Below are 60,948 nucleotides of genomic sequence, written 5' to 3'. Positions count from 1 at the left end.
AGCATAAGTAAAACAAGCTAAAAACTTAATGCCATTTTAAAAACGGACTCTGAGCAATGTAACTATTGTGGCCTAGACATTCATGTATCCATATCAACCCTACATATATACAAATCAATACCAGAAGATATGTTCATCATATGGTTGCTTGGTAAACCTGGAGTCAAAACAAGGCAATTGTATAGTTGTGGTGTCCCCAAGAAACCATTCTCATTGGGGGCCAATGGACCAGAGTTCATATTTTTGTGCCAGGGTACTCTGTCCCCTCGACCCTGAATATTCATTGGAAGGACTGATGCTGAAGCTGAAACTCCAATACTTTGGCCACTTAATGCAAAAAACTGACTCACTGGAAAAGACCCCGATGCTGGGAAAAATTAAGGGCAAGAGGAGAAGGGGGCAACAGAGAGTGAGATGGTTGGATGGCATCACTGACTCAATGGACATGAGTTTGAGGAAACTCAGGGAGATAGTGATGGACTGAGAAGCCTGGCACACTGGAGTTCACAGGGTAGCAAAGAGTCGGACAGGATTTAGGGACTGAACAACGACAACTATTCTGTCGCCAGAACAATGCTAGATCATCAAATTTTGTTATCCTGGATTCCTCTGTTACACATGGCAAGCAGATCAACTTCCACCCATTAATACATTTCTTTCTCTAGACAAGTTCAGTGTAACACTTAACTCAGGTATGTAGCAATGAAAATGCAGTCATGGATTTTCAGAAAATCCTCTCTGAAGTTCCACCCAAATTTCTGAGTTTTGGGTGTTTACAATCATGTGGGTTATTTCTATAGACTACTGATTGCATCCCATACATTTAAATTTTTTCTAATTTCAATTTTAAAAGGTACATTAAGTGTATTTATAGTAATTGTTGGTACTAAACATGAATTGTTCACATACTCTTTGCAGGTTATTTCTCATTGTTTCCGATGACTGACTTTCTTATTAGGCAGTCCAATTACAATCTAGTCAATATCATATATTGTTAAGAGCCCTGAAGGCAGAACTGTGTTTCTGGGAAAGTTATTTAACCTCAGTTTCCTTATCTCAGAAAGTTCTTTTGAAGATAAAATGAGGTATCATCAACACATGTAAACTGCTTAACATGATGCCTGGACATAGAAATTTTTTCTATTACATTATTAGTCCTGAGGCCAGACTTTGGTGAAGTTTTAAAAATTAGACTTGGGTTTTTCCCAAATATTGGTTAGCAATCTACCTACAAATCATCAATGAGCTAATATTTTGCTAGTGGAGACAACCAACAATTAAATAATATTTAATATAATATTGGGCTTAAAGCAAGGGTTACAAAGTGGTCTGATAAAGCAGGGCAAGGGGATAAATAGTAATGACCATGATAATTTAGATAGGGTGGTCAAGGAACGCTTCCTTCAGGGGATAGCACTGAAACAGGGATCTGAATGCAACAAGGGAAGAAACTAAGTGACTGTCTCTATCATTAGGTGAATGAGTGTTTATTATGCTGCTTGTTAGCTGCACCCTTTCGGTTCTTAGTCACACTTCTTTATATGGGTAGTGAACTATTTATATACCCATGACTTAGGATGGCAAACAGATTTTACAGGCCAGAAAGGAAGTGCCTGAGCGTCCCATGTCCTTTCAATATCCTTCAAATATTACACATTTCTCATTACTAACATAGTACTTGAATTATCAAGTTTTGTAATTGAACTTAGTATTAAAAGTTCTTCAAAAAGACCTAGGCATTTTGGAAGACCCTGTTGGAGGAAAGCAGCTCTGGTATGGAGGAAAGAATATCTTAGAGTTGAGAGAACTGGGTTTGGATTCTGGCTCACCATTGGCTGGGTGGACTTGCCTGTGTCCCCTGACTTTACTGAGTCTGTCTATAAGATGGAGGTGATAATGTTTAATTATGCTTAAAGACAGTGAGTGGGGGTTGGTTCTCTGCATAAAAGAATTTTTTAGCATACTATACTATACAAAAAGTAGAAATAAGAAATTTATGTTAATGTGGTATTTTATCGTGGTAATTATAGTTAACATAGAGTGCTTACTATGTTCTAAGAACTATTCTAAGCATGTTAATGGATTAATTTATTTCTCACACTGATCATGCAAGGTAAGTACTATTATTGCCCCATCTAACTCATGACAAAAAATGAGGCAGAAAGAGACAGATATCTCCATATGGTCACACAGTAAATGGTAGAATGAGGATTATGAACCAAGAAAATTTGACATTGTAGCTCATGCTCACAAATACTAAACTAATTGTAATTTAAAAGATTATTCATCATGTTAGAAGTCATCATTTTAGGTCCTTCCTAAAGTAACATCATTGTAGAAAGTGACAATAGCAATTTAAAAAATAGACTGTAAAGTATAACCAAGTTTGAGAATGAAAAAAGTGAAAAAAAAAAAGTAAAATGGTTTTAAAAAAAGTGTTAACTAGAGGTTGATTTAGGTTTATCTAAAATTAATACCCAACATGAAAATATTAAGAATCATTTACTTTATTATGGAATTTCATATCTTCAGTTTCAAAACCTACTCATTTTAAGACAAATGATTGCTTTGTACTAATCAGAGTCTAAGAAAGGGATCTAATTTAAATAGACTGTCTAAAATTCCAAGGCCTGTTTAAAAAAATTTCTAGGCAGTGTGCAGTAATATTTTTGAGGGATTGATCATGGCAGATGTGATTAGTTTGAACCATAGTTAAACAGTGCCCAGGAAAACAATGACTTTGGTTATCTAGAAAATCTAAATAAAATTTGAATGACAAAATACATGATAAAAATGATGTGATGTTTTTATCATATGTATTTTATTAAATTATTTAAAGTCTTTTTACCATGAGTTAAATCTATAAAGACTAGTAATGTATCAGCGTCAGGAATATACTATGCAAAGAAAAGATCATGAAATTACAGATGTTAAATGATAGCCAATTATTCCAGGCTTTTAAATAATAGTTTCACTTCACTTCACCATGATACTGTGCTGGGTCATTAGTTATGTATTAATTATATAACTCCAATAAGTATAAAAGTATTTTAATACCATATCCCATAATAAATATCGTTATTACTCTTTAAGTACAAGCACAAAAATATACTTTTTATGTGGATTAAAAGATAAAGTATAAAATTTCTGCTCTGTGTATTTCATGTTGGTAAAACAAAACCACCATGTAGATACATAGATTAAAAACCTAATCACCAAGTCTTTGACATGGCAGAATCTGATGGTGATATTAGGCAAAGACATATGAATGTGCCATAAAACACATGCAACAAAGCTCATACAAAATAGAAATTAGCTGCAAAGAATAGGAATATATACACATATATTGTAGAAGCACTAGGATGATTGACAAAAGTGAGGTGTGTTTTATCAAGAGAAAAGCTAATAAAATGGAAGCTATCATTACAACAAGTTTTTAAAAACATCACTGGTTATCAATCCACATGGGGACTAAAATCTCTTTAAATTTTAAATCTCTTTTGTTCTGTTATCTAGCAGAACTGGGAAAAGAATACATCTATACTATATAGTCAGATCTGGTAACAGAATACTAATTTTAAACAACACAAAGTAAGACTGAGATCGACTGTAATTACTTTGGATAGGCTAAAAGTAGATAGTCTCTGTAAATAGAAATCCATATTATCCATTTATTTTTTCAAAATTCTATTTTAAACCTACTAAAGCTAAACTGACTGGTCAGAAGCTTTCATTAATTGTCTCTGACATCCAGGTAAACCAAAGCATATGAACAGGCCATGGTTTTTGAGTTCTTATTACAGCCTCAATTATGTGTTAGTCAACTCAAGCAACCATTATGTACTCAATAATAGGTATGACACAGTTAAGAACATCAGCAACACTATAAGCAGGCAGGCACAGGCAACCTGCTTATACTTATTTTTCTGGTGTTAACATTCTTAAAAAGCATGGAAAGTAGAAACTTATAATGTCTTCCTCATTAAACCTTAGAGTAGCACTCTACTAGATATCTTTACCTCTGTTTATAACCGTGCAGAGTAACACTGTCTTGAGAAATGACAGCACAGTATCTTACATGGAAAGGAAATGTAGGATGCCATAGTGGGAATGAATTTCTAATTGCCAGTGATTATTGTGAATATAACAATATTTTCCTCAACATTAAAGTCTCTGTGGAGGGTAGCTACAGTTAAAAAAAGGAGGGGGGGGGGAGCTTGTCTTGAAACTTTAAAATTGCATTGGTGTATATGATAATGTAACAAAGTACACAAAAGAAAAAAATTTTTAATTGTTTAAAAAAAAAACACATTAAGGGAAGCCGCTGATTCTTAGGAAGACACGAGGTTGCCTATAGTGAAGCATTTATAGAGTCCGATGCATCTTCAAAACTGGTTACAATCACTAGCACAGCAAACCCTTGTGAGGTAAGTGTATTATTATCTGTGGTTCATAAATGAAAAAGCTGAGGCACTGACTAAGTCACTTGCCTAACGAGAATGAGTCAACGTCAAGAGTCATAGTTGACCTGGCCTAACGACTCCTGACGGTCAGTCCAGGGCTTAGTCAGCGGGGGCCAGAGTGGCTTCCCTGGCTGGCACCTGGACTTGGGCTGTTTCCGTTCACGTTAAAGCAGAACAGTGGAAGCGAGAGGACACAACTTGCAAATCATTTTTACTTCCACGCAAGATTTAACCCTGAAGTCTTAATTTCAGGAGTTGGAACAGGAAAAGCTGTCGGGTGCACTCCCCCTCCCCCAACCTGTGGCAAGTGGGTACTGTGGGCGGTTCCGCCACCCCCTTTCGCAGTGATGGCAATGAGTGACCACCAGTGTTAGCGGAGCCAAGGGACCGAGGAGGGCTGACTGCTCAAACAACTATTCTCCAACGCCAACTCTTTTTAAAACTAAGAGAAAATGGTGAGAAGTCAAAAGAAAATTAAATAAACACACAGGCAACTCGTCCTAGGACCTCAACTAAGCAAATGAAGCCTTATTGAGCGTGCTGAGCCTTCGGTTCCCAACCTTCCGAGGAAGATGGGAGGACAGGGCGACAAACGGCACAGTAGGCATGCCTGGCAGTAAGTGCGACAGCATCTATCCAGGCGGAAGAGCAGAGGACTGAAAACCACCCTGCAGAACGCAAGTGTCCCCGCGCCGAGAACCGCGAACCGTACCCATCGACCACGTGACCAGTTCTTTTTTTTTTTTTTAAACTTCTTTGCCTAAAAGAAAAAAAAAAGGGGGGGAGCGGGAGAGACTTCACTTCCCAGAAGCCTCTCGTTAAACACGCAGCCGCAGTCTTGCGCAGGCGCCGCCAGGGCCAAACGGACACGTCCGTCACGTGAACAGTAGCCGGCCAATCCGGTTTGAATCTCCTTTTTTTCCTCTCACCCCCCCTTCAGGAGCGGTTGTGCGATCAGATCGATCTAAGATGGCGACTGTGGAACCGGTGAGTATTGGCTTTGGCCCCCACCCCCACTGGTCCCCGCGCTCTGTCTCCCTTCGGACTGGGGGACCCCGCGGGACGGCGTTCCCGGCGCGCATGCTACCCCTTGCGGCCCCCTCCCCCTCTTCTTGGGCCTGACCTCCCCGCGGACAACTGGGGGCGCCCCGGAGGTTGGCCGCTGCGGCGTGTGGAGCACACGTTCTGGTGGGGGCCCGAGAGCTCGGGGAGAGGAGTGGGGGAGGGGCGGCGCGGCGCCTCCGGCGGAGCCTTCAGACCACGAGGATGGAGGGTGTTCGGGGCCCTGGGCTAGGGTTGTGAGAATTGTGTTTTCGGGATAGGAGGGCGCGGGGCCGGCTCCGAGCAGGCGTCGGGATCCGCAGGGAGGGTGGGCGGCGAGCCGGCCTGGAATGAGATGGTGCAGGGCGCCCCGGGGCAGCCTTTCCCTCTCTCCCTCCCGAGCCTCTCTCTAGCCCAGGGACTCGGGTGCGGCGCGCGTGCCGGGGTTCATTAGACCGGTGGGCCGGGAGGCCGGTGGGCTCGCGTTGCCAGAGGGTGGGTTGGGCGGGAGTGGTGCCGCGGCACGCGCGGAGAAGCTTCGACCTCGCCGAGGGGAGCCGAGAGGGGCGAGCGCATGTTACTCCAGCGCGTCGGAGAGTTGCCGGGGTTGGCGGCAGGGGAGGCGAGAAAGGTTTGGGGTGGGGAGGAGAACCCCGTGCCGCGCTGTAAACCTCTGAGAGGAGGATGAAAGTGGGGGTGGTGGTTAGAAGGGGGACCACATTGTCTTCGCCCCTCCGTGCTCGAGACCGGGCTGTCATGGAGGAGGGAAGGGGGAGGAGCGAGGCCTACGGAGAGCTGCTGCCGGTCTGGTTGCCGGCCGGACCAGCTGCATTTCACACGCGCCTGTCTTCATTCATTCATCCTTCGGCGCTGTGCGCACGCCTCAGAGAATGCGACTGGGTCTAGATCCGTCTGTTCTTCTGAGTCTTTATCGTCTGGAAGATTTCACAGACGCAGTTTATTGGAAATAGAAACTTAACTTTTCGAGTTAATTTTCCATTTGATTTTATCCGTTCTACTGGCTTCCCTCCCAGTTTAGGTACCATCTTAGACTTCTCTGAAGCAAGTGGATCCCAGAGCACAAAGTTGATTGTTACCGCTCAAAGGAGAGAGTATCTTTGTCATAGTTTGGTTTTGCCTGCACTGGCTCACTGAAACTCCTAGGCCTATGTTGCCGTTTTAGGAATGTCGCATCTAAGTGATAATTTAGAGGCGTAATACATTCACCAGAAAACCTTTAATACTCTGGAACCAATTCCAGACCTTCGTTGCCAGATGTTTTCGTGTATCTTTAATGGTAGTTTGTGATTTTGATAATGGCTTCCCAATTTGCTTTGACTCTTTAAAGACTTCTATTAACTACTTTGAAAACTAGGTATAGAAAGGTCTGTAGAATACAAAAATGCTTATTTTTCATTACATTGATGTAAATTATCCTTAGCTTCCTGCCAGAGTTCAAGGCAGAAAGCTTGGTTATTTCTTCTTTTATTGGTACCAGTATGTGTTTATTTTCCTGGAAATTAGATTGACTACAGAACTCTATTTAAGTTGCTGATACAATTAACTGATTTTTAGAACATTGATGTTAAATAGCTAAACGATAAATATGTAAACTTTAACTTAAAACCCTTTAATGGGTTCTGGTATTACTTAAAACTGATCAACTCTCTTGCCCTCTGTACTAGCATCAGTTAAAAGCATTACAGCTGGTAATAAGGGCAAGGTTAAACCCTCTAAACAAAACAATAAGGTATTCTCTGAAGTTTCAGTAACATTTAGGTCCTTTGGGTTTTGCAAAGCTATGCTGTTTTGTTTCAAAAGCAGGGAGCAAAACCACAAAGTGTTGAAGGAGTGTTTTTAGTCAGTAAATATTTATAGCCCCTGATATGTTTAGGAGTTTGTACCAGGTGCTCTTGAAGATACAAATTATACAAAATGGGATTCTGTACCTTGTTCAGTGTAAACTTTTAGAAGCTTAATTTCTAATGATCCTGGTCAGTGATACAGTATAGTATTCCTTCTAGTTGCTGACCCTAGGGAGATTTGAATACCGCATTTAAATTTGGGGAGTAGGGAACCTAAAAATCTGGTTTGTGGAAGTCGAAAGCCAGATTGAAACTATAGTAGTTTGAGGATGCTTATAAAATACTTTAAAGGGTTCATTTTTAGTGTAAAAAATGCGATTTTTTTTTTTTAATGTACCCTTGTCCACAGATTAGTCATTTAGAATTCTTTTTCGCAGTTTTAAATAGTCGGATTTTTTTTTTTTTTTTTAAGCAGCTGATTAGTATTTGTTGCAATTGAAGTATCCCTGTAAAGCCTACAAAAGAGTGTGTTTATTCATTGCTATTTCAGTTAGCTTGTGAGTTTCCTTATTCCTTTTTTGCTGGGCATAATCATAAGCACCTAAAGAGTCATAAGTTTTTCCTGCTTGTCCCACCTTGGTAGGCATTCGGGGAATTTTTGTCTCTGAAATAATGTAAAATATCAGTCACTGTCAATTTGATATTACGTGATTATCAAGCGTGTGCATGTGAGATCAGTTAAATTAAGATGTGTCTTAGAATCTAAAAAACATGATAAAAATGAACTTACTTTCAAAACAAGAATGGACTCGCAGACACAGAATTCTAACAAATTTATGGTTACCAAAGGGGAAAGGGAGGAGGAAGGGATAAATTAGGAGTTTGGGATTAACAGAAACCCATGATATATAAAATAGAGCACAGGGATCTGCTTTATAATGCAGGGAAAACTATATTTGGTGCCTTGTAATAACTATAATGAAAAAGAAGGTTAATATATATATATGTGTGTGTGTATTTAAAACTTTGCCAGTATACCTCAAATTAGCACAACTTTGTAAATCAACGATGCTTAAAAAAACACCCACGACAGAACACACGGACACACAAAAGGATACTGAATGATACTAAATTTGTTAAGAAGGTTGATAGGCAAATTGGAACCATTTATCTTAACAGGTACTGTGGGAAAATTTTGAACAATACTCTCCTGTTACTCTGTTGGCATTTGAATTGTGGCCAGTTCAGAATTAGAGCTTGTGAGTAGATCAAAGTTAGACGTAATATCAGTTGATAAAAATGGCAGGCCATCTTGCCTCCAGTGGGACATTGTTTTGGTAGCTTTTATCTTCATTCTGTTTTCTTCATTATTGGGTTGTTTTTTGACTTGTAATTCTTTTAAAGATAAGAGATTTTTATTTCTTTAGTTAAACTGAAGGTATATAATTTTACTTGCTTTTACATTGTGTTTTTTCAATTTTTTTAACATAGGTGGAATCCACTTGGACAGTCAGCTAATCTAATGTTTCCTTTACTATCCCTTAGAAACATGTTTTGCAGAGAGTTTATAAAAAGTAAATCTTAAATTCATGTGACAAATATGTTGTATAATGCAATGTTTTTTGCTAAACAAAGACTATTGACAAGCAGATCTTGCATATTAATATGCGTGTTTTTGCTTTAAGAAAACGTAGTGTTATCAGAGTTCATTCATCAGCCAAAGAAATTTGGTTCTAGTGTTTATATTTTACATTTTGCTGTTTTACTCTGAATTAATATTATGCCTAATTATTTGACTTAGAGAAGTCCAGCTTAGAAACAGACATAGTTTGTACTCCAAAGTTTCAGAGAATAAAATATTTAATGAATTATGTAACCATAATCCAGTTTGGATAGAAAATTCTACACAAAAAATTTTTTCTTAAGTATTCTATTTAATTTATATAAGATTAAGAATATAGAAGTACCTGCAGTCCTGGATGTAACAAGGAACCTGTGAAGTAGTAGTTATAGCAGTGGTAATTTCTTCCTTTCCTTCTCTGCTTCTATTAGAAATTTTCTTGCTGTTTTGGAGTTGCTCCATCTTTGTCGTAGAGAATTTTTTGAGAAGTGGAAATGAGCCTGAATTACAGTCTAATTTTAATATCTGTGTGACCTTGAAATTTCTAAGGCTAGCTGAAAAATGGGAATAAGATACAGTGATTTTGATTTTCAAATACAATATTCAGAGATGACAATTTGTCAGTTAGGAAGAACTAGATAAAGTTAATATTCCATTGATGTGCTGCATGCAGGTGCATTCATGCATGGGTATGCTTACCTTTTCCTCTCTTTGCTAGGAGATTCACATAGCTGACTTTATTTTTATCTTTTCTTTGCCATTGTTCAGAAATACAAAACTTATTACCCATAACTGATACTCTTCTCTTTACAGTAAAAATCAGTAGTGTTCTCTTTAAAAGTTCCTATATGTGTCTAGAGAAAAAAGATGACTTTTGTCTCTTAAGTACTATGTAGTCATTTCTAGTCTCTTACTTCTAGAACCTGAGAATGTGATCAGAAAAATAAGATTTTTTTTCCCCAGTTGGAACTTTTGATACATCTTTCATAGAAACAATGGGAAGCTGTAGTTTTTGTTCACTGTGTTCACTAAGAGACTGGAATTATAACAGATCTAACCAGCTTTGCATTTCCTGGGCTACAGATTTAAAGTTCTAAGCAACTGACTTAATAGAAATGTTCTTTTAAATAATAGTCTGTAATAGTGAATTTTAACTTAAGCAGTCTTTATAGCTTAATAATAGTTAACACAGCACTTACTGTATGTCAGGCATCTTACTAAGTGCTTTACATGTATTCATTTAATTTTTTAGCAGCCTTATGAGGTAGGTATTATTCTTATTTCACAGATAAGGAAACCAAGGCACAGAGAGATGAAGTAACTTTGTGTGACTAACTTCCCCAAGATTGCACAGCTAATAAGTGGTGGGGTGGAGTTCAAACTAAAGCAGCCAAGTTCCAGAGTGTGTTAAACATGACACTGTCTTTCCAACAGGCATGTAAAGCGTGTTCCTTGTGTGACTTGGAAAGATTAATTTGATAAACTTAATAGATACTTTGCTACAGCTTTAAAAGAAAATATGTGGACGTTTTTAGTTTCTGTTGTACTACAGTGTTTGCTGATATCCAAAGTATAGAATCTTAAGGAAATAGCAAAGTGTCCAAAGTCTGAGGACTAAACAAGTTAGTTATACTGTTCATTCTACAGTAAATGGTCTAGAACTTTGTGGGTTGATTTCTAAAGAAAGTGAATGATCTCTTCCCTTCTCCCCCTTCTCATTTGATTTCTGGACCTTGTCAATTCAAATCATTTGACAGGTGAAATATTTTGCTAGTTGAAACGGTATAGTAAAATTTTTTTAAAATTTGCAAATATGAAATCTGTTCTCAGCTACCTTTGTACTTTAGTAATTTTGGTGAAAGGTCTGCCAAAGAGTTAAGCAGTTGTTTTGAAAAAGTTTCAGTTATGTTACTCATCTTAAAAGCTGAATTATTTGGGGGAGGTGGTAATAGGACTAAGATTTCTCTGAGTAATCTTTGCAGCAAATTCTTTGCAGTAATCTGTAAAGCTAAAATTTCTTTAGTTATATATTTTAAATTTGTTACTGTAAAATGCTGTGCTTATTATGACAGTCAATAAGAATTTAGTATTTATGTGAACTAAAAAATTGTTATAAAAAATTCTTATGGGGTTTTCCATGGGTCATCTTAGGATAACAGTTTATGTAACCACAAAGTCTGATAACTTAAAGTATTAACTAAGGCAAGAAATACTTCAGTAGAGAGAAAATACACATCTTTTTCTTGTAGTTTTAAAAAAATTTTAATGTTGTGGGATAAATACTTTTTATTGGTGAGACATTCACATTTCAAGTAACTAAAAAAAAAAAATTCCTGCCAGGGTCACATAGTTCCTAAGTGGGAGCGCTGGAATTCAAACCCAGGTTCTGTCTACAGGCTTTATTACTACACTTAGAAAAACTAAAATTCAACCAACACTCAGAAGTCCAACTCTACCTTCAGGAAAAACTCTTACCTTAAGGATAGAATGACTCATAGGTCGCACACAAATAAACATAAAATCAAATCTGAAAGGATGTATGGGTGGTGGCATGATGGGATTATGAGTGATACAATTTATTTTTTTGTTTTGAACTTGTACAACTTGTATTCTCAAACAGTATTAGTAAAATCACGCTTGGATCTTAATTTTTAGTTAATGTTATTTTAGGTTTTTTAATTACTTTTTCCTTAAAGGTGATGGGTCCTTTTACCAGTCTGCTGGAGCCTGTGACCTCGTTATCAGAATACTGTTTTTAAATGCATTAAATAAAATATTAATACGTAAGATTACAAAGGAAAATAATTGAAGTACAGTAAGGATTAAAACCGTTAACATGAAACAAGGGTGCTGCCTGGCACAGGCCAAGTCCTATCTTACTGGTGTGAGATATCTCCTGTTCTTTCGAACCACCTGGTTCTCTCCAAAGCATTCAGATGTTAACTGGCTTTTTTGAGGATTCTTCTGAAAAAATGCTGTCCAGGAGAACTTTCTGTGACGATCAAAAGTTCTATATTTGTGCTTGCAATACAGTAGCCACTAGCTGCACTGTTGAGCCCTTGAAATAAAACTAATCCAACAAAGAAATGATTTTTAAACTTTAAATGTAATTTTTAATTACTTGTAACTTAATTCCATATGTAGTAAATGGATACTGAATTGGACAGTGGCTCTAGAATCTAGATATATCCTGGTATATACAAACACATATTGTGTTACAACTTTGTAAGGAATAACTGGATACAACAAATGCCAGTTTCATTGGGCAAGTTATTGTTTAATTTTATTCTAGGAAGACATCTTTCTAGTTTTTTTCTATATTCAGCTTGCAAAGATAATTATTTGGTCTTGACAAAATTGTCATATGACTTTGTTTTGCTGTTTAAGAAAATGTGTGTGTTGTTTAAAAAAAAAAGAAAAGAAAATGTGTGTGTGAATAGCCAGTTGTTTACATTGTCCACAAATCAATTTTTGTACAAAAGAGTATACAATGAGGTTTGCTCAGGCTGTTCCCATCCAGATGGATCACTTCTAGGGGCAACCAGCATGGTCAGTTCTTATCTTTCTGTGGAGATTTGTATATTCAGTGTCCCTCCCACCCTCAGCATGGATTTCCATCCAAGGAGTCAATCAACTGGTCAAATTTTGGAGGGCTCTCTGTGCTGTGCCATTTTATTTAAGGGACTTGAACATCTGTAGATTTTGGTATTTTAGGGGATCCTGGAACCAATCTGCCACAGATACTGAAGGATATATATACACATATATATATATATATATACACACACACTATATTATATGTATACACAAGCAAATGTGATATTCTTGGAAATGTGAAGCTCCACTTATGTATGGATTTTTTAATTTCACTAAATGCGTTCTGTGATACTACATGATCTGCAGTTGTTTGAGTCCGCAAATGCCAGGTTTTGGATGAGAAGGGCTGACTGTAAAGTTGTGTGTGGATTTTTGACTGTATAGGGTCGATACCCCTAACCTCTACATTGTTGAAGGATCAACTGTATATCCTTTACAAAAAATAAGTGGTAGTCAGCTCCATACACTATTCTGGCCTCTTGTGTTTTTAACTTATTATGTCTTTTAGAGCATTTCATATCAACAATCAAGTTTTCATTTTTTTTTCTGATGATATATATTACATGGTTTGATCTTAAAACATATTATTTATATATTGATGAACACTTCCTGGGGTCCAGTTAAGGCATATAAGTATATCAAAGTGTATAATCCTGAATTGATTATAAGAGGGAATGTGATTGTTAATCTGGGAATGAATTACAGTACCATTTGTGTTTATTGGTTTGGCTGTGTTATCCATACCAGATAAACTGAGGACTAGGTGATAAATTTAAAGAAAGATCGGGGAGGTGAAGTGAAGTCGCTTAGTTGTGTCCGACTCTTTGCGACCCCATGGACTATAACCTACCACACTCCTCCGTCCATGGGATTTTCCAGGCAAGAGTACTGGAGTGGGTTGCCATTTCCTTCTCCAGAGGATCTTCCCAACCCAGGGATTGAACCTGGGTCTCCTGCATTGTAGGCAGATGCTTTACCATCTGAGCCACCAGGGTTAACTACTGTGATTATTTGAGAAAGGCAATAGAAAATTCAAAGGTGTGGAAGATTGTTAGTTATGCCCCCTAAAGAATCATACCTCCCTGTGTCCATGTAGCCATACTTTTGAGTAGTTTACAGCTCCCCTCCTGTCACATACACACATCCTTTACCTCCCACCCTACTTTGCATCCTCAGTTTAGCCATGTAACTTACTTTGGAATTCCAGCCATTTGCTAGTTAAGTGCTGTGATGAATAACTCTTACCTGTATTCTATACATGAGGTGGTATATCTGTAGGGTGAATGTTTTGGCAACAAATTGAAAATTTAAAAACTCCTCTGATAAAGCACTTTTGTTACAGTAGTTGGCTATCAGGCTACATTTTTTTTCTTTTTAGAATTCCTTTTTAACTGAGATATTTATATGTAGAAAAAATACACACGTGTTTGTAAGTTTTAGAGTAATAAACTGAAGACCCATCATGTAAGACATCATCAGTGCTTCAGCTTTCTATTCCATGGTCACATTTTCATTTCTTTGCCTCCTCACCTACTCACTGTCCTGACTTTCATGTTAATCATTTCCTTGATTTTTTTGAACAGTCTAATTATCTTTAGAGTTTAATATCCAGTCTGTGTATCTTTCAGCTGTTTTAATTTTGAAAAACTAAAAACTTAGATGATGTATAAGGAAAGCACAGTATTGCTACTGTAGTTGAACACACCTTCTGGGTTAATAGCTTGGTTTCAACTTCCTGAAATTTCTACTAGAGCTCCTCTTGGGAAAACCAATGGGTAAGATTATGTTCTGGGAAACACAGGACTCTATAGTTACCTGGTGGGGCTGTGAAATGGGCCAGGCAGAGAACCTTCAGTTAAGAAAGAAGTCTCTTGGAATGAGTTGTTCTGTATTTAAGAATAGGTTAACTTTGGTGTCAAATTCTTAGCTGTTCCAGGGAGTAGGGCACAAAAGAGGGGAAAAGGAGCTTTGTTAGCCTATGTTTAAGTTGAGTTAAGTGTATATAAACACCCAGGCCAGACACATGTCAATCTGTTTTTTAACAGAAGGTAGCATAGTAAGCCCTTTGGTCATAACAGATGTGAAATGAATGTAGCCTGAATCGCATTGCTCCAGTCTAGACTGTTGTTCTTTATATCTGGTGCACACCTGTCTTGGCTTGGATCCCTCTTGACTATGTTCCTGATTTGTTCTCGTGACTTCTGTGTTGCACCCCTCTGTTTGCTGTATCTCTTTTCTTCCTCTGATTATGGTTGGTTGTTTCACTATGGTGGATTACATCTTCCGGAAAATTTTTGAGAAAAGGTGCATGAGAAAGATTTTTGAAACCATGCGTACTGAACATGTAGTTTGGCTGGGTGTAGTCTTTTGTTCAGAATTTTTAAGTCCCATGGTCATTTTCTCTTATAATTGTTAATTCAGGAATTATTCTGATGACTTTTTTTTTTTAATGTGACTAATTCCCTTTCCGTTCCCCAGAAATTTGTTGAGTTTCCTTGTCCCCATTTCACAGGGACATACTTTAGTATGAATATTATCTGTTGTGCTGGGTACTCATTGAACTTTTTAAATATAGTAACTCTTATCCATATATAGCAAATATATCCATCTCTTCTGAGAGATCTATTGGTGATTTTCCTATCCGTTTTTCTCTTTGAAACAGTTAATTATATATTGGAGTCACTAGTCCACTGAGTCGTTCATGTCTGCATGCTCTGACGTGCTCTTGTGTGTCTCTAAATTAAATCTAAATTTTGCTCTCATTTCCCATCTCTTTTTTGTTTTGTTTTCTGTGCGTGCTAAGTTGCTTCAGTTGTGTCCAACTCTTTGTGACCCCACGTACTGTAGCCTGCGAGGCTCCTCTGTCCATGGGATTCTCCAGGCAAGAATACTGGAGTGGGTTGCCATTTCCTTGTCCAGGGCATCTTCCCGACCCAGGAATCGAACCCCAGTCTCCTGCATTGCATGTGGATTCTTTGGAAGTAGAGGCATAAAACATAAGAGACTCTCATCCTTACTCATAATATAAGTGAAATCTGAATTAAAACTACACTGAGATACCGCTTCCCTGGTGGCTCAGAGGTTAAAGCATCTGCCTGGAATGTGGGAGACCTGCGTTCAATCCCTGAGTTGTGAAGATCCCCTGGAGAAGGAAATGGCAGCCCACTCCAGTACTCTTGCCTGGAGAATCCCATGGAAGGAGGAGCCTGGTAGGCTACAGTCCATGGGGTCGCAAAGAGTCAGACACGACTAAGCGACTTCACTTTCTGAAATATAATTTTTATTGTACCCATATATCCAGTCTGGTGATAGTGGGTTGCCATGCCTCTCCTCCAAGGGATCTTCCCAATCCAGCAATTGAAACTGCATCTGTTGTGTCTCCCGCATTGGCAGGCAGGTTCTTTACCACTTCAAACCTTTTCTGTCTCATAATTTAAATTTCCAGATGTTCTCTGTCTCTCTGATCTTCTGAATGCCATTTTCATAGCTTCCTGGAATAATTGTATGCGTGCACAATCTTAACTTTTGGAGGACGTATATAGGTACATATTTTTAAAGGCATGATCTATCCCTGACTATTTTCTCCGAGTTGCTTTTTTTCTTTTTATTCTTGAACTCATGGCAGCAGTCCTAGGGACCTGGAGTGGTTGGGCGGGGCTGGGGATGGAGCTGCTGCTACTGCTAAGTCGCTTCAGTCGTGTCTGACTCTGTGCGACCCCATAGACGGCAGCCCACCAGGCTCCCCCATCCCTGGGATTCTCCAGGCAAGAACACTGGAGTGGGTTGCCATTTCCTTCTCTAATGCATGAAAGTGAAAAGTGAAAGTGAAGTCGCTCAGTCGTGTCTGACTCCTAGCGACCCCATGGACTGCAGCCTACCAGGCCCCTCCGTCCATGGGATTTTCCAGGCAAGAGTACTGGAGTGGGTTGCCACTGCCTTCTCCAGTGGGGATGGAGAGACCTAGTTATTTCCGAAACAGCTTTCACTGGATTCTTTTTATTTATTTTTGGCTATGCTGGGTCTTTGTTGCTGCACATGGGCTTTCTCTAGTTGTGAAAAGTGGGGGCTGCTCCTTGTTGTGGGGTGCAGGCTACTCATTGAGATGACTTCTCTTGTGGAGCACAGGCTCTAGGCCCACAGGCTTCAGTAGTTGGGGTACACAGTTGCCACGCAGCATGTGGGATCTCCCCGGACCAGGGATTGAACCGGTGTTCATTTGCTGCAAGGCAGATTCTTAACCATTGGACCACCAGGGAAGCCCTCTCCAAATTCTTTTTAATTCACTCCCTTCACTCCAAGTTATAAAGGTGCTGCCAGGAGACTTTAAGGTGTATATTGATAGTTACCACTTGTCCATCTACAGTCCACTTTTCTTTCTTTTTTTTTCCCCCCTGCTCTCCCCATGATTGTGGACCTTCTTCTTCTTTTTTTTTTTTTTTTTTAATTCACTGTAGTTTTAGTGCAATTTTGACTGGGAACAAAATTAGAATCGTTTATTTATGCAAACATTTAAGTGCCTATCATGTGCCATGCACTCTTGAGTGCTTAACCCAGCTCTCCCTTAACCTATGAGATACTGGATTACTGAATAGAAGAGAAATAAAGAACTAATACTATGACATTTAAAAAGTAACTTGTTGCATTCTGATTATAGAATATAATGTTAACAATTTTTCTATATAACTAGGCCAAAAATGCCAGGAATAATAACAAACCTAGGAAGTTCTTTGCAGCAATCATATGCTCAAATACCGGAGTCTTTAAGTGCCTAGAAATTATAAATCCTAACAGTTTGCAGGATTCATAAATAAAGTGAGAAATACAGTAGAGGACTTTAATAAGTGAAGAATCATAATTTGCTTTTCAAAGAGTTACTGTTGGAAAGATGTTGTTTTTTCCTAAAGTTAATATGTACATTCCGTATAAACTGAATCAAAATATTTGCTAGTGCAGTGGAAGCTACACTTGATGCTGGGGTTCACAAGCTGGCCTTAGGGCTGCTTTTTTGTGTGGCCTGCTAAGAATGGTTTTTATTTTACAAGATTGTAAAACAAAACAATGAATAAATGATCAGATTCCCAGCCTAAAATATTTATTCTCTGGCCATTTAAAAAAAAAGTTTGTAAGTTTATTTGAAAGAATAAACAAATGAAAATGGCAGTAAATTTTTGAAAAGGAGGAGAAAAGGGGAAAGCAGAATGTCCCCTGCAAGGAGAAAAAAAAACATTCAACAAAGGTACTTTTAAAAATGTGATGTTGGTGCAAGTGGGGACTGACATCTCTGGAGCAGACTGAGCAGTCCAGAAGTAGACACTATATATATTTGGGCTTCAATATTAATTTTGTCATAATAAATTTGGAACATTTAGATATGTATGAAGAAAAAAATCATCTGTAATCCTAACAGTATGTTTTCTGGTTTACTTATTTGTGGACTCTTCCTCCCGCCCCGCCCACCATGTCTCCCTTTGTGCCTTTTCCTATTCCTTTGACTTTTTTTAGAGCAATTTTAAGTTCACTACAAAATTGAAAGGAATGTCCAAAGGGTTCTGACATATATCCTGCCCCAACATGCACAGTCTCCCGTGCAATCAGCATTCCACACCAGAATGGTACATTTGTTAACACTGGATGAACCTACATTGACACATTATTAGTACCTGAACACTGTAGTTGACATCAGGATTCACTCTTATTGTTGCACATTCTGTAGGTTTGGACACTTGACATAACCCATTTACCATTATAGTTTCATACAGATTGTTTCACTGCCTAAAAGTCTTCTGTTTATCCCTCCCTCCTCCACAACCCTTAGCAACTACAAATCTTTTTACTATCCTTTGTCTTTCCCAGAAATATAGTTGTTATCATATAGTTGTTAAACTGTATGTACCCTTTAAGGATCCTTTCACTTAGTAATATGCATTTAAGATTCCTCCATGTCTTTTCACAGTTTGATAGCTTATTTTCTTATTGTAGAATAATATTCTATTGTCTGGAGGTATCACAATATATTTGGGACTTGTTAAATTAAAAAAGTGGCTCCCAGCCCCCTAAAAGTAAAATTCTCTGTTTATTCAGTCCTGAAATCTTTTTCCGCATTTATGTTAGCATTTTAAAATGATTTTTTGAAACTAGTTCATATATCATAAACACTGTGATTTATCTGTTACCTTTGGTTGTATCTTTTTTGACTCTACTTTTGCTTACTAATATAAAATATATAAAGCTCCTATTATCCTGAGAGTTCCTTTGAATAAATACAGAATTAAAAGTATAACTGGGTTAAAGATTATAGATGTTTTTATATTTGGAAGTTTGGGTAGTTCATTAAGTGAAAGGATATAACCAAACTTTCTAAACCTGGAGACATTTGAAACAGTGACTGCAGTACCTCATTTTTTAATTTTTAAAGAAATACAGGTTGACTTCTTTGGAAAGATGATTCAGATACTCAGAGAATAAAAGGATAAATGTAATATTCTTATTAAAACCATATTTTTAGTAAGAAATTTTAACGTTGAAATTTAAAATTTTAACATTTAGCATTCAGTTCAGTCGCTCAGTCGAGTCTGACTCTTTGCGACCTCATGGACTGCAGCACACCAGGCCTCCCTGTCATCACCAACTCCTAGAGTTTACACAAAGCTATACCCCCTTGCTATTTAGCATTATAGAACTTAAAATTAACACATGGAATTTAAGAAGAATTCAACTGCTTGTTTAACTGTGACATGTTAAAATTGATTATTTAAACTAACAGTTAATTAGTATTGTTACATTTGAGTAATGCTTTTCAAATTAAAAGAAATAAACTTAAAAAAAAATCTTTGTACTTATTTTTTGCTGTGCTGGATCTTCATTGCTGTGTGCGGGCTTTCTCTAGTTGCAGCTTGTGAGGGCTCCTTTCTAGTTGCAGTGCTCAGGCTTTCCCTTGCAGTGGCTGCTCTTATTCTAGGGCGTGCATACTCGGGCTCAGTAGCTGTAGCTCATGGTCTCTAGAGCATGGGCTCTCAGTACTTGGGGCATGTGGGCTTAGTTGCCCCATGACATGTGAAATCTCCCCAGACTAGAGATAGAACCTGTGTCTACAGTCTTGGCAGGTGGATCCCCAGGGATGTCTAGGAATAAAGTTTAAAAGAAGCAGCAGTTAAATTCTTTACACTGTTTGCCTTTCAAATTATAATTATAAAACTTTAAAGAATGAATGAAATATAAATTATTACATTACTGGAACCAGTATAATTTTGTGCAGTGTAGGTGCTTGTACACTACTTTATACACTACTATGTATAAACTAGGTAACTAGTGAGAAACTACTGGATAGCACAGGAAATTCACTGCTCTTTGACAACTTGATTGGGAAGGAAATCCGAAAGAGAGAGGATATATATGTATATGTGTAGCTGATTCTGCTTATGTTATGCATATATCCCTTCTTTTTTAGACAGATTTTATTTTCTTGGGCTCCAGAATCACTGTGGATGGTGACTGCCGCCATAAAATTAAAAAGATGCTTGCTGTTGGAAGGAAAGCTATAACAAACCTAGAGAACATATTAAAAAGCAAAGACACCACTTTGCTTTCAGATTTGTATAGTCAAAGCCATGGTTTTCCCAGTAGTCGTGTATGGATATGAGACTTGGATCATAGTGAAGGCTGAAAGTGAAAGTCGCTCAGTCACGTCCAACTCTTTTGTGACAGTCATGGAATTCTCCAGGCCAGAATACTGGGGTGGGCAGAACTTCTCCAGAAGAGCTTCCCAACCCAGGGATTGAACCCAGGTCTCCCGCATTGCAAGCAGGTTCTTTACCAGCTGAGCTTCCAGGGAAGCCCTGAAGGCTGAATGCTGAAGAATTGATGCTTTTGAATTGTGCTGGAGAAGACTCTTGAGAGTCCTTTGGACTGCAAGGAGATCAAACCAGTCAATCCTAAAAGAAATCAACCCTGAATATTTATTGGAAGGACTGATGCTGAACTTCAATACTGAGGCCACCTGATGTAAAGAGCTGACTCATTTGGAAAAGATCCTGATGCTAGGAAAGATTGAAGGCAAAAGAAGAGAGAGACAAAGGATGAGATGGTTAGATGGCATCACTGACTCAATGGACATGAGTTTGAACAAACTCAAGGAGATCATGAAGGACAAGGAAGCCTGGCATGCTGCGTTCATGGGGTTGCAAAAAATCAGACATGACTTAGTGACTGAATAACACAACTATAGTTGATTCACTTTGCTTTACAGGAGAAATTAACACAACATTGTGTGTTTTATATTCCAATAAAAACTAAAAAGAATATTTGAGTCTTCTGGTTGCCTTTGGTTTAAGGAGCATTAACATTTAAATTTTATTATTAACCTTATTCTAGATCATACATGTTTGTTATTTCTTTAGTCTCTACCACACTTTCTGAATTGGTAGACTTGTCCAAGATGTGCAGAATAATTTGGTTGACAAATATTAATGCTATTTTAAGAATTAGTTTATTTTAAATGCCTACAAGTCTATCTAGTTTTAAAAATTAGGTTCTAGAAGATCAGAAATTCAAGTATGACCTATAGGAATTATTTTATATTAGTAAAATGTCATTGAATGTAGCTTGCTATATCCAAAAATACTTATTTTTTAGTTATAGTGCAGCAAATTAAACTCAAAAATCTAGTGCTAGTCTTCAATTTTAGATAGTTATTATAACTTAAATTGAACAGTTATTAAATTTTGCAGTAATTTTGGGACACAGTACAGTTTGTGCAGATGGTCACAGCTTTTCCCTCTATACCTCAATTTTCAATTTTTTTCAGTTTAGGTGTCATATTAAATTAGTTTAAAAGAACATTAAAAAGTACTGTCTGGAATCAGAGGTAATATATAGGCTCTCACAGTCCTTTACATGAAAAAATTATCTATTTGAGCAGTGTTTTAAACTCTAGAAGATTTGTATTTGCTAAATCAACATTTATTGTTTATCTTCTCTAGCTTTTTAGTTTGTAGCACAAAGGTGTCACCAATTTGATCCTTTGATACAGACAGGAAATACTTGCAAAATCCATAGCTATACTTCTCCTGATGAGTGATGCCAGGTTAGTGGGTATTCCTTTACTATGGATAATGTAATTGAAAACTAACACCCAAAAATAGTTGGTTTAATTATTTGTGGCAGTTTTTACTGTTTATACCAGGTTTTTCATTCCTTATAAGGCAGGTGAGGCTATTTGTTTTTGTGTACTAGTTAATTACACTAATTTACATATGGGAGGGTCTGTGGGAAATGCATCTTTGCTAAAAAGAGACCTGGGAACTGAATGTTTGGATAATAAAAGGAAGAGTAAAAGAATCATGAGGTCTATTTACATATGTTACTTATATCAAATAATAACATTCTTAGAGTTAATTATTTGTATCCATAAAAGAGAGCTTTTATTTATGTTTACCTGTAGCTCTTAAGATATTTTGATCATATAGGTATTTAGTATACTATCTTGCATAATATCAAATCCCTATAATTAATCATTGGTATTTACATATTTTTTCCTAGTGGAGTGTGTGTTTGTGTTGGAAGAGTGAAGTGTACTATTCCTGTCTTTTTTGTGGCATGCACTTGGAAGAGAGTGAAGGTGTGGAACCTGAGGCTGTGGTATAAAGCATGGTATTAATATATACTGTAGGGTTATCCCGTCTGGAACGAGTGTCTTGGTAACTGTTCTGGACACTTGTGAGAGTGAACAAGGGCTCTAATAATAATAATTGTGCTGAAACAACAAACGGGTAAAACTTAGAGACATAGTATCCCTATTTGTGAATCCTGACAGTCCTGCTGTATACATATAGACAGTACATGTTAGTGTCTTAAGTTTGAAGAGCAGAAATAGTAGTTTCATAGTATTGTGAAGATTGAGATGAAAGTGAAAGTCACTTAGTCGTGTCTGACTCGTCGTGACCCCATGGACTATATATAGTCCATGGAATTCTCCAGGCCAGAATGCTGGAGTGGGCAGCCATTCCCTTCTCCAGGGGATCTTCCCAACCCAGGGATCGAACCTAGGTCTCCTGCATTGCAGGCAGATTCTTTACCAGCTGAACCACAAGGGAAACCCTATATTGCTTCCTATAGGCCCTATAGGGCTTCCCTACATTGAGATAATGTATATAAATGTAGCCTATTGCTTGTTAGTAACTGCTTAGTAAGTGTTACCTATCATGTAAAAAAACTCATAGTTTGGTATAAGTGTGAGGATTGGTGTTACCACTTGAAAAATCATAAAGCACTGCTGTCCTTTTCTGTTCTTTGCTTACCCTTCTGTTCATTATTTCATATCTTTAATATGTAGTGCTTTCAGTTTACTGAAGTACTGGGTTAATAAACTGGTAGTTGTTGTTCAGTCAGTAAGTTGTGTCCGACTCTGTGACCCTATGGACTGCAGCACAGCAGGCTTCCCTGTCCTTCATTATCTCCTGGAGTTTGCTCAACTCATGTCCATTGAGTCAAATGATAAATTCGTAATACTGTACATTAAATTTTTAAAAATTGAAATATAGTTAATTTACAATGTCCTGTTTCTGGTGTACAGCCTAGTGATTCAGTTTATTAATATATTGTATGTATATACATATAATGTTATGTATTAGTATATGTACTTCTCTGCATTCCACTATAGGTTATTGCAAGATACTAAATATGGTTTCATGTGCTGTATAGTAGGACCTTGTTTATTTTATATATAGTAGTTTGTATCTGTTAATTGAAAGCTCTTACTCTCCCTCTCCATATTTTTTAAAAAATTACCTATTTATTTTTGGCTGTGCTGGGTCTTTGTTGCTGTGTGCAGGCTTTCTCTAGTTGTGGCGAGCAGTGCACAGGCTTCTCATTGCGGTGGCTTCTCTTGATTCAGGGCACAGGGCTCAAGGGTGTGAGGGCTTCAGTAGTTGTGGCTCGTGAGCTCTAGAGCACGGTGTCTGTAGTTACGGTGCTTGGGCCTAGCTACCCTGTGGCATATAGGATCTTCCTGGACCAAGGATTGAATCTGAGTCTCCTGCATTGGCAGGTGGATTCCCAACCACTGGACCACCAGAGAAGCCCTCTTCTCCATATATTTTTATTTGAATCTCATTAACTCAGCAAATCCAAAACCAGGTTTAATAACTTGTTCTTAAACTGGTTGTCTCTTCTGTTGCCTTATTTGTTAGTTGTGTTTAATAAATTTGACCTGTCAATTACTGGCTTCCGCTGCTTCCATGTGGAAAGATACAGTTTTAGCCTGAGGCGTTTTACAGTCTTGCTCCAGTCTACTGTTGTAACTCTATCTTTGGTTTCATAAATGCTCACTTTAGACTCTCTGCTTCCTTACTATCTATAGAGAAGACACTGTACCATCTCACGGCTTTATTCACCTTTCTACCCACCTGAAATGTGTTATACAGTGGTTTTTCACTTGCAGATTGTCTTTTAGGTTGAAATTGTATTTGATTACTTTGAGAGTGGCCATGGTCTTTAAAATTAGCCTTTCCTGGTTTTGTCTGGGTAGTTTCTGTGATATTTAAAATGTAATTTTCAGTGAAATTTCCTTCTGTGAGGTGACCACCAAGCTGGGTGGTCACCAAGCTGGAGGGATGTTGCAGGACATTGCAGTAGAGAATTTTGTTTTTAAATTGGATGTAGGAAATACCTTGGCTGCCCAGTCTCTTGGACCGGGGACTCAACCTGGGCTGTGACAGTGAAAGCACTGAGTCCTAACCACTGGACTGCCAGGAAATTCTCCCTTTCAGGGTTCTTTTGAAATATGTTACTTCATTATTTTTTGGTATATGTCTGTAATTAATTTGGCATATGTCTAAGATTGAAGGCAGAAGGAGAAAAGGGTGGCAGAGGATGAGATGGTTAGCATCACCAACTCAATGGACAAGAATTTGAGCAAACTCTGGGAGATAGTGGAGGACAGAGGAGCCCGGTGTGCTGTATCGTCCATGGGGTCACAAGGAGTCAGATATGACTTAGCAACTGAACAACAACTCTAATTGTAAACTAATTTTTGATCAAAGAACTTAATAATACAGCATGGCCATCATTCTGGACATTACTTCTCATTATATGTACTACCACAGATTTAAAAGGTATGGGAGGGACTTCCCTGGTGGTCCAGTGGCTAAGATTCTGCATTCCCAGTTCTGGGGGTCTAAGTTTGATCCTTCGTCAAGGAACTAGATCGCTGTAGCTAAGATGTGGTCTAGCCAAAAAAAAAAGGATATTGGAGCTTCCCTGTAGAACAGACCACCGCCATGGAATTGATCATAAAGGTTAAAATAACATCGAACATGGCTATACTTTGGTGTGTTTTTTTGCTTTATCTAAGTTGAAAAAATGCACCCTGGTTATTTATATCAAAGTTAAGAGATTTTAAGCAAAAAATAAAACAGTAAGTTGAAAGAAATGAACAGAAAATGATTTTATAATGGAACATGTCTCAGTAGTCTCAAACAAAAATATTTTCCTTTGCAATAATTTACAACATAGTTGTAGAATCAAGAAGCTTTCAGGGTGAATGGTTGATTGAAGCTTTTTAAAGCTTTGAATTGTTGTGATAAGTAGATGGCCATAGCACAACATGACCTGAGAAAATTTGTACTTAGAAAATATGTCCTTATTAATGTTTTCATAAGTAATTTCCATCATGAAAATGATTTCTTACTAGATTTGGTCTGTGCCATATTTTTGTAGAGTATTTGAGTAATTTTTATTGTGTCATGGAAACAATTGGCTATTAATCATTTTATTAGGATTTGAGAAATTCAAATAAGCTTAAAAATTTGAACATCTATCAGACTCTAGATAGTAGCTTAAAAGGCTAAAAAAAATAGACAGGAATTCCCTGGTGGTCCAGTGGTTAGGACTCTGTACTTCCATTGCAAGGGGCACAGCTTCCATCCCTGGTCAGTGTGGCCAAGGAGGGGAAAAGGCTTATTATATTAAAAAACACGTCAAATACTGAAAAGATTGTCTGTGGTTAATAAACATTTTCTTTCAAAGCATTTTAGAGTATTTGTCTTAAAATGTAGCTTGTTTGTGTAATATTGACAGCAAAGATGAAAGATTTTAAAATAGTATACTTATTCATACTTATACACATTTATTTAAAGATTAGTTGCTATTTTTATTTCAGTTATAGGAAAACTCCAGAATTGTATATTCTTAATATAAAGACTAAAATTTCCATTAAAAAAGAACTTTCAATTTAAAGGAACACTTTTTAAGGAAGTGAGCATATTTGGTTTTTGTTCTTAAATATCTAGAGACTTTTGATACCATCTAAGTCTTCCATCATTCTCCTAATGGTGAAAAGAGTAGAAATAGGAGAGAAGAATGTACTTACTTAGAAAGTGACATTTTGTATCCTCTGAAACTTGTAATTACTCCTAGTGTAAATTCATTGTTTTTTTATGTGCTGCTGAGGTATTGATAAAAGATGTAAACACTGAAGTTTTACAACTGTGGATTGTACTGAGCATTTTGAAGTCATGAGTACATTTTACTAATCATTGTCCTTTAGGTAAATAAGAGAATTTGCAGTATTTAACTTTGAGAGGAAGAGTATCTTTTTTTAAAAAAGTTTTTTGCCATGCTGCATGCATGTGGGATCACAGTTCCTCAACCAGGGAATGGCAACCCACTCCAGTATTCTTGCTTGGGGAATCTCGTGGGACAGAGGAGCCCAGTGGGCTGCAGTCCATGGGGTCACAAGAGAGTCAGACGCAACAACTAAACAAAAAAAGTTAAGACTGTCTGCTAGCCCTGTTATCTGGATCATGTGTGTGTTATCTAGCTCTCTTTCTATAGACAATTTAATCTCTTGATCATCAGTTGCTGTAGACGATTTTTTTTGCATGTTTGATAATGTTCGATTGTTTGCTATGTATTGTTGATAATATTCGTAGAGGCTCAGACTTCTGTCATTTTCCTGTGAAGAATAGAGAGTTCAGTCCTTGTGGGGCAGTTAATTTATCAAATTACCTTGATCCTGTCAGGGATTACTTTTAGAATTTGCTAGGCATATGGATTTCTTCTGAAAGCTGGATTTTCAACCATCCACTCTGGCTGGATCTGAACTTGCTTCCAAATGCTGTTCAGCCTCTGAAGTCTTGGCTCAGCTGTTCTCATCTAGGCCACCCAGAGTTGCACTCTGAACACCTCAGTTCAGGAGTCACAGCCAAGGATTTGAGAGATTTATACATAGATTTTTGAGTCTCACTCCTGCAGCTCCCTTTTCTCTGGTACCACTGTTCCTGAAACCCACCTGCCTTATCAGTCCCTAATTGTTTCCTATTTTCTCTATTCACTCAGACTGCCCCTGTTTGCAGGCCATCATTAATTTTAAGCTAGTGAAGAATGGCATTTGGTAATGATCATCTATTTGAAGATTTAAATGTATTGTGATGAGAAAATGCTGGTAAAAATGGTGATACTAAGGCATTGGCTACTATATGTAAGTTTTAGGGCCTTAACTACTCTGTATAAACATTTAAAATGTAAGGAATCAAGCCAGTAAGTTTCTGTTGGGTGTAGCATTGTCATCATTGGCATTACAATTGTGAGCAAAATTGAAATAAAGCCCTTGCTGTGAGTGACTTCATAGGCTAGTAAAAAGTAGTTCCTGGAAGTGTCTTTTTGATTAGAAAAATGAATTTTATTTTGTAAAATATGTATCATCTGTCTGCTTTGAAGTCTTTTAGATCATACATCTCTGATTTATAAAATGTTAATGTGAATATGTATCTTTATTGTTTTTCTGGTTCAGTTTAAATCTGATATCCAAACCCTTGTTGCAATGCCCTCCTCTTTTGTATCAACTTGTTTCAGCTTCTGGTCCCTTTTCTTAGCTATCTTTTTGTTGGTGCCAATTTAAAGTAGGGTGAAGAATTACATAGATTAATGTGGAGAATATGCATTAATCTCAGGCTCCATTTTTCCATGACATTTTTAAATGATGATGATAACTATGTCTCAGTTCACTTCAGTTGCTCAGTTGTGTCCAACTCTTTGCGACTCCATGCAGTGCAGCACGCCAGCCCTCTCTGTCCATCACCAACTCCTGGAGTTCACCTAAACTCATGTCCATTGAGTCGGTGATACCGTCCAACCATCTCATCCTCTGTCGTCCCCTTCTCCTCCCGCCTTCAATCTTTCCCAGCATCAGGGTCTTTTCCAATGAGTCAGTTCTTCACATCAGGTAGCCAAAGTATTGGAGTTTCAGCTTCAGCATCAATCCTTCCAATGAATATTCAGGACTCATCTCCCTTAGGATGGACTAGTTGGATCTCCTTGCAGTCCAAGGGACTCTCAAGTCTTCTCCAGCAGTTCAAAAGCATCAATTCTTTGGCACTCAGCTTTCTTTATAGTCCAACTCTCACATCCAAACACAACTACTGGAAAAACCATAGCCTTGAGTAGACGGACCTTTGTTGGCAAAGGAATGTCTCTGCTTTTTAATATGCTGTCTAGGTTGGTCATAACTTTTCTTTCAAGGAGCAAGCATCTTTTAATTTCATGGCTGCAGTCACCATCTGCAGTGATTCTGGAGCCCAAAAAATAAAGTCTCACACTGTTTCGACATCTGTTTGCCATGAAGTGATGGGACTGGATGCCATGACCTTATTTTTCTGAATGTTGAGTTTTAAGCCAACTTTTAAACTCTCCTCTTTCACTTTCATCAAGAGGCCCTTTAGTTCTTCTTCACTTTCTGCCATAAGGGTGGGGTCATCTGCATATCTGAGGTTACTGATATTTCTCCCGGCAATCTTGATTCCAGCTGTGCTTCATCCAGCCCAGTGTTGCTCATGATGTACTCTGCATATAAGTTAAATAAGCAAGGTGGAAATATACTGCCTTGATGTACACCTTTCCCGATTAAGAAGATTTCACTTCAAGCTGGTATCCAGCTTTTTTCCTTAGGGTCATTTGAAAATGACAAAAGTTGCTCAACTTTAAGTTACCATATATCATAACAGTGTGACATGAAGGCAAGGATCTGTGTAGTATTGCCTTACTCATTTTATAAAGATTTTTTGTGTGTCATGTAATAAAGTTAATTATGCTCTCCAAACTTTAGTTGAACCGGCCCTCCCCACTAACCAGCCCTGCCACCACAGCACTTTAATGGGATGTTAAAAGAAAGATACTTCATTTTCCTATTTTGCATGGTGTCTAACAATCTTATGTTAAATGTGTAAGTGGAAGATAACAATATATATTTTAAATTTGAGAAACGTTTTGCTCTTAATGAAGAGATGCTAGAAGAGTCTGGTGCTTTTCTCAGAGTCTGGCTAGTGGTCTACTTTATCAAATGCTTCTCCTATAATTCATTCTTTAAAAAAATGTTATGGACAGTATTGGTTCAGATTTATTTAGAGTATTGCTGTCATAGAGATTAAGTTTTCACAACATTGTAAATTAACTATTTCAATAAAAATGTACAAATAAATTTCCTAATGTTATTTTTGCATGTTAAGAAGTTTATAATGTTTAATTATTTTCCACTAGGAAACCACCCCTACTCCGAATCCCCCGCCTACAGAAGAAGAGAAAACAGAATCTAATCAGGAGGTTGCTAACCCAGAACACTATATTAAACACCCTTTACAGAACAGGTAAGCTTTCTGACACATAGACTTTTTGACTTGGGCAACAAGGTAAATGGTGAATGGGACAGGTTTAGAGGGGAAGGTTAGATAAGACTAGTTTTAGGTATGTTAGGTTGAGGATTCCATTTTCACTTGGATTACCCACGTCTGGCAAGCAGTTTTATATGTGAATTTTGAGCTCAGAAAGTAGAACTTTGAATGGTAGTTGAAACCATAATAGTAAATGAGTTCTCTTAAGTGAATTTGACTCACAACAGAGGCTAGGAATATTAGCACATGGGGATTTTTTTGGGTAAGAATGGCTATGAAGAAAACAGACGTGGTACAAAGAGAGAGGGGGTTGGGCAGGGATGGACTGGTAGTTTGGAGTTAACAGATGCAAATTATTATATATAGAGAGTGGATAAACAACAAGGTCCTACTGTATAGCCCAGAGAACTATGTAGTTAATATCCTATAATAAACCATAATGGAGAAGAATACGAAAATATATATACATATGTATAGCTAAGTTACTTTGCTGTACAGCAGAAATTACCATAACATTGTAAATCAACTGTACTTCAATAAAATTTTTTAAAAAATGCCTATGGAAGTGTATAGAAATATATACTATACAAACTAGGACAGAGTGTTGGTCATGGAAACCAAGAAAATGGTTTAAGGACAAGGTACAGCATATATGCCCCAAAAAGGTCAAATATTCATTGGATTGAACAATAAGTCCTTGCTAACACTGGAGAAAGTTTAGTAGAGTAGATGATAGAAAAAGATTGGTGTAGTTTGCAGAGTGAATAGAAATATACAAATGTATAGAGCAGGAATAGACAATTTGAAGGAGAAAGTTCAGATGGTCTGTGAAGGAGAAAGAGCCTAGGGTATGTGGAGTCTGGATATTGGTTGGTTTGTATTCTAAGAGAAGTTTAGAAGAGGAAAAGAGAGTTTAGGATGAGTTAAGTTTTCATAGTTGCAATGTAGTAGTTAGTACTTCAGTATATGGTTTTTCCTACCTCCACCCTACCACTTCCCAGTATGTTTGTGCTTTTACTTAATTATCTTTCTGGTTTATCTGATAAAACTTAACTTTAATTCACTGAGAGCTGATGGTGGGAACACTCAGAAACATTGTAAGAATCTGGAGGAAAGTAAATTGGATAAATTAATTTTGGGGATCTTTAATTCCTTTCATTGCCCTTCTCCCAGACCCTACAAGTCTATAATTAGGTTTCATTTATCTGAAAAATGTGTTGTCCCTTTATGTACTTTTTTTTTCCTTCATTATCATTGTAGACCTCCTGAAGTAATAGTCCAAATATGCTTTAGTAGTTTTTTCATAGGAGGTGGGTGATTCAGCATACCCTCCAGGGAGGAACAAATCAGTTCTCTAGATACTGTGGATTGTCAGCCAGTGTGTGAAATACCAAAGGTCAAATAGTTGATAAAAGGAAAAAATTCTTCCTCAGGAAAGATTGTGCCAAAGTAATACCAAGTTGGACAATTGATTAGTGGCAGTTTTATATAGTTCATCCTAGCAGCAATACTAAAACCTTTAAAGTATTTTCCCCCATCTTTTCAGTGGTATTGTATAAAAAGCTCACTGTCTTCTGTCTGTGAACACAGTTCTTCATGTCGCTGTTACTGTGGGAGATCAAGGCATATATCCATCATAGCTTAAGATGAAATCTGAGATTCCTGAAAGGTGCCCTTATCAGTGAACAAACTGATTAAATCCTAAAATGAAGTCTGTGAGGATTTTAATTTCTCTTTAATTTCTATTTTTTGTGTAAAATAATATCAGAAACTGTTCTAAGACATTTTTGGTTCTGATTTTGGTAATTTCTTCATTATTTACTTTTTGTAAATAATTTTGTAAGGAATTATGTTTTCTTTTTAAAAAACCGCTATAGTATTATAAGAATGATTAAATCATTGAGGCACAAAGTATACGAAGTTTTCAGTTCAGTTCAGTTCAGTCGCTCAGTCGTGTCCGACTCCTTGCGACCCCATGAATCGCAGCACGCCAGGCACAAAGTTTTAAGTTTTCTGTTTTTCTCTGATATCTTCTTCCCCATTTTGTTTTGCTCCACTCCCCAAAATAGTCAGTATTAAAAATTTGGTTTGTATTTTTCCAAACCCTTTCAATGTACATATATATATATACTTTTTTTTTTAATACAGTATATCTATATGGTAAAATTTCCGAGTTCTTAGGCTTAAGACTGCCCATTATCTACCTTTGTAGACACTGCCAAATTATCCTCCTTTGTCTGCTTAGACTTACTGATTTCTACATCCTTGCCAACTGGTACCATCAATCTTTTAAATTTAATTGCTTGTCAGATTGGTTCTAGCTTAACTTGCGAAAACAATGTCTTATTGTTTTAAATGTGCATTTCTTCTATTGAAGTTTCAAACAGTTTTGTTCTAGACAGTTGCTTATTTGTGTTTTGACCTGTGAGAAGTCTGTTCAGTTCTTATTGTCTGTTATTTTCTTTTTGGTTATCTTTTCAAGTTTATTTCCAAGCATTGTACATTAGGGATGCTAACCCATCCAAGGGGGGATTAAGTTGAAATACACTTCCAAATCATTTGTCTTTTAACATTGTCTAAAGAGTTGTGTTATTTTAAAGGTTTTTTATTTTTATATAATCAAATACCAACTTTGCTCCATGGTTTCTGGGTTTCATGTCAGTCTTAAGAGAATTTTACCCACACAGTTATCCTTTTTTTTTTTTAACCCACACAATTAACACATTTAATAGCAGCCTAGAAGTCTTCTTGCATTTGGGCTCATGACCCCTTCACATTCTTAAAAATTATTGAGGATTCCACAGTGTTTTACAGGTTATGTAGATTTTCATCTATTTTCATTTGCTATATTAGAAAATAAAATAAATCTCAAAAAATAATTATGAATATCTCCTTCCTTTGATACTAGGTTTCTTGCAGGTTAGTTGCAATGTAGAATCTGAAACCACATCCAATAACTTTTTTCTACTCTGTTACTTTAAAATCCATTCATCTGTCTTGCATTTGGAATATATCCTTCTTCACTCATGCATACCACTGGTCATTTAGAAAATACTGGTTCAGTGAGTTTGTAGATCTAAATATTGGCATTTTTCATTATATGATATCAAAACAATAACATTATCATTACTAAATGCCTCAGAAATGTACCCAAGTTTTGTTTAATTGTCGTGCTCAGTGATACCTGCAGGCTTGCCAAAATTCTGATTTTTCTCCTGAAAGCTTAAATTTTAGCAACATGCTCACTCTGTTCATTTTTCAAGAAGTAACCATAATTGATCAGCCGATTCTTCCAAGTAAAAGTGGAGTTCTTTGAAAAAGCGACTAGTTCTCCTCACAACTCAATTGTCTAAGCATTGTATTTGGTATGCAGAAGTATTTTTTGTACAGGAAAAACGTGCACAGATTGAAATTTAATAAAACAAGTATTTTATTACTGTTTCATTAGTGGCATTCTTAACTGAAACTGACAGTTATTCTTCTGAGAGTTGGTGATAATACAGAGCAGTGACAAATGGTTGACATGGGTGCCACTGTATGATTCTTGTTATGTGCATCACTGCTAGGTTTACTGTTGTTTTTGCATCATCAGTGAAAATGTCAACACAGTGAAAAATAAAATATCTTAGGATTTTTATGAAATAGTTTTTACTCATCAGTGTTCCTGAAAGGGTTTTAAGATGCCTACGGGGACTTGTAAACCACATTCTAAGAACTGTTGATAGGCACTTAAGATGTTTCCAGTTTTCCAAATTTAAGAACATTATTGGACAAATATTTTTGCTTAGTCATCCAGTCATTTTCTTAGAATAAACCTTTAATCAGATCAGATCAGATCAGTCTCTCAGTCATGTCCGACTCTTTGTGACCCCATGAATCGCAGCACGCCAGGCCTCCCTGTTCATCACCAACTCCCGGAGTTCACCCAGACTCACGTCCATCGAGTCAGTGATGCCATCCAGCCATCTTATCCTCTGTCGTCCCCTTCTCCTCCTGCCCCCAATCCCTCCCAGCATCAGAGTCTTTTCCAGTGAGTCAACTCTTCTCATGAGGTGGCCAAAGTACTGGAGTTTCAGCTTTAGCATCATTCCTTCCAAAGAAATCCCAGGACTGATCTCCTTCAGAATGGATTGGTTGGATCTCCTTGCAGTTCAAGGGACTCTCAAGAGTTTAATGGCTGCCTGCAAGTTTTTTTTTAAAAGATGGAATGGAATTTTATTATTTTCAGTTGAGGTGTAACAATTTCAAATGTACAACACAGTGATTCAGTATTTGTATGTATTGTGGAATGATCATAATCAACATCTATCACAATACATATTTATAATTTCTTTTATAATGAGAACTTGTAAGATTTAGTCTCTTCACAACTTTCAAATTTGCAGTGCAGTATTACGAACTATATTTACTATGTTACTATGTTGTACGTTGCATCCCCATGATTTATTTTATAACTGGAAGTTTGTACCACTTGAAGGTCGTGCATTTCCCCACCCCTTTGCCTCTGGGAACCACAAGTCTGTTCACTGTATCAGTGAGCTTGGGGTGGGTTTTTCTCCTTTTTTAATGCTTTTTTTAGATTCCATGTATAAGCAAAATCATATAGTATTTGTTTTTCCTGTCTAGTGTGTGATTTATTTAACTTGTTAGAAAGTCCTATGGTCCATCCTTCTCTTTTATGACTGAATAATCCATTGAATATACACATTCATACATACATACATATTTTCTTTTTTCACTCCTTGATGAACATTTAAGTTGCTTCTGTATCTTAAGCTCTTGTAAAGCTGTACTAATCATGGGGATTCATATATCTTTTTCAAGTTAGTATTTTCATTTTTTCAGATAATATCCAGAAGTGGAATTGCTGGATCAAATGGTAGTTCTGTTTTTAATTTTTTCAGGAAAGACTGAATTAGTTTTAGAAATCCAGGGTACAGTACTTGATACTGTGTGTTTAATAGTTTTTCTGCCTTTGCTTTTTCAAAATATTTTTTTCCTTGATCAGGGGTTGGCAAATACAAATTACCAAGTAGGTGTTGAAATGCATCTTATTTTTTATGTCTGAGATTATCAAGCATTGATCATAAAGTTATAAAATATATGTCTACTTGGAAAACTGTCTTCAGACAACATTTTTATTAGTAAGTGAAACTCACTGCTGCTTTGAACAAGGATGTAAAACTTCTGTTGACACTGACTTTCTGTTTTTAGATGGGCACTCTGGTTTTTTAAAAATGATAAAAGCAAAACTTGGCAAGCAAACCTTCGATTGATCTCTAAGTTTGATACTGTTGAAGACTTTTGGGCGTAAGTAACCATTTTAGGATGTTTGTTTTATTGTGTACTTTTTTATTTTAAGTTGTATTCGCAAAAAGAAGGGTAAGGAATAGTTAATATTTACTTTTTTGCTTGTTCATCTTCTCACAACTGTTAGAATTGGTGATTATTTCTCACCAGTTTTAGAAAGCTTCCATCTTGTCATCATTTAGCTCTGCCTACTCTCTATTCCTTGTCCTAAGATATCATTCATTGAGAATCCTTTATTGTCACTGGAACTTCTGACAACTTTTAGGACCTTGTCCCCTTTCTTGGTTACCTAGGCAAATTTGCTCTATTTTTATTCCAGAGCTTTCTTAGGAAAAGAATGCTTTTCTTAGCATTTCTGCAGATTCTTTTTAGTATAAACTGTGGATTTCCTGTGATAAAGATTCTGAGATTTCAAAGGCCAAACTGCTCATAAATCAGAGTTTGTCAAAGAATGACAGTATCTGTGATGATAGATAATTTTATTACACTTAGTGGTCAACTTAAGAATACTTGAAATATTTTTGAGATTTTGTTTCAGATTTAGCAATATAATTTAATTTAGAGCTATAAAGTTCTTTGCAAGAAATTTTGGAATATTGATTCTTTAAAAACAGTTTATTTAGTTATGTCTTATTTGCTTGAAAAATATATAGGGAGAAACTGTTGGAGAACATGAAAGATACAGCTTATTAAAAACGTGTTTAAGAGCTGTAAATTATCGAGCAGTTATCTAAGTATTCTAATTTGTTCAGTTGGTGTATTTTGGATCATAGCAGTGATGTGATTCCTATGTTTTAATGTTAATACTTGGGTGTATCACACAGATAGATTGTGGTTAGAAAATTATAAATTAATAGATTATGATTTAAAATTTTATACATATGATGTATACTTCAAATGCATACTAAACTAGGCATTTAGTATGCATTTGAATCACTGAAAACAAACAAAGCATAGGATAATGAAAACTATGTTGAGATCACTTGGGTCACTTTTAATTGAACTTAAGGGCTTTTTTTTTTAAAACAAAATTTAATTTAGTGAAAAAAAATTTTTTAAATGAACTACATTTGAAACTCTCAGTAATTCATAGGCCTAGTTAAATTATGGTTCTGTTTTGCCCTTCATCAAAACATTGAGTGTTTTTCTTCTCTAATTGTATTTATTCAAGAGTTTTCTGAAACATAATAGTCTCCAGTATCCTGTGGAGGAGGGGAGAGCAAGAGTCCTGAGCCATTCTCCCACTGAATAAGATTTGCATTTATCTAAGTTTGTTTGGCTGTCACCAGTTTTACATAATTATATATCTAAGTGACCTCTAATTAGAACATGACGCCACAGTTTTTAGGTATGTTGTAAGCAGTGTTATTGCTTAGTGGATTATTATGCCATAATTGAGGGATAAACCCTTACGCTTTCTATTTTTGTCACTTAGTTTCTCACGTTTGGGGGGCAAATTTAACGAAACAGCTATTGAGATTCCTTTTTTTTAATCTAGTCTTGTCTGTAGCATTAGGATTCTATTTAAGTGTGCCATTACAGATTCTAATTGTAAACTTAAAAAGAGACCTTAGAGCATGATTAAGGAGAAAGAAGGCAGCAGAAAGAAGCGTTGGTCTTTTCTACTTTGAATGCCATTGAAGAATGTCCCTTCCATACTAGACATTAATTGTATAGAAATGGTGGTTCTAATTCTGTAGTTACTGTTAGTATCCATGACTCTCTTCTTGCCTAGTGGAATCTTGTCAGCGATAATCTAGTTTGGAAAGAGTTACTATTAGATAGAAAAACCCAACAAGCTGTATGCTGTCTTAATGTTCTCTCATTCAAACTGGATTTGTTGTTAAACTGTGGGATGTCATCCAAAGAATCCTTGACTCTTTCTTAAAACTCTACATGAAATACTCACAGACTGGGTTAAAATAGCAGTAAGAAAATCTTACTAAGGGAAATAATACCCTCCGTGTGGTATTACTGCTAGTCGTATAAAATCATCACTTCTGTATAAAATACTGGAGACAGGAAAGGCATTCTTACTCTATTGCCAGTTTTATAACAATTTTGCTATGGTAGACTTCAAGATCAACTGATCCAATCTAGCATTCTACCTTCAGGCTAGTGGAATACCTAATTCATCCCAAATGTTAATCTGTTACATTGCTATTTGGGAAATAGTTTAGAAATACACATTCTGTGGTTCCAGCCTATATTTAAGGAATTAAAATTCTAAGAAGTAGGATGTGGAACTGTTCTGTCTTTAAAAGCTCCCCCAAAGATTATTATGCTTGCTGACTTAAACTAGTAATGGTGTGTGGTGTTTGGGAACTATTGATCTTTTCCACTCTTGGGTACTTTCACAAATAATAATAATGTTGACTTAGTTTAGTCATGCAATCCTGATGATCAGGGAGTTTTGTCTTACTTTCTCTAGATTTGTCTTTTTGTGTGTTTAAAATGGCTTATTAGCCTCATGGATTCTTTACTTAAAGCCATCTGGTACATCTCTTCTCAGTTTCTTATAATAATGTGTATATATTAAGTTAACTAATACACCAAAATTGTCAGGATAAAATCACTGAAGATATTTTCTAAAAATCATCAGATGTTGATTCTTAAAGCTGACTGTTATTAAGATCTGTTTGGTCTGTTTCAGAAATTGACTCCATAGGGGGAAAAAAGTAAATGAGCTTTTTATCTTGTTTATTTTTATCATATTCTCTGAATGTACACATAAATACCTAAACTCTGCACTACATTTTCTATGTTTATAATTGTTCTTTTCTTTTACCTAGTCTGTACAACCATATCCAGTTGTCTAGTAATTTAATGCCTGGCTGTGACTACTCACTTTTTAAGGTATGCTTAATTGGTGACTTCATGTATTTATTATAAGACTGGACCATTCAGGTATTCATTAAAATCTTACCACGAACTTAGAAATAGTTAATGTTGTGATGCTTGGAGAATAATTATATTAGCTTTACCATATTTTAGCATAAGTATATTTTGGCTTCTTTTAGTATAAATAATTGAAATTAAGTGAGAATTTGGCTGTATGGGCACATACTGTGATTGATTTTGAGGAGAGCTTTGATTATCCACTCCTATTTCTTTATATACTTGAGCAGACCGAAGTGCAGAGTTTGTCAGGAGTATGTGTGTCCTTGAGATACTTACGAGTTTTGTCAGCTGTTAGTGGGTGGGACAGTCATTAGCTTTCTGAAGTGGTGTAACTTTCATATGTATTTTTCAGATATAGAAATGTGTATAGCTTCTCAAAGGTGTATGTTACTCAGAACCTCCAAAGTATGTTACTTCAGAACCTCCAAATTAAGTCAAACCCAAGATTTGAGTGCCCTAGTCAAGGCTCTGTTTTTGCAATCCCATGCCTCTAGCTTTGTTTTGTGTGCTTTCCCACTACCTCAATAACAGTTTTATGAGTATAAAGTAAACAATTAACACGGTTGTTGCTTACTGTTTTTAGTCATTATCTTAAGTTAAACTAACAATATTGTCTCATAATGTTGTATCCCTAACCTTGTAGGATGGTATTGAGCCTATGTGGGAAGATGAGAAAAACAAACGAGGAGGACGATGGCTAATTACACTGAACAAGCAGCAGAGACGAAGTGACCTCGATCGTTTTTGGCTAGAGACAGTAAGGTTTTACAATTATAAAGCTGTTTTTGATACTAAAACTTTGTTGTCGTTGTTATTCAGTTGCTAAGTTGTTTCTGACTCTGCAACCCCATGAACTGCAGCACTCCAGGCTTCCCTGTCCTTCACTATCTCCCATAGTTTGTTCAAACTCCTATCCATTGAGTCAGTGACACCATCCAACCATTTCATCCTCTGTTGCCCTCTTCTCCTCTTGCCCTTAATTTTTCCCATCATCAGGGTCTTCTATAATGAGTCAGCTTTTTGCATCATGTATCCAAAGTATTGGAGCCTCAGCAGCAGTCCTTTCAATGAATATTCAGAGTTGATTTCCTTTAGGATTGATTGGTGTGATCTCCTTGCTGTCCACGGGACTCTCAAGAATCTTTTACAGCACCACAAGAGTCTTCTCCAGCACTGCAGTTGGGAAGCATCAATTCTTCGGTGCTCACCCTTCTTTATAGCCCACCTCTAACATCCATACATGACCACTGGAAAAACTATAGCTTTGACTATACGGACCTTTGTCAGCAAAGTGATATCTCTGCTTTTTAATATGCTATCTAGGTTTGTCATAGCTGTTCTTCCAAGGAGCAAGTGTCTTTTAATTTTGTGGCTGCAGTCACCGTCCACAGTGATTATGGAGCCCTAGAAAATGAAATCTGACTCTTGTTTCCCACATTTTCCCCATCTGTTTGCCATGACGTGATAGGACCAGATGCCATTATTTTCATTTTTTTGAATGTTGAGCTTTAAAAAGCCAGCTTTTTCACTGTCCTCTTTCACCTTCATCAAGAGGCTCTTCCTCTTCACTTTCTGCCATTAAAGTGGTAGAAAACTTTGTTCCTTTTTCTTTTTTTTTACTTTGTTCCTTTTTCATTGGTTACTCAAAGAGAAGATAAGGATGCCCACTCTAGAAATCTAGACCAGGAGTTAATTTTGTTCTATCATGTGAATGAATCTTGTATACTTTTACTAGTAGAGTAAAATGCCCTGCTACATATTACAAATCCAGAAAGTGATTGGCAGTTGACTGACTTTCCACAATAAGGTCATCCTAGTCATTTCATTAAATTCAGAATTGTGGTAACTTTCACATTTTGTATGATACAAGTTTTTACAGTCCTTAGAGTATTGCTCTGTGCACTCAACTTTTTAGATCCGTGAAGGAAATGGTGAAATTGTAGCTTGATATCATTCAGCTTATATGTTGTGATATAATTTGGAACTTTAGGCTTCATACGACATTTATTAAATTGAGATAATAGACGTTTTCTCTAGTGAAAGGTTTTAAGCCCCAGGTTTTTAAGATCAGGGATTATAGTCTTTTTGTATCCTGAACACTGGTCTGGTCTGTAGTTAGCATATTAAGCGTGCCACATGGCATGTACAATCTTAGTTCCCTGACCAGGATCGAACCTGAGCCCTCTGCCATGGAAGCATGGAGTCTTAACCACTGGACCACCAGGGAAGTTCCTGGTTAGCGCTTACTAAGTTGAGCAATAAAAAATATTTCAGTAAATGGCTTTTATTGAGGAAAAACTTAATTTTCTTTTGGGAGAGATTATCAGTAAATACCATGTTAGAACTCTTTATTAAGTCATTTCAGTTTTGCAAGATGACAAAAGTTGTGGAGACGGATGGTGGTACAGTGTGAATATACTTAATGTTACTAAACCATCCACTTAAAAATGGTTAAAATGGTAAATTTTATGTTACGTATTTACCATATTTTTTTAAAAAAATTAGGGAAAGTTCATGAAAAGCAACAGGAACAAGAGGCATTTCATCCATGAGCAGCTTTTTCATTTATTCCATTAAAACTTGTTTACTGGCAAGTGTAGCAGCAGCAGAGCAAATGAATATTAGTAAAATAATTCACCTTTTTTGTGCCCTGACATCAGTTTCCCAGTTTACTGAAAAAGTTAGCAAAACTGTTAATGTTTTTGGTATTAAAGAATCAAATTAACAGTTTTTTAAAGGCCAGGACAAAAAACTATATATATAAAACTCTAGATTTTAAAAACTTTCTTAGCTTTGTATATAAATATATGAGACATTTTGCAACTTAAAGAAGCTGTTTATAACCTGTTGAATGTAATTTGAAATTGAGTTTTTTCTTTTAAGCTGCTGTGCCTTATTGGAGAATCTTTTGATGACTACAGTGATGATGTATGTGGAGCTGTTGTTAATGTTAGAGCTAAAGGTGATAAAATAGCAATATGGACTACTGAATGTGAAAACAGGGAAGCTGTTACACATATAGGGTAAGTTTTGCTGTTTGTGTACTTTTAAAATAGATAACTAAAAGCAGAACTGCTTTTTAAAAAATAATGTTTATGTAGATCATTATTTTTCTTGTTTTCATGAACACTTTTATAACCTTGAACTGCTGTATTGGTATTCTATGTCTGGTTCATCCTTTTTCATTTCTGTAAAATTTCTTTTTCCTATCAGTGGTGTATAGAATCACTGGAACACTGTTTTAGCATGTCACATTTTATTTATCAAACGAGAATGTGTCTTTTCCTTAATGTACTTTAAAAACCACAGTGCTTATGTATAATACTCAATACGCTTGGTGAATATTGGCAAATGGTATATGTGTATTTTGCCACATATGTGTACACGTACATGAAATTTACATTGAGATATAAGTGACAGTAGCTTGGTTTTGTCCCTGCTTAAAACCTACATGTATATATTTTAAAACTTTTTGGCAAATATTACTATTTGCAAAAATTGCCTATCCTTTTTTTCCCCCTCAAATGTCAGTCAGTGTTAATTTTTACTAAATTTAAATTAGTAAAATTGAACTTTAAATTTTATATTGAAATTAAGTACAGGTCATAAGTCTCAATATGTTTGATTTGCCCCTTTGTATGTTGATTTTTCCAACAGTATGAATTCTATGAACATAATTCCTTTCTGGATTAAAAGGTGTGGGGATTTTCTAGGTTTCATTTTCCAGAGGGTTTCTATAAGAGAAAATTGATAATTGATTGTCATCATATTCCTGATGTTTTTGTCGGCATTGAATCTTATTGATTGTGAGGATCTCATATTTTGAAAATGTATTAAAGAAATTAGATATGAATTTCTTTCCTCAGGAAGATTTTTAATTGTGTCAGTGTTAACAGTTTTTGAAATCTTTATTTAAACATTTGACTTCAGTTTTTCAAGGAAGGATATTTTTCCGCCCATTTAAGCTGCATGGCTCAGTGCTCTTGCTTTCTGGGATTTTTAGTGATTAAGTATAATTGAAGGTACATTGTATCCTAATGTCAACTTGATATTAATTGTAATTTTAGTTATCATAAAATTATTTTTAAATACCTTATTCTAGGGAAGGTACTGAAATCTTCTGGAGGGTACAGTATGAATAAATTTTCCTGGTATACTGGAGGATTCCACTCCATGAAAATATATATATCTTTATTTTTGTTTCATTTGGTGCTTATTTTTAAAATTTGCTCTTCTCAGATACCAGATTTCTAGCCTGACCTATGATGTTCTCAGAGTATATGGTGATCTGTGCCCAGTTTTACCTTGTCAGCCTTAACTCTCATATTCACTTTTCTTGCTAGCTGTAGCCACTGAGCTTTATTTTTATTCCTCAGCCTTCAGATGTGCTTCATTCTCTTAGCATTATACTTTTGACCTCATAAATTTAAAAGGAGAGATTTCTTTGATTTCCAGGAGATTAGATCCTTCTTGTTAATGATATTGCAGCCCCTGTACTTACCCTCCTTGATACTCATCATATTTGTCCTTAAAATAGAATCACATATGATTTGAAAATATTACAAATTGCCTTCAAAGTGTTTAATTTTTGAGTGTGTTTTCTTGTCAGTAGTAGATAAGGTAAATATGTAATTGCAGTAACGTAAAATACTAAAGTTTGTATGTAAAATATAATTGAAGCATTTTAGATCAAAAAATTAAAATATGTGCATGCAATTGATTTTATACAAATTAATTTTGCATGTGATACAGCTCTACCATATGTATTTGTGATTATTTGTTTGTAAATAATCAAATAGTCTAAATTATAAATACCATAACCCCAAGGACTGTCCTTCCTTTGTTTATTATTAATTTATTGATAATTACCACAGTACCTGGTACATAGTAGATTCTCAAATATTGGTTAAATGATTAACCAAGATTGTAGTGAAAAGGAAGAGTATATTTTGCTAAAAAGAAAATGTGCAGTTTCTTATTTCACTCTCTAGTTTTTTTTTTTTTAATAAAGAATAGTAATGCTGGATTTGGGGTGTATGTTTGAATAAAAATTAATGGCTACTTTTCTTTTTCTTCCTATAGGAGGGTATACAAGGAAAGGTTAGGACTTCCTCCAAAGATAGTGATTGGTTATCAGTCCCATGCAGACACAGCTACTAAGAGCGGCTCCACCACTAAAAATAGGTTTGTTGTTTAAGAAGACACCTTCTGAGTATTCTCATAGGAGTCTGCGTCAAGCAATCGAGATTTGGGAGCTGAACCAAAGCCTCTTCAAAAGCAGAGTGGACTGCATTTAAATTTGATTTCCATCTAAATGTTGCTAAGATATAAGAGAAGTCTCATTCGCCTTTGTCTTGTACTTCTGTGTTCGTATTTTCTTTTTTTTTTTTTGGCTAGAGTGTCCATTATCTCAATCAAAGAATTACAGTACACATCATCCCCAGAATCCATAAATGTGTTCCTGGCCCACTCTGTAATAGCTTAATATAAATAACCATTACAAACACATTTGACCCATCTGCAATATTAAAAAAAAGAACTTGCATTTCTATACCTTACAAGAGAATGATTTTGTTTACGTTCCATTGTATGCAGGAGCATATTTTGCTGGTTTGAAAGAGTATGATGCATACAGTTTTCTGGCAATTTTCTTTGTTTCTTTTTACAGCATTATCTGTGCTGTACTCTTGCTGATGGCTGCTAGATTTTAATTTATTTGTTTCCCTACTTGATAACATTAGTGATTCTGATTTCAGTTTTTCATTTGTTTTGCTTTAGTTTTTCTTTCTCATGTAACATTGGTGAAGGATCCAGGAATATGACACAAAGGTGGAATAAACATTAATTTTGTGCATTCTTTGGTAATTTTTTTTTATAACTTAAAACTACAATGCTTTGCTACAAATTTATGCATTTCATTCAAATCAGTGATCTATGTTTGTGTGATTTCCTAAACTTAATTGTGGATTATAAAAAATGTAACATCATAATTACATTCCTAATTAGAATTAGTATGTCTGTTTTTGTATCTTTATGCTGTATTTTAACACTTTGTATTACTTAGGTTATTTTGCTTTGGTTAAAAAATTGGCTCAAGTAGAAAAGCGGTCCCATTCATATTAAGACAGTGTACAAAACTGTAAATAAAATGTGTACAGTGAATTGTCTTTTAGACAACTAGAATTGTCCTTTTATTTCTCCATCTCTGTAGAAGGAATTTGTATTTCTTATTGCAAGGCAGTCTCTATTGTGTCTTCTCTTGTAGTGTCTTCCACATGAACAGCATAAGTTTGGAGCATTAGTTTGGTTATTTTGTTTATTTTAATTTTTAATAAATTGAATAGGTAGCATCATATATATGAAATTAAATTGATGTGGCTTTTTTTTTGTTTTTTAATAAGGCACAGTCCTTTAGGCTTAGGTAAATAATGTACTCTTAATATGTTAAAACTCATGAAAATTGCCACCTTGAAGCATCACCATTTGATTGGTAGGGATAGTAGTTATAAAACTTGGTTGTTAACTGAGATGTTCTTCTTTAAGTGTCAAAATAATAACATAGGGAAAGACTTGTAGGTGATGGGGGTGTATGCATTAAGAATTTTGTTAGTGTTGCTGTCTAAAGAGAATTGGAATAAACAGGTTATGAAGACTCATATTTTTAATGATAAACTGGTGTATGGCTTTATGTAAAATTGAAAACTTGATCTACTCTTTAAGCAAATTTGAAAACAGCTTGTCTGTAATGCATAATTGTATATTTCAGATTTGATAAAATGAAATATAACTATTGTAGACAGAAGAGTGAGCTGAACTGTAGGTAGAATAATCATTAGTTGAGAGGAAATTTTGTCTCTAGATGGTGATTATGAATTAATCATTTAAAACTGGTAAGTTTGACAAAAATACTATGTAAAATAAATGTGAAATTAATAATACTGGTTTTATTGAAGAATTTAAAACAGTTGAGAGGATACCACAAGCTACCATCTGAGTACTCTCAATACCACCAACACCCCTTGTTCAGTATTCTATAAATACTGTGTCTTTTATATTTATAATCTCAACATATGTACCTAATAATATCTTGTTTAAATTTGGGTGATTGGTTAAGGTAACTTATTGTTTTTTAGTATATGTAGTTTGTGAACACTTAAGAGCTTGCTTAAAAGTAACAGTAGTAGTGTTTGTATGTTGGCAGTGGGTGGCATTGGAGGAATGTATCAGAAATCAGTGCTTTATTAATTCTAGCATGTAGTCCATTTTAAGAAGCATCAGCCTTTGAGAGTCGAGAAGAAATAATGCATTAAATGTACACAGTTCTAAATTGTTAAGAATCCTAATTTATGGCATTTTATTATCCTCCTCATTATCAGCTGAGAATCACAATTGGTTTTAAGTCTTTTTTTCTAGTGTGGGTGGAATGATTCTGAATGTCTTTTGGCAAATATCACTTAAATATCACAATAACTTGCAAACTTTATAACTATTAGCATCTTTTCTAAATATAAGATTAGATTGTACATGATTTTCTAATTTACTTTTTCCTTTCTGTTCAACAGGATATTATAGCTTAAATATATTTTCATAATAGATTATTTAAATAATCTTTAATGGATAATTAGTATTTCATCGTAAGGATATGCCATATTTCATTTAACCAATTTAATTGTTAAAATTCTAGTTCTTCAGAAGGATTTGAGTTATACTATGAAAGAATCAAAAAGTTAAAATCCTTACTTAGTACTTACTATATGCCAGGCAGTGTTCTAAGCACTTCACATGCACTTTAACCTGCACAATAACCATTTGATGTAGGTGCTCTTATCCCCTTTTTACAGATGAAGAAACAGAAACAGTGAGAATTTAAGTCACTTAGTATGGATTTGAGTCCTGGAAATTTTGTTCCAGAAATTCTGTAAAGCACATGATACAGTCTCAGAGGTATGGAGCCTACCTCATGGGCTACAGTAAATTGTACCAGATTGTAGTCAGTGTATATAGGTCAGAACATTTTAAATTTTACTTCCTTTGATAATGAAACGTATAAGAGATGGGGAACCCCTGAGGGTACTCTGTTCACACGCAGTCATTTGGCTTTTTTTCCTGAGAACATGGAAACAAAGGTACAGGAGTTTAGAGGTACATAGATCAAATGAATATTTTCATATCTGGTTTTAAGTATCTATGTCCTGTTATCTTCTAAGATAAATGGCAAAATAAAGTGAAGTTTTCAAGTTGAGATTCTTACATGCTGAAGTTTGCATTCAAAAGGATAATTTTAATTTACTAAGGCAGTGTGATAATGTGATGTTTTACATTTTAAAATTAAACAAGTTAATGACAAGTCTCTGTGCTACTTTTTATCTAATTGTTGGATTGGATGGTCTTCATTTACTGAGTAGAAGGAAAAAAGAGCTGAATTTTCTTACTCAAGAGTTAGGCCTGGATAAATACAAGGTTTCAGATCAAATTGATGTTAGGAAACAAAACCCTAGGTAGTGCTAGCAGGTGTCTCTAGACCAGTATAGAAATTGAGTATCTAGAAACTTGTACAGAAATCAGATATTGCTGTGACATTGTGTGTGTGGAAGTTGCTTCAGTTGTATCTGACTGTTGCCTACCAGGCTCCTCTGTCCGTGGAATTCTCCAAGCAAGAATACTGGAAGTGGGTTGCCATGCCCTCCTCCAGGGGGTCTTCCGACCCACGGATCACGCCCATGTCTCTCATGTCTCCTGCATTGGCAAGTGGGTTCTTTCCCTCTAGCACCACTCGGGAAGAAGTATGTGATATATATATATATATATACACACACACACACACACAATATTTATTTGTGACAGGAGTGTGCATTTTGGGGTTTAAACCTGCTCCTTTGTCACATACAGTTGGAGAGACACCACTCGTAGGTTGTCTTCTTCAGCAGTCAGGATCAGCTCATTTGCCCATCAGTTGCTTAAAGCAGCCAGCTTTATTATCTCTACTTCTCGTCTCACAGCTTACTGACTTAGTGTGGAAGTTTCAGCCCCAGTCTGTGGCATCTTTCAATAATACTTTGTTATATCTTGCTTACTGTGAATTTCAAAGTAGACATGAGGTAGTCATCCTAACACCTTGGATAGTTTCATGTTTTAAAATTCATGTGATTATTTTACTGCCAGAAGCAAAAAAATTGAAACTGGGTGTGAGATGAAATGTGCTATGCCTTTCCCAATTCACAGGAACAAGATTCCGTGTTTTTAATCTTGCCCCTTTTTCTTTTACTTCTGAGCTTATAAATTCTTAATAGTTTTGCACAGAAGTTATGCCCCTACTTTTTCTCCAAAAACACATTTTGAGTACCTCACTTTATTGTGCTGTAGATGCTGGATGTACAGAAGAAAATAGACTGGTCCCTGCTCTAAACTTTTAAAAGCGGATATCTATTCAAAATAATTCTATCTTTCCACAGTTTCTGCAAATAGCTTATATTATTGTAATAGAACTAGAGTTTCTGTTACTAGGGATTAGTAGTCTAGAGGTAAATATAAAACACCCTTTCAACACTTAGAGTGAGTCGAAATGGATCACACTACATAGGAGGACTGGACCAAACCCTCATGTGTAAATTACAGCTTTTGCAAGACAACTTCTACTTTACATTGCTGAAATCTGTATGACTGTCCAAGTAGTTTTGTGGGTGTGGCTCTTTTTCAGTTATGAGATTGTGCTAACTTCTACTTTACATTGCTGAAATCTGTATGACTGTCCAAGTAGTTTTGTGGGTGTGGCTCTTTTTCAGTTATGAGATTGTGCTTTTAAAAAGCTTCGTCGTTTTAGCATACTTTTGAATTTGTTGAAGGCTTTAAAATGTGATTATGTCTGCTCTGATGTGGTTTTGTAGATAGCAATTCTCCATTTAGTCACCTTTTTTTTTTTTTTTTAGTTTTTGACCAGACATAACACATACCTATTTTGACTACAGAAAGGTAGTCTTTCTACACAAGGTGACAATTGCCCACCTTCTTCAATCCTACTTTTCTTTTTCAAGGTACCACTCAAATTTCTTACATATGTCTAAGAATTTTCTGTGCATACACCAGGTACGTGTGACTTTTTTCTTTGGACCCAAATCATTCAGCATTGTTTTCTCATTTAATAATCTTGGAAAGTTCAGTTTTACATGTCATAACACATATAAAGCTTTTATATTCTAGTGATTGATTATATGAATGTATGCCTTATTGAAGGACTGGGTTCCTTCCTTGCTTGCTTGTAATTTTTGTCTTTACGTTTTCCCAGTGTAAGTTGTAGTCTTACCTTTGCATAGTATACTTCTTTTGATATAAAAGCAATTTCCTTTTTTTTGTTGTTTAGTTGCTAAGTCGTGTCCAAGTCTTTGCAAGTCTGTGGGCTGAAGCCAGCCAGGCTCCTCTGTCCACGGAATTTCCCAGGCAAGAATACTGGAGTGGGTTGTCATTTCCTACTCCAGGGGTCTTCTGAAACCAGGGATCAAACCTGCGTCTCCTCCTGGCCAGGTAGATTCTTTACCACTAAGCGACTTAGGAATCCCTTTTCTTTAGCACTAAATGGCCCTTAGTCTCTGCATTCCAAACCCAGACTGTTCTAATGTACATAAAAGGATCATCTTCAGTGTTGTAGTTGTGTTCTACAGAATGCTGCTTAGCAAGTTTTTCACTTTTGGTCCTCATGATATTTTTATGATCGATACTGTTTTATTTTCTTCTAATGAGCTAGTATTGTTTTAAAATACAAGTAAAATAGTTCTCTAGGTTAAACTTTTTCCAAAGGATAAGCATTAAGTTGTTAATTCTGTTTTAGGCTTGTAAACATTTAAAAAGCTTGAATCAGCACTGATAACAGGACCTAGTTTTGTTTTCAAGACTCAGACTGAATTTAACTTTGCAGTTTTTTTTAATTGAGAATATTTCCCAGATGCATCTTTATATTGTCATAAAAAGTTTCTTTTGGCACTGGTTTTGATTTTAAGGATGTTTGTTTTTCATAAGTTCCCATTTCACACATTTTTTTTCTCCTTTCAGAAAATCATTTACCTTTTCTTCATGCTTTTTTCAAGTGTTGCTATTTTATAAGAATTCTGTCTTTAAGTGTCCATATCTTCCATCTTTACTATTCTTAGGTCATCCATACTGTCACTTTGTGACAGTGGCTTCCAAATCTCTGTCCTTAGCCATGACCTCCCTCTTGTGTTTCAGATCCATGTTTCTTCGTGCCTGCTGAACCTCTTGTCAGGGCAGCAAACGACACCTCATAGGTCATATTTGGTACGCATTCTGTTTTGTAATTACTGTAAAGTTTTATTAAAACATGGACTTGCTCATTTGTTCACGTCTTTTTTTCCCCCCCTTTGATGTGTATTCTATAATGACAGAGTTGACTAGTTGTGACTAAGACAAGCAAAGTGTAAGATACAACTCTCGGGACCTTTGTAGAAGTTTGCTGATCCTTACTCTAAATGTTTTTTGGTGTCAGTAAATCTAAATGTCTTAACCTGTTTTCATTTCCTTTTCACTTCCAGCAGGCCTCCAACCCCATTCCCACCTGATGACCTTAGTTAACAGAGTGTGATTTGCCTCGATATCTAGTTTTTTCCTCTCTGCTTGTCCTTGAGTCCACTGCAGTTTCTCTTGATTGTCCATGGTATTGTCTGGGTTCTTAGCTTAAAGACATGCCACTGAGCCCTGTGTTACTTTTTTCACGTCCTCAAATGCTCACTGTTTATGTTAAGATTTCTTTTACTTTCTGAAAAGCAGCCAAGGTAACCAGAGGTCTGTAACTGGGAAATACTGGAGCTTATGTACTTATTCTCTGAATGATAATTGGGATTTTAACTATAAAAGTGATTGCACGGTTGTTTCTACCTCATTTAGCAAAGCTTGTACTCACTCTATTAGGACTGTCTTAATAATACATTTTTTTGTATTACCTAAAGCAGCATGTGCTATGCTACTTTGTTTCTTGCTTTATTATAGGAAGTGAAAAAATGAAGATAGAATGTGAGAAAAAATTAAGCCAGAAGTGAGGTTAGCATCCAAAGTGCATTCCATAAAGCCCATTACCCAAATAAAATGGAGAAGCAAGTCTTTCAATGATGCTGTCATGCTTGGGCATTGCCTTTTGTGGGACACAATTTTTGTGTTAAGTATCCAGCTGGCTAGATAGTCAAAGACAGGATTCAGTAGATGCTCCACAGTAAAGGTGAAGACTACATGGCAACCTGCTCTGGAAAAACACACACATGCTTTGGTGTCCAATAGCCTCAGTTCGGAGAAGGCAATGGCACCCTACTCCAGTACTCCTGCCTGGAAAATCCCATGGACGAAGGAGCCTGGAAGGCTGCAGTCCATAGGGTCGCTGAGGGTCGGACACGACTGAGCGACTTCACTTTGACTTTTCACTTTCATGCATTGGAGAAGGAAATGGCAACCCACTGCAGTGTTCTTGCCTGGAGAATCCCAGGGACAGGGGAGCCTGGTGGGCTGCCATTTATGGGGTCGAACATTGTCGGACACGACTGAAATGACTTAGCAGTAGCAGTAGCCTCAGTTCACATTCTAGTTCTGCAGTCTATTTCATGTATGAACCTAGTCAAGTTGGTTGAGATTTCTAAGCCAGTTTTTGTCATCTCTGAAAAGAGGAGTGATAACCTGTATCAGGGCAGTCGTGAGACAAGATTGGTTATATATGGTTCAGTGCTTGGTGCAGAGCAAATCTGTAATGAATTTTAGTGTTCTATAGGTCTTCCTTAAAAAAACTCCTGTAGTGTATGTCATGCAGTGACTGACACTCTATAGTAATTTTAGCTTTTATGGGATTGTTTTTTAACAGCCAGTGTAGGCTGGTAGAATGATGCAAATTGCAATTCCATAAATGAAATTGGGTGTGGGGCTTGACCACATTTTGAGATCCAAGTTTATAATCCAGCCCATTGTATATAGTTTCAGGGTGTGATGTAGTAGTTCTTAATCTTAACAGTTTTGGGTGGAACAGAGTTATGGGTTAACCCCTCAGGGTGGCTAGATGTATGTATCAAGTTGTATTATTTAGAATTTCTATTGTGAAGCCACTGTATGGTTTCCTTGAGCTGAATGTCCTTGTATTCTCTCTATCAAGGACCCCTGAACTAGGGGAATGGTAGGGGCTGCATAATTTCTTAAACCAGTTATATATTGCATACTCATTATCCTCAAGTGAAATTCATAGTTAATATAACTTAAGTCACTCAGTCGTATCCGACTATAGCCCACCAGGCTCCACCGTCCATGGGATTCTCCAGGCAAGAATACTGGAGTGGGTTCTCCTCCAGGGCATCTTCCCGACCCAGGGATCCAACCCAGGTCTCCTGCACTGCAGGCAGACGCTTTAACCTCTGAGCCACCAGGGAAGCTTACCACTTATTTAAGAAAAAATTCCCTATCTAGAATAACAGAGCTAGTAATAGAATAAGAGGGGAAATTAAAGGGAAGCTTTTAGGAAAATAATTTTAGCTCAAATAATTATTTAAGGAAAGTAATCAGATATTTGAACACATATCCAGTATCAGTGTGAACATAACTCTAAATGCAAGTTAGCAAATTACTCTGAAATGGTAAACAATGCTTAGTTAAGTTCTAGACAAACGTATGCCTTTTTTCATCTTATACAAAATATTTTTGGAAAATTCAGTATATTAAAATTGTGCAAAGATTACTTGGTGTTACATGTTAGGTAATACAGTTAGATTCAAATTTCAATATTAGAAGTAGACTTAAAAATCTTTTACATGAATGGCTGGCAGGGTGTTTGAATGTCATTTGGGACACCAGCTCTTAGGTGTATACATCTGTGTATTGCTCATCCCTAATAATTCCAGATGTGCCTCACCCATAATTGTTACAATCCAAGTGTCCCATAAATTTCTATTGGTTATGGTAGTCAGTGGTCCTGTTGAGAACCGATCCTTTTCAAATTGCATTGTGCACATGAATCAGATGGTCAGTCTGAAAGATTACTGCTGGAGTCAGGCCTTAATTCTACATTTCTAAGAAATTTCTAAGTGAATCTTGTGATTAATGTGACCCAGGGACCATACTGTATGACATAATCTATATCTACAGTGTTCAAAACAATAGCTCAGATATTGGGCATTCTGTCATTGCTTTAATAAGTTTCAAATAGCAATGAGTTTTACTTTGGGGCAGGTATCTGAAGAACTAAAGTGCTGTACTCAATATGTCAGCTAATTTGAAAAACTCAGCAGTGTGGCCACAGGACTGAAAAAATTCAATTTCTATTCCAGTCCCAAAGAAGGGCATTGCCAAAGAATGTTCCAACTACCATACAGTTGTGCTCATTTCACATGATAGGAAGGTTATGCTCAAGATCCTTCAAGTTAGGCTTCAATAGTAACATCAACCGAGAACTTCCAGATACCCAAGTTGAGTTTAGAAAAGAGAGGAACCAGAGATCGAATTCCTCACCTTCATTGAATCATAGAGAAAGCAAGGGAATTCCAGAAAACATCTGCTGCTTCATTGACTATGCTAAACTCTTTGTGTACATCACAACAAACTGGAAAATTGTTAGACATGGGAATACCAGACTGACTTACCTGTCTCCTAAGAAACCTGTGTGTGGCTCAAGAAGCAACTGTTAGAATTGGACATGGAACTACTGACTAGTTCAAAATTGGGGAAGGAGTATAACAAGACTGAATACCATCACCCTGCTTGTTTAATATACATGCAGAGTATGTCATTCGAAATGCCAGGCTAGATGAATCACAAGCTGGAATAAAGATAGCCGGGAGAAATATCAACAGCCTCAGGTAATGCAGATGGTACCACTCTAATGACAGCGAAGAGGAGCTAAAAAGCTTGTTGATTAGGATGAAAGAAGGAAAGCTATGACAAACCTAGGCAGCATATTAAAAAGCAGAGACTACTTTACCAACAAAGAGCTTGCTCATTGGAAAACACTCCAGTACTGGGAAAGATTGAAGGTAAAAGAAGAGGGCAGCCGAGGATGAGATGGTTAGTTAGATAGCATCACTGATTCAGTGGACATGAATTTGAGCAAACTCCAGAAAACAGTGGAGGACAAGGGAGCCTGGCATGCTGCAGTCCATGAGCTCTCAAAATGTGGGACACAGCTTAGCGACTGATCAACAGCAACAATAAATATACTTTAGAAGCAGAGTTTCATATTTTTCTTGTGAAGGTGGAGCTTGATAAAGACATGCCTGAATGGAATGTCATCAAATCTGCAGATGGGTCTAGCTCTACTGAGAGATTGTTCTAAAGCATCAAACAGCATTTTTCAGTATATTTCTTACTGTAGCCTACAATAACATTTTATGCTGTGGCTTTGTTTAAATATGTATATACCAAAAGTTTTACTCAGCTGTATTCTACCATAGGGAATGAAGGCATCTTGAGATTTTTCTACGCTAGTCTATTTTAAAATTTTGGTCTCGGTCCTTTTCAGATATTCACAATCTGCAGTTTGAAAAAATACCATGAAAAGTATCCCTAGTAATGTGAACCTATTAAATTTATAAAGCAGTTTATATCAGTTGGCATTAGAAAAAAAAAGTCCAAATCCTCCATTGATGGTTTACACTTGGTTAATTTAATTTTTAATTAGAGTCTTAAGTACGAAATACATTCCTAGATAGCTGAATGAGTTATCTTGCCACTTGGCATTGTTAACTCTTAATCAGTTAAATAGTTGAGACATTCTCCAAAGTAATAATGATGGTTTTGTGCTGATAGGTACTCTGTGGGATGTGGATTTTCTTCAGGGTACGTGGTGAGACAATAATTACATTGTAAGACAGCTATTTAAGATCACATGGGTCATGACTGGTAAACCAATCATTTGCAACAACATGGATACTTACTTTGTATAGCCAAAGAGCCTGTATTAGTTTTACCCAAGTGTAGTATCAGCTTCTTAAATTAAAAATTAGAAGGTGGAGGGAATATGTGCATTAGTTAATCATACTATGATCCTAATCTATTAAAGATATTTCTTACTACTCAGTGTCCCACAAGTATGAAAGTGCAGATTCAGTATTTAGTTGTTCAACAAATATTGATTGAGCATCTATTATGTGCCAGCCATTGCTGTTGAATAGACATGAGAACAAAATAGACATGATTCTACCCTAATGATGATCATAGTCCATGAGTTTATGTAAATGTGTGAAAGTTCACTTACTAAATGGTTGCTATGTGCCAGACTAGTTTATACTAACAGAACAAAAATCTCTTCCCCAATGATGCTTTTGCTCTAATAAGAGATTTGTAGATACGTTCATTTTCTACATGCATTGCTAATGGTTTTTGCTTTGTACAGTTCAATGTTACTTGATGCTAAAAGATGACAGTTTTCATTGTGCTTTATCGTACAGGGAAATGGCTATTTTTCCATTGCAGTAGACATTGCTGATGTTACCTGCCCAGAACCTTTTGCTTCTAGGAACTGTTGCTTCTCTCTACTCCCTGAGGTCCACATGGCTTTAGATCTGACTCTTAAATGAATAGATTTCATTTCAGACCAATAAAAGTTATCTTTGTATGAACGACAGATAAGCATTTTAAAAATTTTAATTTTGACATATTTTCAAAGTTATAGAAAATTTGCAAGAATAATATAAAGAATTTCCGTATACCCTTCACCCAGATTCATCAGATGTTAACATTTTACCCATTTTATCTTATTTTGATTTTTTTCGCCACCCCACTGTGCATGCTGGATCTTAGTTCCCCAGTCAGGGATGGAACCTGTACCCCATGCAGTGGAAGCACAGAGTCACTGCTAGGGAATTCCTGCCACTTATTTAAAATATGTTTCTAAACCACTTGAGAATAAGCTGATGTCCCACTCTGTCCTAAACACATCAGTGTGTTTCCTAAAAGTTTTGGTGTATATTTTTTAAAAACAAGAACATTTCTTACACAACCATAATGCAATGATCAAATCAGAAAATAAGGGTTATCTCAGTAATATAATTATAAATTTTATTCAAATTTTACCATCATTTTACTGGACAGTTTCCTTGATACCAAATGAAAGCCTCCATTTATACCCTGCATTCAGCTATCAATATTCCTTTAATCTCTTTATTTGAAACAAGTCCTCAGTCCTCTATGTTTAAGGAGATAACATTTTTGAAAAGTATGTGCCAGTATCTTGTAGAATATCTCTTTCTGGGTTTGAATGTTTGCTCATGATTAGAGTCAGGCTATGAACTTAGGGCAAGTATAGAGTAAATACGTTTCTCAGGGCATCTTAACCAAGGAACACATATCAGTTTGTTCGATTACTGGTGGTGGTAACTTTGACTGCTTGATTAAGGTGATATCTGTGGGTATCTCTATTATAAACTTGTGATTTTTCCTTTGTAGTAGTTAAATCTCTTGTAGCAGATTTAACTGTTCCTCCTGTTTCTCCATAAATGTCCTCAAAGTTTTGATGCTCGTTGATGGTCTCACTTTCAGTTACGATTGGCAAGTGGTGATTTTTCTACTTCCGTCATCTCTGTATTCATTAGGTGGCTTCTTACTGTAAGAGCTTTATAGTGCAGACTCAAGATTTTTTTGTTACAGCCAAAAAATAAAAATTCTCCCCAATATTTGATTGCTACTTCTTTTTTCAGTGTTTATTTTAAACTATTTTCTTTGCATTTGTCTTTATAAAATGTATATTTTTGCTTCTAGCAGTAGATATTTTAAGTTTTAAAAGCATTCTGTTCTTTGCAAATGTTAACTATTCCATGACATGTAATATTTTTAGCCCTTCTTATTTAAGATAATGCTTAAAGTTTTACAATTTTCAGTTTTTTAAGAGGCTAGTGAGAGTATTTTTACACTGCATTTTCTCAATGAGTAATAATTTTAATAATTTATACTGTTACATAATCACACTTAAAATTTTTAATGTTTATCTCTGACCCTGAAGTTATCACTTTTAAAAATAGTGAAATCAGCTTTATTATTTTGATCTGACTATATAAATATTTGCTTATTAAAGATTCAAACAATTTAAACAATTTATATAATTATGAGAACTACTGTTAATGTTTTGATGGTCAAATTTTCATGTATTCATAAATACCCACATAAACACAGAGCTAGTTAAGATACAGGGCTACAATTAACTCAAATATTTTGCTAAAAGTAATACTAACTATAGAGGTTTATTAATTAAATATAACATAGTACGAAAGCTAGAGGTTGGTGGTTATAGGATTTAGAGCAGTTTACCAAAGTCAAGACTTTGTATTGACTTGATTTTCTTGGCTTTCCTTTCATAGTCACAAGATGTCTCTCACAGCTCCAGCCATAACTTCCTCAGATAACTATGTTCAACAGCAGGAAATAAGCTGCTTCTCCTCATATCCCTCTTTTCAAGGAGAAAAGAAATCTTTCCTAGGAGACCCTAGCAGAGTTTTACTTTACACTGATCAGAGTACATGGCCATGCCTCACCCTCAAGAGAGGCTGGGAAAGAGTGCTTCTGGCGTTTTCTGCTTCTCTATTGACAGGTAGAAAGATAGCAAGAAAGAATGAAAGGGGAGGGCTGTTGGATGGACAGCTAACAATATCTGTCATATTTGTAACTTTATAAGGTGGCCATATCTTGTGTTTATTTTGGTGTGGACATTTTTTCAAAAGAATTCTTGTTTTCTTTACCAAACTCAAACCCCACATAACGATTATTTAAAATCTATCACCTCAGCCTTCATCATGCCTATTTATGCACACAAATATAGAGAGGTTTCATTGGTTTGTAAAATGAGCTCACATTGTATACATTTATCTGAATATTGCTTTTCTTGATTACTATTTAATACAAATCCTCCTGTCAATAGGCACAGATCTAATTTCAGCTATTTTAACGCTTACATGGTCTCTGCTGTCTATGTACCATGTTTTATCCAACCATATCCTTATTGGTGAGCATTTTTTTCTTGTCTCCAGTTTTTCTCCTCTACAAATAGTATCATTACACACATCCTTTTTATGTATATGTCCTTATATTTTGAAACTTTACTTAGATTATATGGATGCTGACCCATTAAAGGTTAAAAGGAGATATTATCATACATGTGCATAATTTTATATAAATTTTAAAATGTGTAAATCCATGTGTCCTTTAGAAAAGTTCCATTTTCTTAGCACCTTTACTCGTGGTTGTTTGCTCATTCATTGTATGTTTGTTCATTCCACCAACAAATTTTTGAGTATTTCTGCCTGTGTCTGGCATTATTCCAGACACTAAATTGAAAAAAAGTTTCTGCTTTCCTGGAGTCTAAAGTCTACTGAGAAAGAGAAGCAATATGCGAGTACATTACAATGACTAATACAATTCTATAAATATTGCACAAATGCAGTAAGACAATCAGTTACACTAGGTAACTGATATATGTAAGGAAGAATAGAGTAAGATAAGCAGAGGAAGCTTTGTGGGAGGAGGATTCTGCATTAAGTGATAAGGGCACATTTCTGAGCAGTTGACTTTGGAGCAAAGACCTGATGTAAGTGAAGGAGAAAGCCATGATAATATCTAAGGAGTGAGTGTTTAGGCAGAAGGAGCAATGTTTTTTTACATTTGAAGATGCATTTGAAGCTGGACAGTGGCTGAGTGATAGAGAAGAAAGCAGAGAGGTCAGAAGGGGCAGTCTAGACTAAGTTAGGCCTGGTCAGTCATAGGGGCTTCTTTGATAGCTCAGTGGTACATAATTCACCTGCAGGAGGAAATGGCAACCCACTCCAATATTCTTGCCTGGAAAATCTCATGGACAGAGGAGCCTGGTGAATTAAGGCCCATAGAGTCACAAAGAGTCGAACACAACTGAGCACGAGCCAGTCAGCCATAGGAAGACCTTGTGTAAGGTGTTAACTGAGGCTCGTGATTCTTGACAGTTTGATAGATGTAATACATCTTTGTTTTATTTCTCTGTATATTAGTGTTTTGAAAATATTTTCTTAGGTGTCTGGATTGACTCGTCTGCCTATTAACATTTACTCGTCTGCATATTTATATTCATAGTCCACTTTCCTGTTAAGTTGCTTTTTACTGTTGTTTTCTATGAACTTACTTGTTTTGCATTATAAATACTTTTATAAGTACTATATTTTCTCATCCACAAATTGTAAACTTTTTTCAAGACACAACTATTTGTGTTGTTGGAGCTTACAGATTTATGATCATTGTACTAGTTGCTTTTTCTATAATGTGTCTTTTTATTTTGCTTATGACTTAAAATTTTTTTTTTAATTTATTTTTCAATTTTTCAGCCACATCTTGCAGCATGCAGGATCTTAGTTCCCCGACCAGGGATTGAATCTGTGCCCCCTTCAGTGGAAGAACAGAGTCTTAATCACTAGACCACTGAGCAAGTCCCTGCTTAGAACTTTTAATATTATATTGTACATTGGCTGATGTGAGTAGAGAGAAAAGGTTTCACCACTTACCAGCTTGTGACTTTGGACAAACCTCTCTGCTTTCTTTCCTCATCTATAAAATAAGGATTATAATAGCATCTACCTCAAGGAGTTGTAAGCATTAGAAGAATTAATGCTTTTATGTAGAACAATGTCTGGCACACTATGTATTATACAAGTGTCTGTCATCCTTCATTTTTTTAGTGGAAAAAAAAATCCCAGATAGGGAAATATTCAGAAACTCTACCAGCCATCTACAACATCTTAGCAAAATACTCAAGAAAAGACTAAAACTTAACTAAGAAAGAAGCTAAACTAATTTTATTTTGTATTGTTAGGAAAGGAAAATCTAACACTGATCTTTTTCAAGGGGTGGGATGTGAAGATGATTCTTTTTCTTTCTCACAATCTTTTTTCCTTTTATCCTAGAAGCTTGTATGATTTTATCCTTGAAATAATCAAGTTTTATGAAGCTAATCTAGGTGTGTGGATTTTCTCAAACAGCCTTAACTGGGGCTCCTAACCCCTTTAATCTACAAGTTTACATTTTCTTTTACTATCTTTTTGGGGGTTTTTTTGCCTTACCTTGTGGCTTGTGGGATCTTAGATGCCCTACAAGGGACTGAACCTGGCTGGGCCCTTGGCAGTGAGAGTGTGGAGCGCTAACCACTGAACTGCCAGGGAATTCCCCATGAAGCTGCTCATGGTAATTATTGCCTTTCCTTCATCTATATTTCCTTAATTTCTCCTGGTACTCCATGAATTTTTTTATGAAAGATGCCTTTGGATCTGTCCAGCTCAGTTGTCATCTTTTCTCTGGAGTCCCATTTTTTGCATGCTTGCTAATGTTTTGAGATAGGTTTCTGACCTGACCTTTAATTAACTGAGGTCTAAACAGTGACTTTTCTCTATTAAAAATTTTTTTAAATTTAAACCCATGGTTTGTGGTCTGTAATCAGATTTCTTAAGCACTTTCATTTTGTATGTTTCAGGTCACTTTTCCCTCCAGTGGCTCTGTTCCTCACTCTGGCTGCTTAATTAGGGGCCTTGTTAGTTCCTTTTGCCCCTGTAGGCTTCCACCCTTGCTCGGGGTTCAAGTCCTGCTGCTGATGTACCTGTAACTCTACTAGTTCTGAGAGGCAGTGGGTTTTCGATCTTGCAGTCTGCTGGCACTCAAGCCAGAAGGTTGTTTATCGCCTACTCAGAACTCTCTGCTTGCCTGAATCCTCAGATTCTGGGGGCAGGAAGGATTCAGTCAGTGAGTCATTTCCCCGTTTATCCTTAAGAGCCAAACGTGAAAGGACTGAGACCTGGTCATGTATCAGGTCGTGTATGTGATCAGGTCATGCACATGATCATGTATCAGTGACTTTTCAGTCCTTACCCCAAGGCTCTTTCTACAAGACTCCCAGGTTTTGTCAGGCCTGAAAGGGTAAGTCCAGACTTCACTGTCTTCAGAAGAGATCTAAGGAAATTTGAGATTTAACTTATGCACACAGCCTGCCCACTTGGGAGAAGTAGTTGGTATTTGGGCTGCAATTCAAAGAGTTGAGCAGTAGGAAATACATTAACACTGCCATCTTCCCAGAAATTTCCCAGTCTTAAACTCTTAATTTTGGGTTACTTGTTAGACATCTCTTTATGTACCTTTTCGAAGAAGGATTCATGATATATCTTCTCAGTCTTTGCATATCTGAAATGATCTTTTGCTTTCTTTTTACATGTTAAAGGAAACGAATATATATAAATGGCTAATGATTCTAAAATTGCAGTTTTCATAGTAAAACCAATACTAATTTGAATGTTTAATGACCAGACAGCTATTTGGCAAATAGTTTACTGACCCAGCAGACTTATTTCTGCTCCTGTTGGGAAAAGAATTGGTCTTGATTTATACTGGTTGTAAAAGAAACAGAGTAACATGTTTTCCTCGTTTAACTGGTAGTTGAATATAGTACTTAGATATAATAGATGGCTTTTCTCTTTTTTGGAATGTTTTGTATTTGAACCTAATAAAACTTGACGTGCAAAAAAATAAATAAATAAATAAAATAAAATTGCAGTTTTCTCTGAACACTTTAGAGATACTGCTTAATTATTCTTGGTATTTGAAATTACGGTCAGGCCCACCACTGATGTTTATAGGACCCAAGGGAAGAGTTTGAATGGAGATCCATATGTCTAAATATTTTAAATGTTTGAATCATAACAAACTTAAAATATCCTCTTACCTTGGCAAATAAAGTTTTATTATAATAAAATAGAAAAAGATGTGCAATGCTATGGTTTTTATATGACAAAAGTGTAAAATATCAAAGATGACTGAATTTCATTATTGCACATATCTGAGTGTTTTACAGCAGTGTTTGGGTGAGTAATAAAGACATATGCCTTTGAATAATGATTCTGTTTCAGGATTTTGATTCTATTCTCTACATATTTAGATATTCATTCATTGTTTTTTCTCATCTTTCCAAATCTAAAAAAATTTTCCCTTTTTTCTTACTTTAATTCTAATGAAATCATTGATTATATTCTTATAAGAATTTGCTCACAATGTCTATTGGCAGTAAAGTATAAAAAATGTATTCTAGGTATATAATATTTAAATATTTCATCAAAAGGAAATATTAAAATTTATATTTTAAAAAGTTAAAATATTCAAAATATTAAAATTAGGCAAATATGAATATAATTATCTCAATTTTAAATAAAATTTAAATAACAATTTTTAGAAACTTTAATGAAATGTAATTAAATAGTTTTATAAATAAAACTCCTTGCAGTTCTAATGTTCAATGTCCATCTTGTTGCTAATGTAAAAAATCAGTAACACACTTTACACATTATTTATTATTTCTACAACTACTTATACAGAAATGTAAGCGTAATAATAAGTTGTTTAATATTGCAAAGTGTTGAACTTTATGTACCTGGTGTGAATGCCTTACTATTTGTGAATCATTGTTATTTTAAAATCTATTCTTATTTAGTCCCTTAACCTAGAACACCTTTGTCAATTTTCCTCCTTGAGATTGCCATTAGACGAAACCAGATCATTTGTCTTCTAGGATGTCACATATTCTGGTTTGCTCT

The 60,948-nt window shown here is 36.1% G+C and overlaps 1 protein-coding gene across 2 annotated transcripts; it reads left to right on the top strand.

Moving 5' to 3' along the window:
• The first annotated feature begins 5,285 nt into the window (after window positions 1-5,285).
• On the top strand, window positions 5,286-43,768 carry EIF4E (eukaryotic translation initiation factor 4E). Of its 2 annotated transcripts, XM_055587766.1 has the most exons (7): window positions 5,286-5,450; window positions 29,058-29,164; window positions 34,403-34,498; window positions 37,291-37,354; window positions 38,043-38,156; window positions 40,283-40,422; window positions 42,482-43,768. In XM_055587766.1, exons 1-7 carry the CDS (start codon window positions 5,433-5,435, stop codon window positions 42,594-42,596), a joined length of 654 nt encoding a protein of 217 aa, XP_055443741.1. In that variant the 5' UTR covers window positions 5,286-5,432; the 3' UTR covers window positions 42,597-43,768. The 2 variants fall into 2 exon arrangements, with proteins under 2 accessions (XP_055443741.1, XP_055443739.1); XM_055587764.1 differs by lacking the exon at window positions 34,403-34,498 and having other exon boundaries at window positions 5,298-5,450.
• The last annotated feature ends 17,180 nt before the right edge of the window (window positions 43,769-60,948 follow it).

Source organism: Bubalus kerabau, chromosome 7 (genome assembly GCF_029407905.1).
Source record: "Bubalus kerabau isolate K-KA32 ecotype Philippines breed swamp buffalo chromosome 7, PCC_UOA_SB_1v2, whole genome shotgun sequence".
Taxonomy (NCBI): domain Eukaryota; kingdom Metazoa; phylum Chordata; class Mammalia; order Artiodactyla; family Bovidae; genus Bubalus; species Bubalus kerabau.
This window is presented reverse-complemented; position numbering and strand designations above follow the sequence as displayed.

Bases quoted from the DNA above. Each gene is read 5' to 3' on its own strand.
- EIF4E (XM_055587766.1), top strand. The intron at 38,157-40,282 runs GTAAGGTTTTAC...TTTTCTTTTAAG, and splicing joins ATCGTTTTTGGCTAGAGACA to CTGCTGTGCCTTATTGGAGA. The intron at 40,423-42,481 runs GTAAGTTTTGCT...TTCTTCCTATAG, and splicing joins GAAGCTGTTACACATATAGG to GAGGGTATACAAGGAAAGGT.